This window comes from Petaurus breviceps, unplaced genomic scaffold, assembly GCF_028583685.1.
Source record: "Petaurus breviceps papuanus isolate PSGF00001 unplaced genomic scaffold, PetGlider_PUasm1.0 90925, whole genome shotgun sequence".
Taxonomy (NCBI): Eukaryota; Metazoa; Chordata; class Mammalia; order Diprotodontia; family Petauridae; genus Petaurus; species Petaurus breviceps.
In genome coordinates, this window is record NW_027187380.1 from 30322686 (window position 1) to 30394774 (window position 72089).

At 40.2% G+C, this 72089-nt stretch overlaps 1 protein-coding gene and 1 pseudogene across 1 annotated transcript; both read left to right on the top strand.

Moving 5' to 3' along the window:
- The first annotated feature begins 25063 nt into the window (after window positions 1–25063).
- On the top strand, window positions 25064–31201 carry LOC138152663 (DNA-directed RNA polymerases I and III subunit RPAC1-like; annotated as a pseudogene).
- Window positions 31202–36738: 5537 nt separating this feature from the next.
- On the top strand, window positions 36739–52301 carry LOC138152659 (L-amino-acid oxidase-like). Its single transcript, XM_069076714.1, has 7 exons — window positions 36739–36886; window positions 40774–40991; window positions 41524–41636; window positions 44539–44740; window positions 46597–46665; window positions 47297–47433; window positions 50956–52301. The coding sequence occupies exons 1-7, from the start codon at window positions 36874–36876 to the stop codon at window positions 51782–51784; spliced, it is 1581 nt and encodes a 526-aa protein (XP_068932815.1). The 5' UTR covers window positions 36739–36873; the 3' UTR covers window positions 51785–52301.
- Window positions 52302–72089: the final 19788 nt, after the last annotated feature.

The window sequence follows — 72089 nt, forward strand, 5'->3', positions numbered from 1 at the left end:
ATAACAAGGAGGCCCTTGTCAGTAGATCCCAGAGTACTTGTGTAATGGGAATGCAAATTTGGAAGATCTTCCCTGCCTCTAGGCTGGACCTGAAGTCGGGTGGGAGGCTTGTTTTTCAGTAGATACTTCTTGATTGGCCAGTGAGTCAAAAAGGTTGTTACATTCTCTGAGCCAGGAGAAGGCTATATAAGCCCTGATGTGTAGCTTTGTTTTGGGGGCTTACTTTGAGAAGTGTTCTGTGATTTGATATGGATTCTGGGAAGCTGTTGTCCTGAGCACCCCCTCCCCCCCTCCCCCCGCTTTGAAAAACCCAGATGTTGAAACCCAGATGTTGATTGGGTATGGGTGTAATGACTGGACAGTTTGGAAAGCTGTCTACTTGATCTGTTTCTGTCTTGATACTTCTGCCTGTATACTTTGAAGTTCGGGGTGCTGACCTTTTTCCCCTGAACGAGGTAAACGATATATGTTTGACTGATTAAAGTAAGCTTGTTAACCCATTTTGAGTTGCTTTCCTTTAACAAAGCAGATCCAAGAACCTGTGGTGGCAGCAAACCCTGAGGAAGCTTGGGGTGCTTGCTGCTACAACTTTTAAGAAGACCAGAAAGGTAGGAGGGGACCAAGTTATTAAGGACTTTTGTGTTTGATTTTGGAGGAATTTTTGGAGGAAGTCTCTGGAGTTTACTGAATGGGGGGGGGGGTTTGATATGCTCAACCTTGAATTTTAGGAAGATCATTTTGACAGCTGAGTAGAGTGGGGAGAGGCTTAATGCAGGGAGACCAACAAGAGGTGATAAAGGCCTTCACCAGGGTAGTGGCAGTGTCATAGCAGAGAAGGAGACATAGCAAGAGATATAAAAATTAAAAACAATGGGATTTGGACAGGGGGAAGAGAAGGGTTAGAGAGTGAGGAGTCAGGGATAATGCCTAGGTTGCCAGCCTGGATGGCTGATCATACCCTCAATAGTAATAGGGAAGCTAGGAAGAGGGAAGGATTTAGGGAGAAAGATGGGTTAAAATGTCTGTGGGACATCCAGTTTGAATTGTGAGACTGAATGACAGAAGAGAAGTTAGGGTTGGACAAATAGGTCTGAATGTCCTCTGCCTAGGCATGATAGTTGAACTTATGGGAACTGATGACACAGTATAGAGAGAAAAGGGAACCCAGGACAGAGCGTTGGGGGATACCCATAGTTAGCATGTGTGAGCTGGATAAAAATCCAACAAAAGGGACTGAGGTGTGGTCAGAGACTGAAGAGAAGCAGGAGAGAGTAGTATCATGAAAACCTAGAGGAAAAAAAAAGTATAAAGGAGAAGGTGGTGACTGGCAGTGTCAGAGGATGCAGAGAGGTCAAGAAGGATGAGAACTGAGAAAGGGCCATTGGATTTGACAATTAGATCATTATTTGATTAAATAATTAGATAATTAATCTTCAGAAAGAACAGTTTTGGTTGAAGGAGGAGGCTCAAAACCAGAATGTGAAAGGTAAGAAGAGAATGGAATATAGGAATTGGAAGCACTTATTGCAAATGGTCTTCTCAAGGAGTTTAGACACAAAGGGTAGGAGAGATAAAATGATTGTCACTATTAGAAATTAACAGAGGGTTTTTTGAGGATGAGAGCTACATGAGCATGTTTGTAGGTAGAAGGGAAGTAGACAGGGAAAAACTGAAGATAAGTAAGAAAATAGGGATGATGGAAGGACAATTTGCTGGAGACACAGAATGGAATGACATTACTTGCGCATGTAGAACAGTTTGGCAAGGAGAAGGGCCCCCTCTTCGTGTAAAATAAGATTAAAAGGGGAGATAGTAGGAGAAGGCACCTGAGTGATGTGAAATGAAGAAGAGGAGAGAAGAAGCTCTTAGTAAATGCTCTCAATTTTTTCAGTGAAATATAAAGCAAGGTTTTCAGTTGTCATCTTTCCTTGATCATTATCCATGGCATCTATTAGTATACCCCAGGACTCTTATCTTTCTATAACCTTGTCATTTCCTGTGGATTAATTTATCATCACTATGCAAATAACCAAGTTTACAAATATACCCATCATCACTCCCCTGAGCTCCAGTCACAAGCTGACTGCTAGACATTTCTACTAGATGTCCCTTTAAACTGGAACTTGTTATTTTTTTATCTAAAAACTACCTGTCTAAAAACTAAAAACTACCCTCCCTGTTTCTGCCAAGGGTGTCACCTTTCTCTGAATCACTCAAATTTTTAACCTCAGCCACACTTGACTACTAATTCTCCCACATCTCCCATATCTAGTAAGTTACCAAGTCTTTCACGGTAGGCTATAGTATCCATACCCTTTCCTCTCTTCATGTGATCACTACTCTTTTGCCTGGACTAATAGCCTCCAAATTAGTCTACCTGCCTCTAGTCTAATCCCTCTTCAATCTATCTTCCATATAGCTGCCAAATTGATATTCTGACCATGACTCTCCCCCTCCTCAGGAAACTCAGTGTCTCCCTTTTCCCTTTAGAATTAAACACAAAATCCTCTATACATTTAAAGCCCTTCACAGTCTTGCTCCTGCCTACCTTTTTTGTTATTAAATATATATATACTCAATTTTTCAGCCAACTTGGCCTACTTGTTTTTCCCCCTACTCAGCATTCCATCTGTTTCCATGCCTTGGGACAGATTGTCCCTTATTTGTGGAATGCTCTCACACTTCACCCAAATCTTGGAATCCATAGCTCCCTTCAAGACTTTTCAAGAGCCACCTCCTACATGATACATTCCTCATTCTCTCCCATTGTTAAGGCTTTTCTCCACTCTCTACTTCCATACCAAATTACTTTGCATTTATGTTGTATAAACTTTGTGCAAAAAACCTGTTTTTTACTATACCCAATGAGGACAGAGATATTTGGGGAAAGTGACTTAGCCTCCTTTACTTCCCAGACTCCCAAATTTCACTCCTGACCCTGATTTTAGGATTGAGGCATCCTTATCCTAACTCACAGATGAGTCTGCAGTGCCAGAATAAGGTTCTAGCTCCATATTAAGATCCTAGGGGTATCCCTAAAGGAGTCAGGGGTGAATATCTAATTCCTGATATAAAATTTAATATCATTTCAGGCCCCCTCTGGAATGCTTCCCTGTAAGAACAACAGTTGAGAATCATTAGCCAGACAGCTTTAAGTAGTTTTTAGAAAGGTCTATTTAATAAGATAGTACAGTAAGAATATTTAGTACTAAGCATTCCTCCAACTGTCAATAACACCATTCCCCACAAATACATACAAAATTCAAGGGAATGTGGGTGACAATGAATACTTTACAACTCTTGGTTGTTGGCAGTCTTTTACTTCTGTTTGTGGAATACTCAAGAATTTCCCCTTGCTCAGGTGTAGTTTTGTGGAACTGCAAATTTTTGTCTAGTCTGGCCTTAGCTCCCACTGCCTTAAACTAATCTGGAGATGCCACTAGAACACTGATGTTAACATGGGAAATCCAAAATTCCTTGGATCCTTTGAAGCTTTCAAGGCCCTCTTCCAGCCAAAAGGAATGTGAGGGATAATTTGCAGTGAATTTTTCCCCTTCTGAACATCCCATATACATTCTTATTACTTCCTTATGTTGTGTAACTAAATTCAGTATCGTTTCCCCCCCCACACACACACACACATTGTGTCATTGTGTATTTCAAGGAAATGTAAGAGCTACTGAGTATTAATACAATTGATTGGATTAACTATTGAGACCAAATTAGAGGTGTTTTTAGTTTGGGGGAAAGAATGGCAGTGTGAGAGGTAGCAAAGGGTTAAGTTTCTATAGAACTGCAAGAATTGCTGAAACGACTACTGATAAAAAGTACCAGACAGTAGCCTTGGGAAGAAGTTGGGTTCCCAGAGAACTCCCAGATAATACTAAAAATGAAATAATGTAGAATAAAAGGAGCTGGCAGCAGAAGGTGGATTTGACCAATCAGAAAGCAAACAGTGGCCTTGGGACACTCAGGCCCAGATAAGGACACAAGTAGGTTGGACTGAAGGGGGTTCAGTATTCTGAGGTTGTTACTGCTCTTTCGTAGTGGACCTCATGTATTATGTATGTTATCTAACAAAATTAGAGCCTCATTAGTAATAATTAGGTTAATGAATGGAAAGGGATTTTTGCCGATTGGTTGGCATTAATAAGAAGACTGTGAGCTTGCCTTACCAACCAGTGGTAAGGTGGGACAATGGAGAAGGTGTGGAATTCCCACATTAGGGCTTTACAATTTTGCCTTTGTCTTCTGTAGTGCTCTCCTCCCTTCCGACTTTCATGTTGCATTTGGGGATGCCCTTTCTCGAGAAAGATAGTAATACAGTTTTTGTTTCTACTTTGAGAAGTCTCTGAGTCATTTTGGGTGAGTGGTCTTCTGACCCATACAGGAGTTTTTGTTATTAGGACACAGGAAAGGAGACCTAGAGTAAAGACAAAACTGAGGCCTGTGTTTCCCCCATGAGCAATTCCTTCTTCAGAAGTTTAGCTGAAAGCCACACTTGGTCCAGTCTTTAAAGTAAATCAAATGGAATTGATACAAAGTGAAATGAGCAGAACCAAGAAGACAATTTGTATATTAACAGGAATATTATAAGGACAAACAACTTTGACAGACTTAGCTAAGAACTCTGATCAATACAGTGACCAAACACAATTCCAGGAAACTTGAGATGAAACACACTACCTACCTCCTGATAGAGAAATGATGGACTTAGAGTACAAATCGAGTACATTTCTTTCTGGACATGTCTAATGTAGGTTTTGGGGTTTTTTTTTTGCTTGACTATACATGTTTGTACCAAGGTTTTATTTTTCTTCTTGATGGGGATGGGGATGGGAGTGTATGGGAAAGGTACAAGTGTGGTTTCTCAGAGACTATCTGCTAAAGTAAGTCCTTAGGCCTTAGTCCTAAGTTTCCATTTTCTAGAAATTATGTGACTTTGAAACTTTAGAAATTTTTCTGTATAGTTGCTCTATTCTAGTCAGCCCTTCTCACCCAGCTTACCATAAAAGAGTTAAGTTTCTATAGAACTGCAAGAATTACTGAACAAGACTACTGATAAAGAGTAACAGACAGTAGCCTTGGGAGAATTGAGGCAGTAGCCTTGGGAAGAAGTTAAGTCCCTAGTTCCCAGAAAACTCCTAGATAAAACTAAAATGAAATAATGTAGAATGGAAGGAACTGGCAGCAGCAGGTGGATTTGACCAATCAGGAGACAGACAGTGGCCTTGGGGTACTCAGGCCCAGAAAAGGATATATCTAGGTTAGACTGAAGGGGGTTCAGTATTCTGAGGTTGTTACTGCACTTCCATAGTGGACCTCATGTATTACGTATGTTATCTAACAAGATTAGAGCCTCATTAGTAATAATTAGGTTAATGTTTGGGAGGGGGAAGTAACACTTGCTTATTTAACCCAGCTTTAGCTTCTGTAAGGGGGCCTCCTCTTCTGAGCATTGTTCCAGAGACTGGACCACCTGCTTCTCAAGAAAGTCTAATAAAACTTTCTGCCTTCACTTTGAGAGGTCTATGAGTAGTCCATTTGGGTTAGGGTCTCCGTAAATCTAAAAATAAAGTAAAACTTGAATTTAAAAAATCAAATGAATCTTAGCTTTTAGAAAACATATTTACTAATATATATTAGGAACAATTGGTACAAAATATCTCTATCCCCCTCCAGAAAAGGGGGGGAGTGTCCTAGGAAATGTTCTTCTACAAGTACACACAAGTCCATGGCAATCACTTCATGAAACTTATGTGAAAACTAGGCTTATTATAAGAGAAATGGAACGTGCGTGTGGAACCCAAAGAATCCACAGTTCATACAGAAGTCTTTATTTTTATAACAGCAGGACAAGGGAAAGAGGAAATACCAGAAATCTTCACATAAAGGGATATATAGTTGTTTGTCCTTCCTTCTCGAAGAGGAATGTGACATCAGGGAAATGATGGCATGACTTGCAGTTGACTTGGATTTGAGGAAGGGAGGGCTTTGCAAGGTCACCAGCCTCACTTTCTCCTCCAGAGCCATAGGGGTCCAATGGCCAGATATTCATCAGAACAACTGGAGATGGCTCAGGATGCATTGGGAGACCCTGACCTTTGTAGGCTAAGGTCTTTTCAGGTTCTCACTTCGAGTGAGGTAATGCCCATTCACTGAATAGGCCTTTTTAAGAAGTAAATTAAGGGGTGGCCCCTTTAAACAACAACAGCAACACAATCAAACTGGAAGAAGACTCTCCCGGTTCCTGACCAAAAGAGAAACAGTTACTATTTAGTATTTACATTCACTCTGTGCTAGGAGGGCAGGTACCTATTGTCCAATCTATTTGGGTTGAGTGACTAACTTTCTTTCTTAAAGACCAAGCCTTTAAGGGGATATGGCATGGGGGGGGGGGGGGGGAGAGGGGGGGAGAAGGTAAAATAAAGGTTGAAAAAAACCGTCTAGAAGGGGATGAACCAGGGGATGCCGAAAACCACTTTGTTTTCCCTTGCCAACTGCTAGACTGTAAAGATAGGAAGATCTGTTTATCTATATGGATCCCAGTTACACAAGCAGTTTCTCAGCCAAGGGCAGGCAGACAGACAGACTGGCACCTATCTTGACTCCCAAGGACACAGGAGGAGTCCCAGTTTGGGAGGCAAACAACAAATTATGCCCCCAGGGGAGAGGACTGGGAGGCTTCATCCTTGACAAAATCAGAGCCTCCTGCATGTACTGGGTTCAGTGTTTCTGGAAAATATGGCAACTCAAAAAGACAAGTTCAGGGGACCCCTTAACATCCATGAAGACTGATCTAATCATAGAAAACACACATGTAGCCAAACGGTAAATTGAAAACTCGTGGTTACTACAAGTTTTTTTTTTCTTAATTCCATAGCATTCTACTCTGAGGCAAAGACTCACACTCTTTTAAGATGTTTTCTCCCTCTGTATTCATCTGAATCCATGCTTGTCCTAACTTTGTCCTTCTCTGCTCCCCGTGGGAGATATTGTCTCCTACTGGTCCTATTGATGGGGTGCTTGGGATCTATGTTTGTAAAATCTATTTGTAAACTCAATTTGTAATACCAATTTGTAAAATCAGTAATGATGGCATGATGGAACCATCAGAATGATGGTGCTTGGGAACTGTATTTGTCACATCAATTTGTAATACCACTTTGTAACATAAGTCTGTAAAACCAGTTTGTAAAATCACACTCCATTCCCCCTCCCCCAGTCTCAGAGCAACTCTGCCCCTTCCCCACCCCCCACCCCCAGCCTCAGAGCAATAACTCTGCCCAGCAACAACTATCTCAGCTTGGAACAATAACAAACTATTCTTATGAATCCTTCACTAAAGTATCTATAAACATTCCAGCTTAGGCAGCTGTTATCTCCCCCTTGTAGAGTGTCCCGCTGCCCCCATGAATCCTTCGGTACCCTATCTCTAGGTTGACTCCTTGGCTGCCTCAATGAATCCTTCAGAACCCTATCTCTGGGTTAACTCCTTAGCCTATTATCCACACACTGAGTCTCAGCCTTGGTTCCCAGGCATCAATCTTGTCAAACATGACACTGATGGGTGGCAGACTGGGCACGTCTCCATCATCCCTTGACCCACCTAGTAAGCATAATTGGCATGGGTTCTACTATAGATTACCCTATAAAAACCTTAATTCTACCCCTTTAAGGTTGCAGGTCCCTTAAGGATCCTTGACCACTGTAAGGCATATAATGAACTTCTTCAACTCTGACTCCAAGTTAGCCTGAGCTGAATTCTTTCCAGACTGAATTGCAGGTTCTGGTCTTAGATAAGATCAGAGTTCCTGTTGAACCTATTGGGAGCCATCCCTAATCACTATGGCATGGTGGAGGGAGGGAAGGGGGAGGAGAAAGAATAGAACACTCCCTCTGGGTTTACCAACAACACCCTTCCTTATTGCCATCTGACACAGGTGTGCCCCTTCAAAGTACTCCCAAAGTATTCCCAAGCCTGGAGTCTTTCATCAATCAACTGCTTCACTAATAGACTAATTTGTGCCAAAATTCCAGCTATTCAAAGCCCCCAGAGGTGTGTTTAGCTTGTTAACTTAACCAATAAGCTATTGTCTTTTTGAACTGAAGAGGTTCATACCTAGTAATGGGATCTCAGAGAATGAACCATTATGAACTACACAAAACGTCATCAGGTCCTTTTGACAGGGTTCAGGGAGTCCAGGAAACCCAATAACCAGAGGCCCTGGAAAGCAATTTGGAATGAATTCATGGACTCAAGAATTCTTTAAATCAAGGTGGCAAAGTTTTATCATTAAATGCTATACAGCAGGCAAGAGTCCTTAGGGAACCTGCAACCTTAGAGGTATACAATTAAAGTTAATATAGGATAAACTACAGTAGAACCTGTGCCAAATATGCTAGCTAGGTGAGTCAGGGTGATATTAGGGAGTGGTTAAAGAGTGGTCAGTTCTTATAGGAACATGCACTTTTAATATCTACTGTGCAGGTATTTTACCCAGCGTTCACTGGGAAATATCCAGGGGGAGGGGCTACATGGAGGTGTGGTTTTAGGCTTGAAATATTACTAAGTCAAGTATCTTACAGGGTTGATTGAGAAATACCCAGTCTGCTACCCATCAATGTCGTGTTTGACAAGATGGATGTTGGGAGTATACCTATATCCAAGCCTAAGGCATACACAATGAAGGATTCAGTATGTATATAATGAGCTAGGGAGTTACTCCAGTGAAGATTCAAGATATATATAATGACCTAGGGAGTTACTTATAGATAATCTAGTGGATTTCTCACTTATTATTATACCAGGGGGAGATAAGCATTTGGCTGGGGCCTAGTCATGAATGATTGCTAGGCATAGTGCAGGGAGTGGGGAGAAACAGGCTGAGATCATGCTCTGAGGCTGGCGAGAAATGTCATTTTGGAACTGGAGTTCAAGTGATGAGGTGCAGGCTCTGGGAATCCCCTTGAGCTATCATTGAATCTTTGAGGTATAGGCTCTGGGAAACCCCCCCGCCCCCTTGAACTGGCCTAACCCACCATTGTCTGTCTTAGCCTCCAGCAACTTCCCACCCTTAATCACTCATTGACCTCATCCTGACTTCTCCTGAAGACCCTCCCCAAACTCCTCCTCTAGACTACCCCTAGATTCCTCCCATAACCTTCTGTATATAAGACCCCATCTTGTCTCCATATGTGTGAGAGCACCATAGAATGACCTAGCACAGACTTACTCTGTGTCCAATACAAGTGAACTTTTAATAAACTTCACTTTTCTTTGGCTGAGAAGACTTGAGTTGAATTCACTTGGCAGGACCTGGCCTGTTGGTGTTTTGGGGTCTCCAGAGCAACTAACCTTCTTTATGGGTAACCCCTTCACAAGCCCAGGCACCCCAAGCACCCCATCACTTTCATTTATTAACTGAGATTGAAGTATAGAAAAGCCCTTATATGCAACCCTTCCCCTCCATCCTTCCCCCTGTTAAATATTTCCAGTTTTCAGTTCAATTAGAGAGTTTTTGAAAAAAGTTTGTATTGCCAAATCCTAGATAGCTGTCTAATGACCTGGGCAGGTTCATGCATTGTCCTTTTCCAGTGCTTGTACTAGAGGTTCTCAGAAAAAGTCTGTTGATCTGCAGCCACAAGCAACTGGAAAATTAACATCCTTCTACAAGGATACAGGATCATCATAGTTGATAGGTGTGGGGATTACATTTATTCCCAAATATGTAACAAAAACATAATTTTTCAAAGCACCTGTCTTGGTGCTTGTAAAAACCTTTGCCAATTCAAAGGCAATTGGAGGGGGGGTGGGTAGAGAAAGTTAAGCTTTTTCTTGGAGGGAGAACCTTGATTCAACAGAGCTTCCAGAACACTAGGGTCTCTTCCCACTCACTTGAAGGTCACCAGGATAGATACTGGGGGATTTTCCACTTGAACCTTTTGTCTGTATACTCAATTCTGCCTCAGCTTCTCCTGAGTCATCATTCCTTCTGGCTTCTCAGACAACCAGAAGACTTTTCATTGTCTCAAAGTACTAACCCTGAGTAATCATGGCCAAAACTAGCTTTAGAAGTCCCATTTTATTTTTATTGATAGTATAGGTTGTGTACTGCCCATCAAGAAAGGCCAACTCAAGCACGCTCCAAAGACTCAGCACTCATTAGCCAATCTTCCATTACACTCTTTCCTCCATTAAAAATTTGCTGTTGGGGGCGGAGCCAAGATGGTGGCATAGAAGCAGGAAATTCCATGAACTCCCCCAACAACCAGCTCAAATACCTATAAAATATGACTCTAAACAAATTTTAGAGCTACAGAACCCACAAAGTGACAGAGAAACAAATATCCTGCTGAAGGGAGCCTGGCAGGCCTACAGGAAAGGTGCATCACATCACACTGGAAGCAGAGTATAGTCCTGAGTGAGTCATGTGGTTTTGGCCTCAGGGCAGCCTGCCCAGAGGCAGCTAAAGCAGACTTCAGGAGAGTGAATCACCAGAAGTTGTGGCGGATTCCAGAATTCTCAACTCATAAATACCAAAGAGCAAGTAAAAGGTCAGTCAGGAACTCTGTTGGAACTTAGGGGGACTAAAGAGCATGGTCTGCTCCCTGCTGCCCCCCCCCCCCCCAGGGTGAGAAGCAGTGGAGGTGCAGTAACTGTGCCACATGGCTGTCTCAGGAGCTCCTGTCCTGCAGATTATAGGGGGACCAAGGGACCATTTAGAGGATAATTGCTTTTGTTTTAACCTGCTTGGATATGGATCACAGTCTTGTATGGAGGTCCTGGGGTGTGTGGCCAGAGGGCCAGAACTTGTGGGGCTTACAGAGAGGGTACCCTCCTAATACCTCCGGTAGCAGCAAAAATGCCAGCAATTTGGGAAAAAGCTCTCCTCTCTGGAAGTAGAGTTCTACCATGACAAAGAGCTCAAAAGTCAAGTAATTGACTGGCAACATGAGCAAACAGAGGAAGCAAAGGAAGCAGAGTAATCAAACGTTAGATTTCTTTTTTGGGGACAAAAAGGATCAAAACATGGAATGGGAGGAAGACAACAAAGTAAGAACTCCTACACCAAAAGCTTCCAAGAAAAACATGAACTGGTTATAGGCCATGAAGGAGATCAATAAGGATTTTGAAAATCAAGTAAGAGAAGTGGAGGAAAAATTGGGAAGAGAAATGAAAATGATGTAAGAAAATCATGAAAAGAGAGTCAACAACCTGACTGGAGAAAATAACACCTTAAAAAATGAACTAACTCAAGGGCGGCCAGGTAGCACAGTGAGTAAGAGCACCAGCTCCAGTGTCGGGATGACCTGGGGATCAAATATGGGCTCAGATACTTAGCACCACACCCAGAAATAACTGGCCATGTAACCTTGAGCAAGTTACTTAACCCCGATTGCTTTAAAAAAAAATTGACTAACTCAAATGGCAAAAGAGGCCCAAAAAGCCAATGAGGAGAAGAATGCCTTAAAAACCCAAATTTGCCAGATAGAAAAAGAATTTCAAAAGGTCACTGAAGATAATAATTCTCTCAAAATTAAATTGGGCAAATGGAAGCTAATGACTTTATGAGAAATCAAGATCCTATAAAACAGATCCAAACAAATGAAAAAATAGAAGGTGATGTGAAATATCTCATTGGGAAAACCACTAACCTGGAAAAGAGATCCAGGAGAGATAATTTAAAAATTATCAGACTGCCTGAAAGCCATGATTAAAAAAAAGAACCTAGAAATCATCCTTCAAGAAATTCTCAGGGCAGCTAGATGGCTCCATGAATAGAGCACTGGCCCTGGAGTCAGGAGAACCTGAGTTCAAATCCGGTCTCAGACACAACACAAAAACTAGCCATGTGACCTTGGGCAAGTTACTTAACCCCAGTTGCCCTCCTAAAAAAAAAAGAAATTCTCAAGGCAAATTGCCCTGATATTTTAGAACCAGAGGGCAAAATAGAAATTGAAAGAATTCACTGATCACCTCTTGAAAAGGATTCCAAAAAGAAAACTCCTAGGAATAATATAGCCAAAATCCAGAGTTCCCCGGTAAAGGAGAAAATATTACAAGTAGCCAGAAAGAAACAATTTGAATATTGTGGAAACACAATCAGGATAACACTAGATTTAGAAGCTTCTACCGTAAGGGATTAAAGAGGTTGGAATATGATATTCCATGGGTCAAAGGAGCTAGGAGTAAAACCAAGAATCACCTACCCAGCAAAACTGAGTATAATGTTTCAGGGAAAAATATGGCTATTCAATGAAATAGAGGACTTTCAAGCACTCTTGATGAAAAAAACCAGAGCTGAACAGATAATTTGACTTTCAAATACAAGAAGCAAGAAAAGCATGAGAAGGTAAACAGGGAAAAGAAATCATAAGGAACTTATTAAATTTGAATTATTTACATATCTACACGGAAAAACAATCATTGTAACTCATGGGACTTTTCTCAGTATGAGGATAGTTGAAGGGAATATATATGTACATATATACATACATACATATGTTTATATTGGAGGATATATGTGCATATAAATACATATGTGAGGGTGTGTATATATGTGTACATGTATACATAAGAGGGCACAGGATCAATTGAATAGGAAGAGACGATATCTAAAAAATAAAATTAAGATGTGAGAAAAAAATATAATGAGACTAGATATAATGAGAGGAGATAGGGAGAGACAGAATAGAGTAAATTATCTCATATAAAAGAAGTAAGAGAAAACTGTTACAATGAAGGGGAAGAATAGGAAGGCAGAAGGGAATGGGTTTGTTGGGGTATGTAGCCCCTCTTTGGGTCTCAGGCAGCCTCAGTTCAGGTCTGATGTAACAGGATACAGAGCAATCAGCAATATGTGCTGATCTCATCTGTGGTCAGGGCACTGTAACCTCTAGGAAGTGCCGAGGTGCCTAGATTGTGTGCTGTCACGAAATATACACTGTTACCTTGAGATGAATCTCGGAGACTAAGGGTAAGTGCACAGGAGTATGCAAGCTGTTCTGGACACGGCCTCCCTGTTGTTTGATTGGCTCCCCTCCCCCCTCCCCTCATGAGCTGTCCATGAGCTCTGCAAGTGGTGCACTTTGGGGATTTAAGGGCTGAAGCATGAGGGGGCTGGGCAGGATGGAGGGAGAGATGTAACAACATGCCTGTCCTGCCAATAAAGCTGTGCCTCTTTCCATTTCCACTGGCTCGACTTCTCCTTTATGTGAATATGCAGGACATCTCCAGCATGCGCACTGAAGACCTGGGAAAGATAAGACTCAGCTAGAAACCCAAGAATCATTACAAATGGCATCAGGAACAGGGACAAATAAAGTATGTTTGGTTTTAAAGGGACCTTTTTTAGCTGAGCCTTCATGCTAGTGGGGAAGATAGAGGAGAAGCCCCGAGGGATCAGGGGAATTCTGGGTTTGACTCAGGATGAAAATGGGTAATCACTTCCATATAATTAAGCCAGAGGAAATGGAGATTTGAGCTCAACAGCTTTATAAGGCAGTTAAAGGCCAGGGACTTAAGGACCTGCGGAGATTTATTTTAAAAGTGAAAGTGGTCTCTCCATGGATAGAAGACACAGGCTTAAATAAGCAGAAATGGGGCATAGTTGGGGAACAAATTACAAGTTATGAGAACAGTACCCCCGGGCTCCTAGAGGATAAGGATTTTGTAATTTATAACCTGGTAAAAGTAGCCTTTTTTCTATGGAATATATTAATGATATGCTTAACATCAAAAATGAAAGTGCCAGGGGTGGCTCGAACCATTCACTATGATACAGCTGTCTTTGTTGGAAGCAGATAAAAAGAAAATTATCAAGTAAGTTTTACCTAGGACCAAGCATAATATCTGATTTCTGCAAATGATCTTTAACAATTTCTGGGGGTGGCCAGGTGGCGCAGTGAGTAAGAGTGCTGGCCCCAGAGTCGGGAGACTTGGGATCGGTTCCAGCCCCAGATACTTAGTACCCACACAAAACAACTGGCCGTGTAGCCTTGAGCAAGTTACTTAACTGCAATTGCTTTTAAAAAAACAAAAACAATTTCTGAATGCACTCTTCCTGTCATTTTCTCTGTCTGTTTTGTTTGTGTGTCTCTGTGTGAAAGAGTGTGAGTGAGTAATCTAACACCCTGTAAGGTTCAATATGCAGCTGAACTTTCCTTGGAATGCTCTTATCTCTTTTCCTCCCCCTTCCTGAGGAGAGAGAAGGAGAAAAGAAAAATATTTTATTTTATAGATTATATGATGGTTATATTAAGTCAAAGAGTAAAGAAAGCAGTATCAGGCATAAACTATTTGCATTAAAAAATGTGAACAGAAGTTTTAAGATCTTTAAAAGTTTGAAAAATCTCCTCCTCTTCATTCCACTCTGGCCAAGTGGAATGAGGAGAAGGTGATAAGAAAAGCGAATTTTTTTCCCAGATCAAAGGGGCATTATGAACAAGCATTTCTTGCCTCACTTATTAAAAAAAATCTGTGTATCAGAATGAAACTGCAAGACAATTGAATTCATGTGAAAAGTAAAAAGTGTCACTCCTAATTTGATACTAAAGATAAGTCAGAATTCATTTTACTATTTGGCATTTAGGCAAATTGGAATATTTTCTAAGATTTGATAAGAAAAGTGAGGTTTTTTGGGGGGTTCTCTAGTAGTGAGATAAGGGAGTAGGCGCCACTCCCCAAAAATCACTTTTGCTGGAGAGGTCAAAGCTATCACTTTCAAAGAACTTTTTAATGAGTGGACACAGAAATAGTTTATTGGAGTAAAAGTTAAATCAGCTTAAAACATTTTACAGAAATTTATTAAAGTCTCTCATCCTAGATAAAAGAAAAATAGAGTGCTGAAGAATAATAGGGAATTTAAATTACCCTCCCAATCTGACTAAAGGGAGAAAGCATGATAAATTTATCAAGGACCCCACTAGCAACAGCCCTGGGCATTGAAGCCCACACCTTTAAGCAAGCAGATGAACCTGTCCATTCAAAACCCCTAAATACACAATCAGGCTCTGCAGCTATGAGGAGAGGAGAAAAATCTCTACACTTGATTAGCCCAGATAAAATTTTCTATCAATAATTTTTGCAAGTGATGATTTGGAAATAAAATCAATGTCACAATGTCATTGTGTTGATAGTCTTCCTAAATTGTAGTAAAATTCTCTCATTTTAAAAATTGAGGGATCATTCTAAGCCAGAAATAGTGTTAGATAAGCACATTTTTAATCTGAATTTTATTGGAACTAAAAGATAAACAACTTGTTTAAAAAGTTATGTCACTTACATCTTATGTTTATATATGCCATACAGAAAATCAATTATTTACACATCTACCTGAAGTTAGACAGGGTTTACAACTAAAATAATTTGACTATCAGTTATTTGGAACTTCTAAGATTATTGAGTTATTTTGTTTTACTGCTAAAAACTTAAAATTGCTGATTAATGCATGTAGAAGTTACGAGACTAGGTGAAAACTTTATTTTGGATTAATTATGCCCCTTCAGAACATTCCTTCTCCATGTGTGGGAGTTAACAACACAGGGGAATAAGCATTAACCCCCCAGTTTCTCCTGCTTAGAATCCATATCACAATTAATTAATTCTAATTATATTAACATTAATTCTAATAATGATAAAGTTATTAATATTCACTTTACTTCTACCCACTAGACAGCTTTCTGATATGCTATTACTGTTAAATGATTTTTCTTTTCCCTTAATATTGAGTCAGATAACAAATATTCTGTATACATATGCCAACACATATTGATACTGCTAAACTTAAACACACTCACAATACAGATCTTTTTAACCTTTTTCAGAAGTTACAAGCTCTTATGACATAGAGGCCACTACCTATATTGCAATTCATTCTTCATTTCCTAGGTCTCTTTATCTAAATAATGTGACTATTAATCAAAAGTTCAAGTTTCTCCAACTTTTTCCCAAAATATTCATAGAACTACATTAGCTTACTCTTATTTTCACCAAAATGCATATACTCTATGTAACCATATGTTATAGTTTTCTGCTTCTGTGGGCATTCTGACACAATTGAATGCTGATAATGTTCCTGCCACTAACAAACTTATTTCAATCTTTCTGGGATCATTTTAAAAATAATATTAATTATAGGCATACCCCTTATAATAAAGATATTACAACCTAGTTGCTAAAATAAAAAAGGGGGGAGCAATTAGCTATATTAGCTACTGCTTTATACACCCAAAATACATTAGCTAAATAAAAACATCACTAGAAATGAGTATACACCAGAAGCTAAAAAAAAATGTGAAAGGTGCATACTCCCCAAAATGAAGGTAATGTGGAATTTATTACTGTGGAGGCGAGGTTGTGCTTATATATTTTCCAGAAGCTGGGGAATGACCAGTGAGGGTGCCAGAAAAGAAACATCAGGGTGTGTACTCTGAATCACCCAGAAAGATGAAAAAGCTCCAGCAGCAGCAGAAGAACTCACAGAGACAGAACATGGGAATAAAGAAGAGGTCTCCTATTGCAACCAAAACAAAAAAGCTATGCCCCCATGAGGGCAGATCGAACATTTTTTTTATATCCACCCAAAGAACTGAAACCTGTTACCCCAGGATTTGTTTCTTGCTGTGATCACTCTGCTTTCTATACAAACTGAACTGGTTCCATCCTGATTTATGTTTTGAGACACCTACCCCTGTTGTATCACTTGTTTCATATATAACTGTAATTGTGACTACATGTATTTGACCCTCTCAAACCTTACTTCTACTAATGTAAATCATTTACAAATGATATAAATCCATACTATATTTTATTGGAATATACCCTGCTTTAAATGTGCTCTCAAACAATGTATATGGGGTTATGATGTCATACTGTTTGTAGAACCACCCTCTTTTGGTTTCAGACTTCAGGGGAACCTGCACAAAAGTGATTTCTGGACATTTTTAATCATTGGACTAATTGCAACTGTATCTTCTATTATCCTTCTCCAATGTACTTATGGATACACCTATGTATGACTCCTCTGTATGGAATATTGTTTGCATTCATTCTACTCCTGCTCTATGTATATCTAGTAGGGATTTGCACTATTATTTTGTCTACTATCATTGATAATTTCAACCACCGTGTCTTTTTATTTAGGTAATAAGTTAAAGTAGAGACTTTCAGCAAAAATTAGATGCTTTAAAGAATACTAGAATTTGTGAAAGACAAGCTAGCAGAAACTGAGTTTTGTTGAAGTGTGATCATAGATTTCATCCTATTTGTGTTACACCTGTGAAATATAATAGGTCTAATTAAGATTGGCAAAAAGTTAAAAATCGTTTGTTAGGGATTTTTAGAAATACCTCCATAGGAGTGGATTTGGCACAATTCGATAAATTGATTTCCCATATCAGTGAGGCCTCTCTGGACATAATTAAGGTGGAGAATTTGGCACGACAAATTTAGGGTTCATTTAAAGAGTTAAGTCATTTGCATTGGCTATATATATATATTGCTTTCACCCCTTCTTCCTCTGGTTATATTGTAGCTCCTTGTGATTTGCATTGTGAAGTAGGTAGTAGGTGTTTTTAAACAAAAGCACTAGGCCTGGCAAGTGTCCCCATGATGTGTGAATACTATCATATGTAATTGAATGGCTTTTGTTTATGGTAATTATCTCCTTGTCTGCTGCCCTCTCATGCAGACATCCAAAAAATCCTGTGCCTTGCAGGATTCATAAGATTTGGCATTCCACGCCTAAAAGGAAGGGGGACTTGTTGGGGCCTGTAGCCCCTGTTTGGGTCTCAGGCAGCCTCTCTGAGTTCAGGTCTGATATAACAGGATACAGAGCAATCAGCAATATGTGCTGATCTCATCTGTGGTCAGGGCACCCTAGCCTCTAGGAAGTGCCGAAGTGTCCAGATTGTGTGCTTTCACGAAATATACCCTGTTACCTTGAGATTAATCTCGGAGACTAAGGGTAAGTGTGCAGGAGTATGCAAGCTGTTCTGGACACAGCCTCCCTGTTGTTTGATTGGCTCCCCGCCCCCCTCCCCTCATGAGCTGTCCATGAGCTCTGCAAGTGCACTTTGGGGATTTAAGGGCTGAAGCATGAGGGGGCTGGGCAGGATGGAGGGAGAGATGCAACAACATGCCTGTCCTGTCAATAAAGCTGTGCCTCTTTCCATTTTCACTGGCTCAACCTCTCCTTTATGTGAACATGCAGGACGTCTCCAGCATGTGCACTGAAGACCTGGGAAAGATAAGACTGAGCTAGAAACCCAAGGATCGTTACATGGGTTAACCTTACTCCCATTGAATTTGGCTTATGGAAGAATGACATACACATTCAATTGGGTATCTTACCCTACAGGAAAGTAGGGGGCAAGGGGATAAGAGGGGAGATGATAGAAGGGAGAGCAGATTAGGGGGAAGAGGGTAGTTAGAAGCACACACTTTTGAAAAGGGATAGGGTCAAAATAGAAAATAGAGTAAGTGGGGGGGGGCGGGATAGCATGGAGGGCAATATAGTCAATCTTTTAAAATTTATCTACTATGGAAATGTTTTGCATAACTAAACATGTACAACCTATAATGAATTGCTTATCTTCCCTTCCCAGTAGGGGTGGGTAACAAGGGAAGAAGGGAAAGAATCTGGAAATCGAAGTTCTAAAATCAAATGCCAAAAAGACATGCATAGCAGTTATGACCAAATGGCATACTATCTAAATTCTTGAAGGAAAAGGGACCTGAGGTAGAGGACTGAAGAGCATGACGACAGAGGACTTGGACATAAACAGAAAGTAAGAAATAAAACCTGCCGAAACGCTGGGGAAATGATGAAAAGTGCCATGTACCTCTAGAGAAAGACCTTAGGGGAATCAAATGGAATTGGAAGCATGCTATTTTTTAATCATCTTCTCTTCCCTCTGCCAAACCCCTGTGCTTTGGGGGAACTTGTTTTCCTTCCTTATCTTTTAGGTTTTTGTTTTATTCAGGGAGGGAGAGGGGTATCTTTTTCACATGTTGAACTTGCATCAAGTTGCTTAGGAACTTCAGGAGGAAGGTAGAAATAAGGAAGGTTTAGTTTCAGGGAGGGAGGGAGGGAGAGAATGAAGCTGGAACTCCACACAAATGACTATTGAAATTTCTCTTCTATGCAATAGGTCAAATAAAATGGCGAAGAAACAGTACATGTGGTTGAGGAAAAAATAAAGTAGGAGGAGGGAAAAGGAAAAAAAATGCTGTCCTCAGCAAATCAATTGGGGTATATTTTGAATGCATCCATATACCCAATCCAGAATGGTTCTCTGGAGTCCTGGGGAGGCTTAAGCATTGTCCTTTTTAAATGACTTCCTCAGTACTAAAGAATGTCAGAAAAGTCCATGCAGGACAGATCTAATGTCTCAAATTTACAGGCAGAAATCATCATTGCCCTCGAACAGTTATGCAGATTCTACAAAGAGCATTTTACAAAGCTTATTAGAGATGACTGCTTCCCTAGAACTTGGAAAGTGCCTGTCTTTGTGCCTTTAAAATCTTCCCCATCCAAGGGCAATTAAGAAAAGAAAAAAGGAAAGAAAACCAAACTTCCAAAATCATACAGAAGCTGGATCTTTAAAGGGTTTTCCAGAAAACATGGAGTTCTCTGTTCAGTAATTTAAGACCTGGGGTTTACTTGAAGTTACTCCTTTATCCTCAGGTGAGGAACTATATTTCCTGGGTAAAAACTATTCCATGATTCATTTAGCTCAGAAGGTCATTTAACTGTAGCATCTAGACAAAATCTAAGTGTCCCTTTCTACAGAGGGAATACCATGAGATCTATACATATTTCCTATGTGTCCCTATACCAAAGGGCACCAAAATTTCCCAATGGATTCCTCCTACTGCAAGGAAAATATGAATGGAATTTCAGTCACCCAACAACAGGTTCAGTTTCAAAAGAAATAAAACAGGATCCTATAAGTCCCAAACCTATGGGGGTGTCCCAAAATGGATTAAGAAGTTAGCATTCATTACACTCACCTCCCTACCTCCTACTGATACCTAATGTATTCTACAATCCAGATACACTGCTATACTTTCTGTTCCTTACATAGAGCAATGGATATCCTGTCTCTATGCCTCCTCAATAACCATTTCTCATACATGAAAGGTTAAAATAGTAGTCAGAGCCCTCTGGAGAACCTAAGCTACTAGTTAGTGCAAATTAGAAGAATTAACCCAAGGGGCAGCCAGGTAGCACAGCAAGTAAGAGCACCGACCTCAGTGTCAGGATGACCTGGGAATCGAATCCAGGCTCAGATACTTATCACCACACCCAGAAATGACTGGCTGTGTAACCTTGAGCAAGTTACTTAACCCCAATTGCAGAAGAAGAAGAAGGAGAAGGAGAAGGAGAAGGAGAAGGAGAAGAAGGAGAAGGAGAAGGAAAAGAAGAAGGAGAAGGAGGAGAAGGAGAAGGAGAAGAAGAAGAAGAAGAAGAAGAAGAAGAAGAAGAAGAAGAAGAAGAAGAAGAAGAAGAAGAAGAAGAAGAAGAAGAAGAATTAACCCCAAGTATCAACTTTGTGATAATTTGAGTCCTTTAGCATTTGCAAGAATTCACTGGAGAGGTTCTCCACCTAGAATTGTCATTATTGGATACTCTAGATATCCTCTAGAGAAAAACTAAAATTTTTGTTTTCAAGTGCCTTTAAAATCTTCCCCATCCAAGGGCAATTAAGAAAAGAAAAAAGGAAAGAAAACCAAACTTCCAAAATCATACAGAAGCTGGATCTTTAAAGGGTTTTCCAGAAAACATGGAGTTCTCTGTTCAGTAATTTAAGACCTGGGGTTGACTTTATAAGTTTATAAGTTGTTTTGTGTAATCTGATCTTACTTTACTTTCTGGGGTAATAATCATTAGAAAAGTTAATTGATGTCAACTGGTTGATAGTTTTGGTGACCAATCAGATGGGGTATGTTTGTAAGAGATAGTATTTGAAGGCACAATCCCTTAGTTATCCCGAAAGCAGAGTACTGGAGCCAATTTTAATTAGCTTGCAAGAGTGATTACAAATTAGGGCTTGATTTATTGTTTTGTTGATTGTCTAAAATTAAGAATGTTTTAATGATGTATAATCAATTTTAAAGTGTATGTGCTTACCATCTCACCCCTTTGTGGATGTGATAGGTCCACAGGTGTAGCACATTGCATGTTTCTGACTTTTCTGATATAAAAGGTTTGTACATATTTCTTCCTCCTCCTCTTTTTCTTCCTCCTCTCCCTCCTCCTCCTCCTCTTCTTCCTCTTCTTTCTCCTCCTCCTTTTTCTTTTTCTCCTCTTTTCTTTCTTTGAAAAATGTTTGTTATATAGGATGACTCTTCAGGAAGCTATGGGGAGAGATACTGGGGAAAACCATGATGCTGTAAAAAAAAACCCAAAAGATATTAATAAAAACTTATTTTCAGAAGTATATGTGTACTGTAATTGAAAAGAAAAATTTAAGTATATGTGCATAATTTTTTTCCCACAGATATCCAGTATTCCTCTATAAATATTGCTTGACTCTAGTAGGAGGGCAGTAGAAGGCTAGGGGAATTATCACCACACTGGAGGCCTGGTGACTGTAACCCAATAATAGCAACAACAATAACTGACATTTATGTAGTATTTTAAGTTTTCAAATGCTTTTCTTTTTTTTTTTTGCAGGGGGAAAGGCAGGGCAATTGGGGTTAAGTGATTTGCCCAAGGTCACATGGCTAGTAAGTGTTAAGTGTCTGAGGCCTAATTTGAACTCAGGTCCTCCTGATTCCAGGGCTGGTTCTCTATTCACTGCACCACCTAGCCACCCCAGCAAAATGCTTTTCTACCTCCCTAAGAGCAATAGCTTCTTCCCCTCTGGGAATCTAAGTTGACAGTACAATGTGGGTTGGATAACTGGCCACAACAAAAGCAGCTTGGGGAGGAGAAAAGCGGTAGGTTGAAACAGAGCCATACTCCAGACAGGTTATCAGTAAATAGCCAAGGTAGTGGTTCAAGTCACTGTTCTCCCTTCTACCATGTGGACACATTATCCTATTATGAATTGGAGACCTCTGACTTCTCTTCTTATTCTTGATGACTCATGTGCAAAAGATAGCAGTAGCTCTGGGAAACTGTTCTTTGGGGCTGGAAGGTAGCCTTGGGATGGCCTCTGGGAATGCTTATCTTTTTTCTCCCCACTTAAGGGATAAGTCCCTAAGGAAAATCCCTACTAATTACTACTGAAATGCCTACATAATCACTAGGTCTCAGAAAACCTGGACACTTGAAGAAATCAGGAAGAAAACCATTCTGGGAATTGAGGAGACTATGGCTGTGATGGTATTCCAGCAGAATATAAGCCCCTGGGATTGTTTTTTAGTTTTCTCTGTATCCCCTGAATTTAGCTATATGCCTTGCACAAAAGTAAGAGTTTACTTGTAGTGTAGTATGTGAAGAAAGTGTGTTGTATTGAATTGAATTCTGGTAAGGAAGCCAGTTTGATGTACTGAGAAAGGAAGAAGTTCAGGAGCAGCAGTTTGACTTAGACCTCTGGAGCAGAGCAGGATCTCCATTCTATCATCTAGCCCAGTCTACAAAGAATTAACTAGGACAGACTGAAGGGAAACTATAGTTTGGTCACTCTGAACCAGCAGATCTTCCTAGCTGGTTGATAGAAGCTGAATCTAGAAACATCTACTATTGCACTGACCCAAAACAAGGAACTTGTAGAGTCCATGTCAGGGGGGCAACAATAAGAATTTGTGATTGAAACAACTCTGAGTTCAACCTATCAGATTGGCTAACATGACAAAACAGGAAAATGATAAATGTTGGGGATGATGTTGGGAAATTGGAACACTAACGCATTATTAGTGGAGTTGTGATCCAACCATTCTGGAGAGCAATTTGGAACTGTGCCCAAAGGGATATAAAACTGTTGCATACTCTTTGATTCAGCAATACCACTACTAGGCCTGTATCCAAAAGAGATCATTAAAAAAAGGAAAAAGATCCACATGTACAAAAATAGTTGTAGCAGCTCTTTTTGTGGTGGCAAAGAACTGGAAATTGAGGGAATGCCCATCAAGGGGAGTGGCTGAACAAGTTGTGGCATATGAATGTAATGGAATACAATTGTTCTATAACAAATGGGAAGCAGGCAGATTTCAGAAAAACCTGGAAACCTGAACTTAGCATGAACTTAAGCTGAGTGAAGTGAGCAGAACTAGGAAAACACTGCAAATAGTAAACAGCAATACTGTGCAATGACCAACTTTGTTAGACTTAGCTCTTCTGAGCAATGCAATGGTCTAAGACAATTCCAAAAGACTCATGATTGAAAATACCATCTACATACAGAAAGAGAACTATTGGAATCTGAATGCATATGATTTTCTCTTTTTTGTTGTTTTTTTCTTTCTCATAATTTTTCCCTTCTGTTCTGATTCTTCTTTCACAACATAAGCTAATGTGGAAATATGTTTCATATGAGCGTACATGTATAGTCTATATCAGATTGCCTGCCTTCTTGGGGAAGGAGAAGTGAAGGGAGGTGGGAAAAACTAGAACTCAAAATCTTATAAAAGTAAATGTTAAAAAGTAAAAATTAATTAATTAAAAATAAAATAAATAGGACTTTGCCATGGACTAAATAACTCCAGGAGCAAATCACCAGTCTGACTTTGAGATCCTAAAATGATATAATACTCAGTACCCAAAAAAAGAAGCAACAGGATCAACCTAGGCTTTCCCTCCAGAAAAGTGTGGTAGAGCCCTGCCCTAAGTCCCAACTAAAACCCTATCTCTTACAGGAAACCTTCTCTAACCCCTTTTAATTCCAGTGCTTTCCCTCTTTTAATTATTTTCTGTTTATCTTGCATATAGCTTACTTTGTACATATTTATTTGCATGTTGTCTCCCCATGAGATTATGAGTTCCTTGAAGGCAGGGACTGTCTTTTGCTTCTGTTTGTATCCCCAGTGCTTAGCACATAAGCACATAGTAGGTGCTTATCAAATGTTTATTGATTGAATAAAAGTCTGAAATCAGGAAATAGGGTGGAAGAATGAGTAAGAATCCCGAATTGTTATGGCAACAGGGACTCTTAAGACACAATCCCAGAAGAAGAGGATGACTCTAAAACATCTACAAGAAAATCTTCAAAGAAATACATTGCTTGGGCACAAAGCAACTATAATTTTTGAAAGAGTTTATAAAGCAAGAGTTTTTTGTTTGTTTGGGGATTTTTGAGAGTTAAAATGTTTTTATAAATGAAATAAGAGCACTTGGAAAAACTGGAAAAGAAATAAGATCTATGGAAGAAAGAAGTGGAAAAGGAATTAACAGCTGGGCAGAAGAGGTAAAAATCTTATCGAAGCAACATGCTCCCTGAAAATTAGAATTGACCAAATAGAAACCAATGGCTCCCTGAAACAAGAAATATTAAAACAGTCAAAAGACTGAAAAAAAATAAAAGAAAATGTAAGCTATCTCATAGCAAAAACAACTGACCTAGAAAACAGATTGAGGAAAAAAAAATTAAGAATCATTGGATCATCTAAATACCATAACCAAATAAGAGCCTACACATCATATTTCAAGAAATCATAAAACTGTCCAGATCTATTAGGAACAGGGCAAAAGTAGAAATAGAATGAATTCATTGGTCACTTCCCAAAAGAAACCTCAAAATGAAAAATCTCAGCAACATGGTAGCCAAAATCCTGAGCTTTCAGGTCAGAGGAAAAATAATGCTAGTGAACAGAAAGAAAGAAACTCAAGTAGCAAGAAGTCACAGTCAGGATTGCACCTGATTTAGTAACCACCATCCTAAAGGAGCAGAGAACTTAGAACATGATATTCTAAAAGGCAAAGGATATGAGCTTACAGCCAAGGATAACTTACTTAGCAAAACTAAGCAAAATACTTCAGGGGAAAAATTGGACCTTGAATGAAATAGGGGACTTCTAAGCATTCCTGGTGAAGAGATCAGAACTGTGTAGAAACTTAGAAGTTCAAACATAGGAGTTGGAAGAAACATACAACTAGAGTCACATGGTGCTAAGATGGCGGCCTCGAGAGTGGTGGAGGAGCTGTGGAGCCACGTGGGGCTTGGGGAGTTCGGGGTCCAAAATGGTCATACCATGGACTTTCCAGGAAATTACTGCGGTGATGCTTAGGACCAGAGCTGCTTTGAGAAGGAATCCCACGTGAATGTGGCGCACATGGATGAAAGCTTTTTGGAATTTGATATGGTTGGGACTGATGCTGCCATTGCCAATGCTTTTCGGAGGATCTTATTAGCTGAGGTTCCAACTATGGCTGTGGAAAAAGTCTTTGTGTACAACAACACATCCATTGTTCAGGATGAGATACTGGTCCATCGTTTGGACTTATTCCCATTCGTGCTGATCCTCAGCTTTTTGAGTACCGGAACCAAGGTGATGAAGATGGTACTGAGATAGACACTGCAATTTCAGCTGAAGGTCAAGTGTACCTCAAGGTGCCAAAGACTTCTCTGATCCCAATGAACTTTATTTCAATCACAAAGTATACACAAAACACATGACATGGATACCCCTGGGAAACCAAGCTGATTTTTTTCCCAGAAAGCACTATTTGTCCTGTGCATGATGACTTCCTTATAGCTCAGCTGCCAAGAGCTTGACCTACTCATGGATTGCCAAAGGCATTGGCAAACACCATGCAAAATTTTCTCCTGTAGCCACTGTGATTCAGCAATGAAATATTCACAATGCCTATGGAAATTAGAGATATGCTGATGTAATTATCCACCACAAAATATATCAGGTTTGCTATATGGGGGAATAAGCTAGAAAATTTATTAAAATACCAAAAGACTGAGTCCCCAAACCAGAAAGTGAAAGCCATCAGAGTAGTTATGAAATTGGCACAGGTAGATAAAGTAGAAAGCACCCACATTCTCAAGCCCTTAAAAGAGAACAGGCTACTTCAGGCAAAAGTCCTCCTCTCCCCACTCACAGCAACCACCCCGCGTCCAGGAAGCGTGCTCCCAGCAGCTTCGGCCCCTGGCAGTCCTCAGCAGGAGTCCTTAGCAGAAATTCTGGCTGACTCAAAAAGGGCTTTGCGCTGCTGCTGCCACTGCCTGTGCTGCGGCTGCCGCCGTCGCCACCACTGCTAGCCACCACAGGAACTCTAGCTTGGCTTCTGCTTCCTCTTGCTCCGCCCCTTCCTGAAACATCAGCAAGTCCAATGGGGCATGCAAGATCTTTAAATCCCATAACCCTTACATTCGGCCCCAAGATTTTTCATGAACCTTACTTGGCAAAAATACATTATGAATAACTGGTGTCAACAAAATTTCACAACAATATAACAAGAATAGCACACAACAAACACAGAAAACCATATTTTAGGGTGGGGCTTCAGCACAAGCTCCCCATCATTTCCCCCCACCCTGAACAAATGGGGCCCCAAAATCTTGTGGTAAGGGGTGAAGGTCTCTTCTTCCATGGCTACTTGCTGCTGAAATCGGATGTAGAGCTGTCACTGTCCTAAGGGGTCCCATTTGAGAGGTCAGTTCTTAATATGCTTGATGCCAGGTCCAAGGGTGACACATCACAGTTGCAGACAGGGGGTGACATCCAGCTTAAGCTATCAGGCATCTACAGGTGGAGGGTACCAAGCCTGCGGAAACAAATCTAGCAAACAAGGTGAACAGACAAAAAATCAAGAAGCAAAGAGACAATAACCAGACTATTGTAGCCTCACTCACGGTAGAATAAATGACTTAAGGGTACAATTTTGTAATCATCTTCTCCAGAATAAACAATAGTTACAGTGTTATCCCTCCCATGTGCTATAATCTCTGCAGCCTTTGGAACATCATCTGGCTTCTGTTTTACCCATACTTTAGCTCCTGATTTTATTCTATCAGTAGAACCAAATCCTTCAGTTCCTCTGACAGTTATTTTGGGAGGAGGGTCAGTTTTTACAAGTGGCATTGTTTTACAAGGAACGATAATCACTTGAACTATCCTATCATTTTTGTGAATCTGTATGGGCCCTTCACCTAAATTCTGGAATGTTACAACAATTTCTCCTTGATAATTAGAATCTATTACTCCAGCCAATACATGTATTCCTTGAGCTGCTAATCCTGATTTGGGCAAAATCTGTCCAAAGTGATTTTTAGGGATTCTTATGCATATCCCAGTGGAGATTTTTCTTATTTCTTTTCTGTCCAACCAAAAGTCCTCTAAACAATGTAAATCATACCCCACTGAACCAGGTGTTCCTGGGTACGGTGCTGGGACATCTGGCCTCGAGGTCCAATACTCAATATTTGGGATCTTATGTGTTTATTGTTTTCTAATTTGCAGATTGGGGGTCATCATTCTGGCTAGAGGTGTACTTCCTCCCAATCAAATTACGTAAAGCCATGAACAAATTATCCTTCCAATGTTGATATGAATTATTGGAACTTAACTTCCTCAACTGTTCTTTCAGTAATACATGCATTCTTTCAATTAATCCAGATGCTTCTGGATAATATGGAATATGATATATCCATTCTATATTGTTTAGTATACAATACTTCTTCATTTCATTGCCTTTGAAATGTGACCCATTGTCACTTTAAAACTGCATCGGGGTTCCATAATATAGACTTATGAGATCTAGAGTTTTACAAGTGTTTTTCTGGGTTGCATTCTTATAAGGACAAGCCAATAGTACACCTGAATAGGTGTCAACACAAGTACATATAAATCTGCATCCTTTATCCAGTGGTAGTGGACCAATATAATCTATTTGCCAGATTTGGGCCAGACTTTTCCTCTTGCTATCTCTCCAGTTACTACCCAAGGAACAGTTCGCTCCTTTTCCAATTGACATATATGACATTCTTCTGCTATCTGTTTTAACAGTGAATGAGAGATACTAATACCTCGATCTTGTGCCCACTGGTGTGTGGCCTGGACCCCCAAATGGCCTGCTGTTTGGTGGACCCATTTTGTTAATACCGGGTCATCAGTTGTTGTCAAAGTAGGGACAATATGTTCAGTAGCGATCTTTGCCAGTCGATCAGCATGGGCATTGTATTCACGTTCTGGTGTGGTGAGGGCCACATGAGCATCTACATGAAAAACTGACAATTCAGTGACCAAAGACATGTTTCAGATATCTTCCCATAATTCTTTGCCCCAGACTTGTTTGCCACGAATTTCCCAATTTTCATTTTTCCACATTGGCATCCATGTAGCTAACCCATTAGCTACCGCCCATGAATCAGTGAATACATGACACTGTCCTCCTTGTTCTATTTTGATGGCTTGATATACTGCCACAAGTTCAGCATATTGGCTACTTGCACCTATCCCAGTACTTTCCAAAGTCCTTCTAGTACATGGGTTATAGGCCACTGCTTTCCAATGTCTTTTTTTGCCCCAAATATTTTGCTGTCCCATCAGTAAACCATGCATGTCTCTTTTGTTCCTCAGTTAATACATAATATCCCTCATTCCATTTTACAGTGGACTATACCAACTTGCATTGGCTCAGAGGGTGTGTCATTCCTCTCAATTTCTATGTTTGCTACAGATTCATGTAGAGCAGAGACTCCGCTTTTGCCTGTTTTCGCTCTATTTTGAATATACCACTTCCATTTGATTATACTAGCCTCTTGGGCATGTCCAATTCTGTGAGACGCTGGGGTTCTCATTACCCAGGTCATAATTGGGATTCCAGGTCTTAATATCACTTCATGGCCCAGAGTCAGTTTTTCAGTCTCCACCAAAGCCAAATTCAGTAGCTTTAATTCATCTAACTGTTCAGCCACAATCCTGTGACAAATAGTGGGGCTATGTATGTACCCTTGTGGCAAGTGGATGGAAAAATATTGTCTACCCTGCCAAGTGAAAGCGAATTGGTCCCATTGTTTAGGGTCTATTCGGATGGTGAAGAAGGCATTTGCCAAGTCAATAACTGCATACCAAGTCTCATTATATGTCTGGATCCTTTCTATTAAGGTGATGGTATCTGGAACAGCAGCATACAAAGAAGGAGTCACCTTATTCAACTGTCTATAATCCACAGTCATTCTCCATGTCCCATCTTCTCTCTCGAGGCAATTTGTCTTGTCCCCATTCCCCTAAATCACTTAATTGTGAAATCTTATCCAGCACCTCTGAAAGAGGGTGCCCTATTTCTCCAATTAATAGAGTCAGAATTAGGTGTTTATATGCAGGAGGAGCCATCTTCACTATGATGTTTCTATGAAGAACTCCTAGGGGGGTATAATAATATGCATTTGCATCTCCAATCATGATAGCAGTTTTCATTACCTCCTCCTTTAGCTTTCTCATACAGTCTCTAAGTAAGTACCAGGGTCTGTCTCCCCTAGGCCACATAGATTCAGTAGGATATTGCTTTTTGCATCCTTCTGCAGCTAAGGCTAGCAGATTAGTTTTGTTGTTACCTCCTTGTATATGGTGATCCCTAAAAGCTTGGTGTACAAAAGGATTCTGACTGATACTTATGAATTTTAAACAGTCCTCATTGTCCAGTGTTATTCCTCTGGTGCCTTCATCAGTGATTCTTACTATCCAAGACACTAAAGACTCCCCCATTCTTTGGGTGAATCTACTCAATATATCAGTGATCTCCTTTTGAGTGAAATCCTCAATTATCTCCCTGGACTCTGTTTTGCCCCAGTGGTTCTCCTGTCTTCTTCTTTATATGGGGAGAGCTTCTACATTAGAAGACTCCTCATCTAACCTTGCTCCATTCTCCTCACACACATTCTCCTGGAAGCTGTCAGGGCAACTCTTCCCAGCCTGTACAAAACCTACATGCACATTCCTTCGGCTAGTTTTTTGCTTCCTTTTAGCTACGTGAACAGTAGCTTATTCCTGGACCTCATGAGTCCCTCTAGTCTGCTCTTCTGAATGCTGTGACACAGAAGAATCCTCAGGCAAACTAGCTGACTCCCTAGCCATCCAAGCTCTTTCCTCCAGCAGCTTATCCCTACTTTTACACATAAGGCGATAACTTGTTAGCAGCACCCAGCCTCTCCTGCACACTCCTGCCAGTTCTTTGCCTGGTTCTATGGGTATTCCTTGCAAACATCTTCCCAAATCTCCAGGTTCTCCCTCTTTTAGCCTTGGTTCCCAGTTTTCACAGGTCCCTGTGCTTTTGGCCTATTCTCTGGCTAGAGAGGAATAAGGCAAATCCTCCCATCCTGGAATAGCCATTTCTCCCTCTAAAGCCCCACTGCTTCCAAATAGACGCCTGACATTTTGTGATCCCATTCTCGTCGCCAAATGTATCAGCAATGCTATATTCACAATGCCTGTGGAAATTACAGATATGCTGATGTAATTATCCACCACAAAATATATCAGGCTTGCTATATGGGGGAATAAGCTAGAAAATTTATTAAAATACCAAAAGACTGAGTCCCCAAACCAGAAAGTGAAAGCCATCAGAGTAGTTATGAAATTGGCACAGGTAGATAAAGTAGAAAGCACCCACATTCTGAAGCCTTTAAAACAGAACAGGCTACCTCAGGCAAAGGTCCTCCTCTCCCCACTCACAGCAACCACCCAGCATCCAGGAAGCATGCTCCCAGCAGCTCCGGCCCCTGGCAGTCCTAAGCAGGAGTCCTTAGCAGAAATTCTGGCTGAGTCAAAAAGGGCTTTGCACTGACGCTGCCACTGCCTCTGCTGCTGCTGCCACTGTTGCCGCCACTGCTAGCCACCACAGGAACTCTAGCTTGGCTTCTGCTTCCTCTTGCTCCGCCCCTTCCTACTACGTCAGCAAGTCCAATGGGGCATGCAAGATCTTTAAATCCCATAACCCTTACACACTGCCAGTTACAGATTGTTGCCAGATATCACTCTACTCCAGCCAGTAGAGGGAGAAGCAGCTGAGGAGCTGAGTTGATGCTTTTCACCTGGTATTATTCAGGTGCAAGATGTCAAAGGGAAAAAAGTAGCCACAGTTGCCAACCCCCATCTGGATACCTTCAATGGAGAGATCTTTTGGCATGAAAACCTTAAGAAGTTGGTGCGGCTGACCCAAGTATGGGATCTCTATATATTTTCAGTGGAATCAACGGGTGTCTTGCCCCCCTGAAGTTCTGGTGAGTGAAGCCATCAAAGTTCTAATAGAAAAAATGTTGGTGCTTCATGGATAAATTGGATTCAGTTCAGATGGATTGAATTATCTTGCACCGGCTTAGTGGGAGACAACACCTAGATGGTAAGATAGTTCCCTTTGTGGGGATACTCCACACTACCTAAAAGACTCCTAAGAGAACCTCAGTGGGTGTGGGATTGGGGTCTTATTGATGATACCTCCTCCCTGAGACATTCCTGGTTGCTCTTTTGCAGCTTCAGGTATGTAACGAAAAGATGTGGCATACCATTTGCAACAGTATCTGGTTTATAGAGTGTGTTTCCCAAGTCAGGGGGAAAGGGGAAGAAAAAAGCTCAATTAGAGGGAGGACAACAACATAAAGAACAGCCTTGAGGTGACATGTGTAGTAGCATATACTATGAGAAAGGCAGTTTGTATATTATACTTGTGTATCAAACTCAGATTTTTTACTGACATGCAGAAATGTGCCTCAGAGTTGTTTCTTTGTAGAAGGCTCTAGAAACAATAAAAAAAAACTAGCATAAAAAAACCATACAACTAGTTAGTGACAATGCAAGGAGTAGAATACAGATCTTCCATATGAACAGAGGAGAGACATTGACTACTCTCTACCACTCCCCATATACGACCATCTGTCAAGGATGATCTGAGGGCCATCCTGTTTGAAAACAAGGATATTCAGAGTTAGACGGGATTTCACTGGTTATCTACAGACCTTGGGGGAGCTATGACATTCTGCATGAAACAGTTAAGCAACCTGGAGAGAAAATCCATTTGGTTGAGGATCAACTAATACATCTGGGGCAGTCGATGTCAAAAAAAAAAAAAAACAGACAAAAAACTCTAGCTATAGCAATATTCTTCTCCCCACCACTAAATCTTCCTTGATTTATTGGCTAAACTGAGCTACTAATAATTCCTTTCTCACCTCCTTTGAGCTGAGTTAAATTTCTCTTCCTAGAATTGAGTGCTGAATGATGACATCTTCCAAAACAAGAATATCCTCAGTGAATGTTAGACTACTTGGTGATGTTCAGAGCTTAGGCCACAGTGTCTTTTTCCTATCTTGACAAATGGAAAACAGTATAGTTAGGGGATTATCAATCTGGAATCAAGATACCTGAATTCTTGGTTTAGCTCCTCTCATACTTCTCCAGACCAAGGTGATCCATTTCAATGTAGATCATGCTACTTTCCTATAAATTGTTATCAGATAATAGGAATGACAAGAATGAGACAGGTAGAGTGGATGTAGGGTTAGAGTCAGGGTAGGAGAAGTAAGATTGGAGTAATCCCCAGCTAAAACACAACCTTGATTTCATTTTCCCATATACAGTAAGTTCTGCTATAATGCATGTTTCAAAATTGTGAATTTGCTTGAATGTGATTGATGTATTTGCTTTTATGCAATCAAGAAATGGTAAGAATGCAGAAAACTACTACATTAATAACTCACAAACTGCAAACTCTTCTGATACCCAATTCCACAAGTACACTTAAGGTCTTTGTCAAGGGAAAGTGTTATATTTATTTCATTTTCTGGTAAATAGGAACTATATGTGAGCAGAGAAGGGCTGGTCCCAATCACCCCTACCCCATTCCACCAAGGCCTCCTGTCCAAGGCCTGGAATTGCAGCCTGCCTAACTTGTTAGTGCAGTCCAAGTCCACTGATTTGACTACTATTCATTGTAGTATTTATGTTTTTCTTAACCATTTAGCATGTATAAACCTATGCTATTGTTTTTTATTAGGTTCTTATCTCTTTTTTAATGTCACTGACAAAGTATTTGAAGATTGTACCCCTGACTTCACGTTCTCCATAAGCTTTTCATTGCACAATTTTGCTTAGCACATTCCTTTTTGGGGGAACGGCAGAGCTGCCTGGATGTATAGAAGGATCATTCTCTTCCTCTTCTTGACTTCACATGGGATAGTACACACACAAAGAGATGATCTAAGTCCTAGTACTGGTTCTGTCACTACCTAGTTATGTGACCTTGGGCAAATCATTTCATCTTAATTTTACCATCTCCAAAATAAGTATTTTGGACATGTAGCATAGGCTACAATCCAACCATCCGCCACAAACAAGATGACTTCCACGATCCCTTCAGCTTTAAAAGTCTACGATCTTGTGCTTTTATGATTGTCTAGAACACTCTTTCAGAAGTCTAGCCCTCATTCTTCCCTTCGTACTTTCTTCCTTCTTGCAACAGGGTCTTCTAAGGAGTATATCCACTTTTCATAAATTGGTGTGGGAGGGGGCCAGGGAGGGTTGTGGGATGTCAGGAGAGGAGGAAGGGAATAAAGGAAAAGGAGAAGGTATCACACAAAGGAAGGGCCCTAGGATTCTGAAACTCTTAATGATACTCCTCGATGGCACCTCACTTATCTTTACTATCCAAACACTTTGAAGATACAATCTATATCTGGGTGACACAACAGGTTGGGGGAAGGGGATGGCGTTGAAAGGTCAGACACTGTGAAACTTAGACACCTAAAAGGACCATGTATTCTGCAACCTGACTTAGAGAAATCATTAGGAATACCTTCCTTTCATTCTAATTTTGTAACAGATCAAACTAAAAAATCTGAACATGAAAAAGCATTAAACTATCTAATTAAGATAGAGTCTTCTACCATGCATTTCCATTGAAATTTTCTTAAAATGTGGTTGTTCCATGGAGTGCTATGTTGATTCCTGATGGTGGATATCTCAGTTCTTTTTCTTCAGTCTTTTGGCTTTGTTCTAATATTTCTTGTTACCTCATTAAATCATTAAGATCATTTTTTCCCTATCTTAAGATATCCTCTACTTAAGTAAGGCTATCTTCTGATTTTATTTTGAATCCTTTGTTTCAGTCTTTTTCATTTCTTCCATTCACTGTAGGAGCACTTATGTTCACTTAGTTCATTCTTTTTTTTCTGAGATTATACTCCTGATTTTTTTGTAGTTGTTTCCTTCCTCTGGGATTTTATTTTGGTATTCTTACTTCTTTTTTGCAGGGGGGAAGGCAGGGCAATTGGGGATAAGTGACTTGCCCAAGGTCACATGGCTAGTAAGTGTTAAGTGTCTGAGGCTGGATCTGAACTTAGGTCATCCTGACTCCAGGGCTGGTGCTCTATTCACTGTGCCACCTAGCTGCCCCAATATTGGTATTCTTATAATGTATAATAGATCATGGTAGTTGGAGTTTTCTGCTTTTTTATCATGTTTTCAGCTTCAGTTGTTGTATAATAAGTTTATGTTAAGGCCAGAATGTACTTCTTCCCACACTCTTATGTGGACTAGTTATAACCAGGTCCCATCTCCTACTGCAGTCCTAGAATAGTCCTAGAATGCTATATGGGAGATCCTGACCCTACTGCAGACAGATTCTGCCTTGCCTTAGTCCTAGATGGCATGACTGAGTTTCTATCCTACTTCCCCAATTTTAGTTCCTGGGCTGAGGGCTGCTTAGCTCCAGGTCCTGCCTTCTTTCACAGGTCCTGCCTTCTTTCACAACCCTAACCTGGAACCAAAGTCCTGACCTGAGACAAGGAACTAGATCTGTTGGGACCAAGCCCTAACCCACTGCCACATGCTACAGCCCCTGTATCTCTTGAAGCATCTTTACCTTCATCACACTGACCTTGTCCACTACTTTATGCAGCCATTTCAGGTTAAGCCTGTAGAGCAGGACCAACCTCAGAAATGGGCTTCAGGACCATTTCCTGGGTACTAACAAGACTCTGCCTCTGTAGGTCTAGGCCTAGGTCTAGTTTCCTTGAACCTCTCAGACAGCCTTAACCCAATCCCTGGAGTGGATTACCATTTGCTTACACAGTCTTTTGTGGCGTACAAGAAACTGTGGTGTTTCCTTTTGGTTCTTTTGTTTCACATGGTGTTCTTCACATTAGGCAATGTTTTTCAGGGGAGCTGAGTGTAGTCATACTCTTCCATATCCTTCCAAGAGCATAGGAGCTGGCAGTCCTGCTATGCTTATTTTTAAACTAGATGTAAATTAACCAATACAAAAAAGGGGGAGTGGGAGAAGGAAAGGAAATATCCTTGGTCTCTAAGAAAATTATTGAAAATAAGGGAAGAAAAGACCATTGGGAAATATTAAAATATTCAAATGAATGAACCATAATTATGGCACCAGAAGAGACTCAGTCTAGTAGTTCAACCCCCCCCCATTTAAAAAATAAGGAAATTGTGGCCACAAAAGATCAAATGATTTATTCAAGGTTAAATAATTAGTAAGCATAAGAAACAGGATGTGAACCATGATCCTCTGACTCCTGAGCCTCTGCTTTTTTAAAATTACTATGCAGCATCTTGAAGAATAGGAAAAAATAGAAAACGGAGTAATCCTAGGAGAAAGAGCAGAGTGGGGGTGGGGGAGAACAGGGATTCTATTTTCTGTACCTAGAATTCCCTCCTATTCTATCCCTCTCTAATCCTTCCCCTCCACTATCTCTGCCTATTGATATTCCATCATCCTTCAAATGATACTATGAAGCTTTCTCTGATTTCCCTGCTCAGAAATAATAGATTCATAGAATGATAAGTAGGACTTTAGAGATCATGTAATTGAAATACTCTTTTTTCTTTACAAATAAGGAAACTAAGACCTAAAGAGGCAAAATGATTTATCTAAGGTCAGACAGTGATCTTTTACTTCTCAGAAGTGAAACAGCATTTTATTTGTACTTTTTGTGAATTTCTCATGTTCTGTTTTGTATGATAATAATTTGTGTCTTATTTCTCTTGCTAGGTTAAGCTCCGGAGGAAAAACATGGGCTTTTACTTGTCTTTACATCTTCCTCAGCACTTAGTACAGTGTTCTGTTATCTATTAAACACTTAAACTTTTGTTGAATGAGTGAATTAGGATATGATAGAGATAGTTGGAGAATGGGAAGGAATAGGGAGGCCCAAGGCAGGGAGTGAGAGGGATGGGATGTTAAGATTGGAAAGCATTGCCTGATGGAATCCAAAGTGAAAAGCAAGAATTCCTACCCTCAATCCTTCCATTCCTCCTGTCTCCTCCCCATTCTCTTCCCAATCTTTTTAATTCATCTGACTCATCTGTGTGTTCTAAGATTTTCAGATGCTCCTTTTCTTCTCTCACTTTTAATTTTTTTCTCAGAGACCATGGTTAGAAAATATGTTGGAAATTTCAGATACATAGCACACAACAGGTACTCCTCCAAACAAAGAGAGTTTAGACAAGTCTGGCTAAAGTCATACAACAGTATGTTGGGAGTGGGGATAGGACTGGTGAATATCAGGGTGAACAGCTGGTGAACAAGATTCATATCTAGGACCTCCCAAGCAAGTGGTCAATAGCATCATCTGTCTCATAAAATATGAAACTAGAAAATGGCAAGGGATGGTGTGGGGAGAAGGGGAAGTGATGAAAGTGCTCACTCCTGTGGTACTCTTTACCATCCGGATATGAATGAGGTTTCTCCTTAAAGGAGCTAACACTGAAGGAATCTAAAATATAACTGTGGTTGTTTTCCTCCTGTCTACCTAGTACCTCTTCTCTGTTTCTCAACCTTTGGAGGGGAATGACTGGTCTAAGAGTGGGAGGAAAGATGTGTAATTAAAGAGGTGGAGGTTTGGAGAGTTCAGAGGAAAGAGATAGAAGACAACATATTACCAGCCTTTGACCCAGTCTCTCAACAGAGGTATCCAACTTGAACCATCCAGGGGAATAAGATTTCCCTCCACATCCTGAGGACTATGGAGACCCTCTGTGAGTAATCAAAGATAGAGCCAAGATGAGAGACTAATGGGAATCTTTTCTTTTCCCTAACTTTCTGCCCTGTCTTTCCCTTCCTTCTTTCCCCTTCATTTCCTTAGTTCAGTATCTTTCCCTCATTCTTCCAGATATAGTACATATACTTACCGCTTTCTGGGGTTTTATTTCACACACATTTCCGATTCTTCATACTTCTAGCTTTCATTGCTAAAGGGAATCCCTAAAACAGAAAGATGGGGTAATCTCTAAATCCAACTACAAAGACTGGCAGATTAAAGCAACCTGCCAACCATCAAGGATCCTTGTCCTCAAAGAAACAAATTATGAGGCTCTTTCTTTTATCCCACTAATAACAATTCGCCTTATTTTCTTATTAACCATATCCTTGGCTAAGGAAAGAATAAGAATATGTTATTTATGTGACTGTGAATGGTTACCTTAGTTGAAGAGAATATGGGGCTAAGGAAGTCAACATTGAAGGTTTTTAGACCAATTAACTTTGGTCTTGATCCTGCTACTAACAAGATACATAACTTTGGGTACTTAAACCCTCTAGATTTTACTTTCCTCATCAAGATAAGAACTTTAAGTAAATGAAAATATGTTCTTTGGGATTCACCCTTAACCACAATGCCTGGCAGAGAGACTGGGTGAGAGAATGTGAATGGCTTGTCTCTACTACTAGAAAAAATAACTGAAAGCTTATCTATTACAGACTGAGAACTCCCATCTTGTTAGGATTATTGTGTTAAGTAAGATTTTTGAATTCCTCAAAATCATAAACATCCAGCATTGCAGATTTAATTGGGAAGTCAGAGTAGTTCTCAAGGGTTGGAATTCTAAATTATACTCAGACCTAACCAGATCCCATTTTTCTAAGTGGGGAGGAAAGGGAAAGAATGTAACTTCTTTTCTTACTCCTTAAAGGAGATGACTGTAGATAAGTCCCCAAACTAGCATATTTCCCATGGTATATGTGTTGCTATGTTACATGCATGCAAGAACACATATGTGTGTACACATATGTATATGTTTACATGTGCTTTGCAGGATGGGGTAAAGAAAAAGAGAGAAATAAGAAGGAAGTCTTGTGTCTCCTAATTTCAGAGGAAAAGTAGGAGAACTCAGAGAAGGTACCCAGAGACAAAGAACTGACACATTCTAGGAATAGGTTAGAGGGGTCAGAGCTGATTTCAGAGAAGAAAAGACTTGGCAAGGATACTTCATTTCAGGTCATTAAACAATGAATAAAACAACGACAACAAAAGGATCATAGGATTTAAAGCTGGAAGGGACCTTATATCTAATACTCCCTTATTTTATAGATGAGTAACTGAAGGCCACAGAAGGGAAGTGACCTTTCTAAAGTCACATAGGTAGTAGTAGTAGCAGAGCCAAGATTCAAATCCAAGTATTTTGACTCCTAATTCAGTATTTGTTTCAGAATATTATGCTTCAATTCCCTTCTCTTCCTCCCACCAAATAGATTATAAAACTACTATAAATAGTTGTAGGGTCTATAGGTTCCCACACTTATTTGGTCTACCACCCCCTTTTCCAAAAAAAAATTACTCAGCACCCACCTGAAAATCTACTTTCTTTAACCCTTTAATTTTAAAAAAATGTGTGTATATAAAATATATATAAGATATAAGATATTTTTAATGACGCATCTTAAATTTAACAATTTATTGTAAATTTGTTGGTTTTTTCCTGCATTAAAATTTTGATGATGCAATATTGTACTTATTGTAAACAAGTCATTACAGTATCATATTGTAAACAAGTCATTACACACACATATCCCTACCAATGCATGCTGGACCTCCCAACAATGCATGACATGCTTGCCTGCCAACACTTGCTTGTAACCTGTTGGCAAACTTGTCCACTGATAGGTTATAATTTGCATTTTGTGTGTTCATTTGGAAAATAATGTAATCATTATGACTTTAACTCTGTTACACAACAGATGAACATGTACAAACGGCTTTTCAAAATTCTCTTCTGTTCTTTCCTTATGCTTCCATTGGCCCCTTATTTTTCTTCAATGCTCCCTAGTTGCACTCAAGGCTACTACCACCCCTGTGGATCATTCCAGAAAACCCCAGGGGGCAGTATTGCCCTCTTTGGGAACCTCTGGATAATGTGGGTGTACATATTGTGTGTGTAGATCCTGATATATATGATGTATGTATTACCTGGTATATGCTTAGCACTCAGCACAGTGTCCTACATGCAGCTTATTCTTAATAAATGTTTGCTAAAAGACTGAAGTTAAAAAAAAAAGGAACCAGAGTAAGACCTAGCAGCCTGAAGAAAGCCATTCTTAGAGATCTAGGCAAATCCTAAATCAAAGTTAAGGATGGCATGATGAGCTTCTACTCTGAAGTAAAGAATGGAAGATTGTAACAATTGTCCCACCTATCATCCTTAGAAACATCTCCTTAACAGAATCAGATTATGAGGTTATTCCCTTATCCCTCATTAAAAGAGAGAGAAATAGGCAAAAGGAAATAGACATTATCTATGAAAGGAGAAATGGAGGTTAGATGTTAAGGTGGTCTTCATATGGATTGGGATAAAGAGACAGTGAAATGAGATCTTGAAAGAAATTGGGGTATGAATAAAGAAAGTAGAATGGAATAAAATCTTACTCTAAAGTAAAAGGATGGGTCTTTTACAAGTTCTTCAATCTGTCCTTAATGTATCTGGAATCAGGAGTCCTAGCTGTGTGACTGTTGGGATTCACTTGGATATTCTCTGCTTCACTTTCTTTATTTCTGAAAATGGATATAATTATGAATAAATGAAAAACTATTTATTAAACACTTACTATACTAAGTACTAAGTTACTTTCCTTCTAGGGTTGTTCTGAGGAAAGCACTTTGTAGAGCTTAAAACATTAAATAAATGTAAGCTATGATTTTAAAAATTCTACCAGAGGGTAGAAGAGACTCTGATAGGTTGTGTTATTAATTTAGTGACATGTCTGTGTTGCAGTTTCATGATGTGTCATGCTGGAGCCATCTCAAAGAATTCAGAGTCAGACCACCTTTTATACAAGTATAGGCATTTATTGATATTTCTCATGAAGCAGACTAAATTCCAAAAGGAACCAGCAACTTCAAAGAAAGCAAGATGGATTTTTTTTAGTTTAAAGATGCAATTACATAACAGAAATTATAACTATTAAAAAGGCAGGGAGGGTTGTTAAGGGCTTAGGTAATAGGGGAAGCGTCCCAGACACAATGGAACTATGCATGTGATTACCCACAATGCAGACAGAAAAACTCATTTATGGTGGTACATATGTATGATAATGATATTATAATAAGCCTCTCTATGCCAAAAGTTCATCTAAAGAACAGTTTTTGCTATTACTGCACAGGTGCCTACTTAGGTAAAGTCTCTTGTATTGTTTTGGGGTTCACATCCTGCTTGGGCATCCTGCTGGTGCTGCTTTCTGAATGGCTGAGTATTGTGATCTAGTCTGAGACTAGATCAATGTGGTTGTGGTTGAGTGCATGGACACACCTGCTATTTCTGTGGGAAATATGAGGAATGGGTCTAGGGGCAATGGCTAGCTAGAGGCAGTGGCTGGGATCCCATCACATGGACATGCCTGCTCTTCTGTGAAAAATGAGTTCATGGACACATCTATTGTTCTAGTGGACAGTGAGGCATATATGAAGAAGTTAGTATATTGAGTGTGGGGGGGGAGTGGCTAGGTAGGGTCAGTGGGCCTGCTGTTCAGTGGGGGCCTATAGGGAAGTTAGAATATTGGGGCTGGGGGCAGCTTTATTAGGATTCCATCATCTGGAATCTCAGAAATCTCTAGTGTTATCACTATTCTCTTGACCCTAGTCTTTTTCTCCTAGTGAAATTGGTCCTCGTGAGTATGGCATTGCTGAGTCCTCATTCCCAGGCTTTTAATAGTGACCTGGTGAAATGCTTTGATGACCCCCAATATGAAGACCTGCTTAGGCTGTTGCAGGATGGCTTGGGAGCACCCACTGAAAAGAAGAGTGTGGTAGTGATTGGAGCTGGCATAGCTGGGCTTACTGCCGCCAAAGTCCTACAAGATGTTGGTCACCAGGTACAAGATCTGGGGATGCCAGAATCCTGGGCCTCCAACTTCAAATTTAAGACAGAAGGGAATGAGAAGAGGAAGGTAGTGAGGGTTGTTGTTGTTCAGTCGTTTCAGTCATGTCCAACTCTTGGTGACCCCATTTGGGGTTTCCTTGGCAAAGATACTGGAGTGGTTTACTATTTCCTTCTCTGGCTCACTTTATAGATGAGGAAACTGAGGCAAACAGGGTTAAGTGACTTACCCAGGGTTGCCTGATCCCAAGCACCACTCTATCTACTGCACTACCTAGCTGCCCCAACAACAACAAAGAAATCAAGAAAATATAAAGGAGAGTGGACTGGATGAATGGCTACATCCCTGAGTCTTTAATTCCAAATCTTGTAAGAGAGGTCTAAGTTGGAATGGAGCTAGTGCCTGTAACTGGGAACTGGGATAGGGTGTGATAAGAATGAAATCTAAGGGGTGTGGTACTTGTGTAGGAATAGGGCTTAAGGGGAAACCTGATTTCACTAAGACTAGGCAGAATATATCTTTCTAGGTTACTGTGCTAGAAGCCTCTGGGCGAGTAGGTGGGAGAATTGAGACTCATCGAGTTCCTGGGGCAGAGTGGTATGCTGAACTCGGTGCCATGCGGATCCCTGCCAACCACAGGTAAGCAATTATTGTAATTGATTCCTAAATGGACATTCTTTATCCATTCTATCCCCATTCTCCCCTCTTGAATTCATACTTTAAACAGCTGCCAAACTTACAATTCTAAAACACAGATCTGATTATGTCATTTCCCTGGTCAGTAAATTTAAATGACTCCCTTATCCTTTTAAGATAAAATACATACGCATCTTTTGGCATTTAAAACCCTTCATAATCTCCTCCAACCTATCTCTTCAGACTCATTATACTTACCTCCCCCCGGCCACACACACACACACACACACACACACACACACACACAACACACACACACACACACTTCATTCTATTTCCAACCAAACTGACTTGTTGTTCCTCATATACAACATTCAGTCTTCCTTCTCTGGGCCTTTGTATAGTCTATCCCTCATGCCCGAAATATTCTCCCTCCTTGGAATCCTTAGGTCCCTTCAAGACAGCTCAAGTGCCACCTCCTTCTAAGATCCTTTCCTAATTTCTCCAGGTGTTAGTCAACAAGAATTTATTAAGCATTTACTATGTGCCAAGCACTGGGACACAAAAAAAGTAAAAAACAAAACCTGTTCTGCAGGAATTCACATTCTAATAATAGGGAAGACAACAAGAAAATGGCTATGTATATGCAGTATACGTTAGTATTTTCTCCCCACCCTCACCCCCATGCACAAACGCTTTGTATTTACTTCATATCTATTTCATATTTGGAGATAGTATGACATGGTGATAGAGAGGTGGCCAGGGAGTGAGGAGGAATGGGGCTCAAGCTCCATTTCTGACAGCATGCTAGCCATGAGTGTAAACAAGCTGCTTTACCCCTCTATACCTCAGGCACATCTTTAAAGCTGTAAATTGCAGAATTATTACAGATCTGCATTCACAGAGGTAGTTTCCTTATCAAGAACTCTCTATACCAATAAAATTACAGGTCCAAACAACATATTTTGTATTTGCTAGTCTGTACAAGCTACTTTCCCCCAATAAGATGTAAACTCCTTGAAGGCAGGGAGTATTCCCTGCATACAGCACAGGGCCTAACATCTAGGAGGCACTTCACAAATCCTTGTGGAATTAAATTGAAGATCTTTGAGACAAGGACAGGCCCAGGAGTAGAAAGGGAGAGAGTGCTAGAAGAGACAGCTTAAGGAAGAAGATAATGACAGGAAAAAAATCAAAAAAGACTTAAGGTCTGGACTATAGGGGAAGCATCTATTAAGTAACTTCTTATTGTTTGTCCTTTGTTCTCAAAGAGGACCATGACATCAGGGAGGTGATACCATGAAATGCAAGTTAATTGAATTTAAGTGAGGGAGGACTGTGCAAAGTCACCAGACTCACTTTCTCCTACCTGGACAGTAGCAAGATATAGATCAGCATGACTGAAACCCTGGATGCCAGGGGAGACCTTGGCTTTTTTAAGCTAAGATCTTTAACAGGTTTCAGTTTGACTAGGCAATGTCTATTCAGTGATTAAGACTAGGTAAGAAATGAGGCATTGATTAGTTTCTATTACCTAGTTTATACATATATCAGTCTGGGAGTGGAAGACCCTCAGGGTTTCTGACCAAAACAGAAACAACTGTTATTTACATTAACTATCAACCTGGTTATTAAGTGCCTACTATATATTTGGCACTATGCTAAGTGCTTTACAAATGTTTTTTTTTTATTTGAACAGTTGCTCAGTCCTAGACCAAGAGCCACGAGGTCTGTATTCAAATGGTAGATCTATCCTAATGCGTAGTGTGACCATTTCAAATCAAAACTTCCTGCCTCTGAGCCTGAATTTCCTCATCTATAAAATAAGGGATTGTAATGAATATTCTCTAAAATGCAGTCCATTCCAATTTTTAAACTCTATTATCAGTTCATGTGAATACAGAAGTGTCATTTGGAAAGTCTAAACCTTACTCTAAGTAAAAGATGTCATCATTCAGTTCCCTGATGATAGGAATAAGAAAAAAATATGTTTGCATCAGGGAAGAATGAGAGACCTTTCTAATAACACTAGAGATTCTGGGATGGGGAAAATGGAATCTGGACTATCTGCCTTCCTAGAGAATTATCAGAAGATATACCCTGATCTTTGTGGACTAAGATAGTAGGATACAGCTTCTGTATGGAAATAGGGAAATGGAAGGTAAAACCTCTAAGTAAGGAAATTTGATCTTCGGAAAAAGGAAAACTGAAAAATACTTCTCCAAATCAAATTCTCTCTAACACACACACACACACACACACACACACACACAATTCCTCTAAAGAAAACGGATTTTTCTGGGGCGGCCAGGTAGCACAGCAAGTAAGAGCACTGGCTCCAGTGTTGAGAAAACCTGGAGATCGAATCCCAGGCTCAGACACTTAGCACCCACCCAGAAACACCTGGCCGTGTAACCTTGAGCAAGTTACTTAACCCCAATTGCTTAGGGGCGTCCAGGTGGCTCAGTGAGTAAGAGCACCGGCTCCAGTGTCCTGGATCCAGATGACCTGGATCAAATCCGGGCTCAGATGCTCAGCACCACACCCAGAAATAACTGGCCGTGTAACCTTGAGCAAGTTACTTAACCCCGATTGCTTAAAAAAAAAAAAAAGAAAACGGATTTTTCTATTTAAAATGCTGAAAAATTCAAATACATAAAACATAATCACAGTAATACACATGGCATACTAAATAAATTAAATAAAATAGTGTTATTGTCAAGTAATCATTTCTTCACCAGCCATTCCTGTCTTGCCATGAAGAAATGAAAATTGAATTGGGAGTAGGAATAATGAGCAAAGGGAGCTGTGGTACATAGCATGCATTTTCTGTTTTCTTCCCACATGTACATGCAATATGTACATGTCTTTCTTCATGAACTCCTCTGACCTCTGCTTCTACCAGGTTTTCTCGTGAACTCATCAGTCAATTTGGGTTGAAGCTGAATGAGTTCTCCAGATATGATGACCGAACATGGGTCCTCATCAACGGAGTGCGTCGACGGACTGGGGAGGTACGAGCCAATCCTGACCTCCTTGGCTACCCTGTGCGATCAGATGAAAAGGGGAAAACAGCTGACAAACTGTTTGATGAATCTCTGAGAAAGGTAAGTCTTGGACAGAGTGGGGACATCCTAGGTAGGACCTACCCTAAGCACGCCAAGCAAAACTACAGAAGGCCTAGTCACAGTCCCCAAACTCAGGCTACTGCTATTTCTTAAAAGTTTAAACAGTACAAGTTTTCCCCCCTCTGGATATATTTCTGGTGAGAGTCCAAACCTATTCAGCATTTGCTCTATAATGTCCATTGTAATTAATGAATGAGTGAGTGAATAAATGAAAGAGAAAAATTTTAAACATTTACTGCCAGGTAAACACACTTGTAATCCCTACTACTGGGAGGCTGAGGCAGTTGAGCTTCGAAGTTCCAAACTATAAGACTAAAGTTGATTGGGTATCTCTCTGTCATGTGTTTGGCATCAGTATCCTGAGTCCCTCAAAATGAGAGGCTTAAAGAGGGGTGAATCGGCACAGGTCAGAAACAGAATAGATCAAAACTTCTGTGCTGATTGACAATGAGATCATCCAGTGAATGGTTGCTGTATTTAAGTCTGGGTGAGATAGGGATACATAGTCTCCCCAAAAAAAGCACTATGTGCTAAGCATTAAGGATAAAATCTTTTTAAAAAAAAATAGTTCTTGCTTTCAGGGAACATATACTAGAATTGAGAGAGATAACACATATAAACAAGTTCCAGCTTCTGGGCTAAGTCCTAGAGTTCCTAAGGTTTCAATAGCAAGACCTGGGAGAACTTGGTACACATTAGTGTCCATGCCACAACATGGGGTGCATGGAGAGGAGTGACCCACCACCAATAGGAAGGGGGAAGCATGCCTAAATATATTTACTAGATATACAAGAAGTCCTTACTCTCAGGGAATTTATGAGAGAGAAAAGGTCCTTCCCCCTTTTCAGGTTGTTTTCTAGCTAATGGGACAATCCCTACCTAAATTTAGGATGCTTCTTGGTTGATGAGGAAAGTAGCCACAACCACCAGGGAGCTTGCAATCTAATGGGGATGCAGGAAACACACAATACACATACAGCATCTCTTAAAAACACATCTACTCATGGTTTAACTGTTGACATTCTGTATGATTAATTATGCAACTCATGGTCCAAGAGCCCTCATAAAATCCACATTATTGCTAGACCATATGTGACACATAAATCTAATATTCAAAGTGTTTAATTAAGACATGAAACATAACAAATAGCATGTAGAGGAAACTTGGTTTAAAAAAAAAAGCATTCTCTTCAGTAATACACAAATGGATTCAATCTCTTATACCACTAGGGAAATTATTACCTAATTCCTCTGATTCCACATCACAACAGAAAAATTTACACAATTCAGAATATGCAGTCCCAGCAGTAGATACTTAGCATGCAGTGCCTTCTATCTCCCAGAATTTTGGTGGAAAATATATAGGGACAAGCTTGGGAATTTGATAAAGCCTAGGGACTCTAGTGTAATCAGGGTCCAGCTATGGCTCCTGAGTTTGGGAAGTTCATGTTCTAATGGACCTATATGCTCCCCTTCTTTCTCTTCCTCCATCTGTAGCCCCACTGCTTCCCTCAGGCATGACTAGTTCATAGCCACCCAGTAGTCCAACTTTTAAAATCTCCTTCCTTGTAGAGTATCACCTATCAATCACAATCCTGATGATATTACCATACTATAGCCAACCTAAGGATAGTGGAAAATGATGTCCTAATGTCACATCCAGTACCAGACAACACAGAACAAATACATTCACAAAACAAGTTTATGAATGCTGAGGGAAGAGCTGGTGGGAATCGGGGTATGAGAAAGTGAACAAAGAAGAAGATGGGAGTAAATCATGAGAAAAGTAAGAATTCCCTTCTCAACATTTTTTCTCCTCCCTTTCTCTGCCCCAGGTGGTAGAAGAGTTGAAAAAGAGCAACTGCAGCCAGATACTAGAAAAGTATGACTCTTTCTCTACTAAGGTCAGTTTCTTGATACCACTTAGCCCCATTGCCTCTCCTACTCTCCCCCTACCACTCACAATAATTGAGAAAAGATTGCAATTAACCAGATTTATCAGACTAGCACAAATCCTTACCAAGGTGGAATAGAGGTTGTACCTTAAGAATTCAACTTAATAAACCTTTATATATAGCACTTTAAGGTTTATAAAATGCTTACCTTATGACACCCCAGTTAAGGAGGCTGCACAAGCATTTTTATCTCCATATTGCAGGCTCTGAAAAGTCACATAAGTTACCTCCTGCTGTACAACTATCCCAGTCATACAGTGTGTCAGAATTGGAATTCGACTCCAAATCTCCTTTCTAAATCCAGACCCTTTTATACTCCACCACCCTGCCTCTCTTCTGTGGGAGTGAAAAGACCATGGGACCCCAGAGTCATTGCAAATCTGGAATGTCCTGGCCTGCACTGGCTGGATCAATCATGCTACATGGATTATCTGAAGGTTGTGTCTTTCCAGTTCAGACGCCTTTCCTTCTTGAGTGTCCTGCTTAAAATTAGAGAGATAGGATAGATATTATAATTTCTCACAAAGCAAAGATTTTCAACCTCTGATTTTCTTGCCCCTCTCCCCCTCTGTCATGGCAGGAATATCTGATTAAGGTGGGAAATCTGAGTCGAGGTGCGGTGCAGATGATTGGAGATCTCATGAATGCTGATGCTGGTTACTATGAAGCCTTCACTGAGACTTTAAGAGGAGCTATTTTCTTCTTCCACAACTCTCGGTGAGGTCTGGGACAGGATGGGCTAGAGAAGTGGAGAAGGAGGAGAAGCTTGGGAGAACTGACCTTTCATTCACCTAAATGTAGACAGCCACAAAACTAGGTAAAATGAGAAGGTTTAGAAGCTATCAAGCAATGACTACAGTAGGTAGTAGGTCAAATGGTACCTGTGTAGCAGGACCTAATGTGACTCTCTCTGGACCTTTCCTGTGATGCTGCACGGAAGTCAGTATAAATGGAGTGGGGAGAGCACTGGACTTGGAGTCATGAGCCCAGGTCCAAATCCTGGCTTTGCCATTTGTCCTCTTGTGACCTTGGGCAAGTCATTTCATTTGTCTGGGTTTTAGTTTCCCCAACTGCAAAATGAGGGAGTTGGATTAGATGAACTCTATTATTTTCTTCCAATTCTGAATCTGTCATTCTATGTGATCCCATGATCTTGGAAGGATTCTGGCTATTTGCTGCAAGGAGATGTTGCTGTCTCTGAGCAAGGGGAAAGAGAAAACAGGAAGAGGAAAGAGAAGACTTACCTGGCAGTGAGGAAAGGTGGTGTTAATGTACATATTACAAGCTGGAGGAGATTTTAGTATGTGTGTTTTTGTTTTGTTTTGTTTTTAATTGTGCTTTGATGCCTGCTCTCTTGGCATGAAATTATGGCTTCTAAAGGCCTATACCTATAAAGCTGAATCTCTGGCTGATCCCATGCTGAAAAGTGTTTGGGTATAAATTCCAGGACTGTTTATCTGTGGTCAGCAGATCAGCCTAGATAAGTGCACAGAGGCTCATGACCATAAGGTCATAATGAATTACTGCTGTGATCTATGTCAGTGAGGGGGAATATGAACACTCATTAAGTCAGAAATCCCTAAAATGTCAAAGTTTGTTTTGGAAAACAACTGGCAAGTCTTATTCTTTCATCTCTTTCTATTTCATGCCCAGGTTTATACATCCCTCTGAATGGTAAAACTAAGGGGCAGCAGTGCCTAAAGCTTGAAAAATATAGTATCAGGGCAAGTAAAATGAATAATTATAGCAACTGGTAGGCCAAAGATATAAACAGGTTAAAGAGTTAAGATAACCTGACTAAAGTCAGGACTCCAAATACTTCATAGCAATTCATCTATAATGGGTCATTAAAATCATGGAATGCTAGAGATGAAAGGAATCATTTTGTCCTATACACTGATTTGACAGATAAGAAAATAGTGGCCTAGATCATTTGAATGATTTGCTCAAGGTTACATAGAGCTGATGAAGGAATTAGGGCTAGAACTAGGTTTTCTGATTCTCTAATTATTTTTTTCCACTACACTATTTTTCCTAGATGTTTCAGGTAAAAAACTAACTTTTGAGAAAGATGTCATAGAAGGTAGCTACTAGGGTATAAGAGATTAATCACTTGTTACCACTGCCAGAAATTGAAAACTGGACAAGATAGACCTTTCTAACATAAATGCAGTTCCAGCTCCATATTAATACATATCCACAATTATAACTATCAGCATAATTATTCACCACAACTCTTCATCCACCATGCATGGATTTGAGAATTCTGTGAATGATTCATATAGAACATCCTTGGCTTTATATTTTCCCTCCTATAACAGGTCTTAAAGGATCAAACAATCTTCCCAAAACATACCAGGTAGGATAAAAGCATCAATACCTAAACAGGACCTTAGAAATCATCTAGTTACACTCTCATTTTACAGATAAGGAAAGATCTAGATATATCCTGTAAATTGTCCATGTCTATGACGTTTCCATTCTGCTATTTATCAGAGTGGGAAAAATAGCAAAAGAAGAATTGGAACCAACATCACCAAATTCCAGATCCATTGCTCTTTCTACTAAACCTCACTACTTCTAGATCAAGGGTTCTTAACCTAGAGTCTGTGAACACTTAAGAAATATATTTTGGGAAATGCATTTTAATATAATTAGTTTTCTTTGTAGGCCTATGTATGCTATTTTATACATTTAAAAACGTTATTTTGAAAAGTAGACAAAACAGGATAAGAACCCCTGTTCTAGACAAAGTCAATTTCAACCAAAATTAAATTTAAACTCATGCCTTCATATCCCAGAGGCCAAACATATTTTCCCTATTTTTCTTTCTTTTCCAGATATTGAAAAGGAGAACCTTAAGTTGTATGTCTTAGCCCAGTCAGTCATACTGGCACCCAAAATGCTGACAACCTCATGTTGTCAGACAATAGAGCAGTAAAAGAGTAGCCAACCTGTAGGACTTGAGACCTAATGAAGAGCTTTTTTGTGCAAACTTTGATGCACTATAAAGGGAGGGAAACGTCATTTTAAATTACATTCATACTATAATTACAAGTAACATTATATCCTTTGAAAGATCAAAAAAGACATTGTTATGTAGAGACATATAAAGATGTTAGCCAGCTAGTAATAAAGTCATTTTCATATCAAGATAGTTTAAGTATTTAGATATTTAAAATAATATCATGACCATTTGTCAATTATTTTCATGAATTCATGCTACTACCATAATCTAGGAAAACTAGGAAATTATCAGAGAGACAAATTTCAACTGAGTAAAAGGAAGAATTTTCTTATAGGTAGAGTTGTTTAAAAATAGAAAGGATTTCCTTTCAATCTGGTGAATTCCCTGCCATTGCTGGTGTTCAAAAACATCTGGGTAATAACCTGTTAAGACCATATAAAGGGGGTGGCCAGGTAGCACAGCGAGTAAGAGCACCGGCTCCAATGTCAGGATAACCTGGGGATCAAATCCGGGCTCTGACACTTAGCACCCACCCAGAAACACCTGGCCATGTAACCTTGAGCAAGTTACTTAACCCTGATTGCTTAAAAAAAAAAAGACCATATAAAGGAGAATCCTGCACTGTGTGGGAAGCTAATCTCCAAGGTCCTTTACAATTCAGAATGTCTAACAATCTGTCATTCTTATTCTATTGATTAAAATTCTTGTCTGCAATTTCTAATTGTATCAAAGCTTATGACTCAGTTAAAAAAAAACAAACTGGTGTGTGTCATATATGTGGTAATCCAGCAACTAATCCAGTACATATGGGTCTTCCTCCCACTTCTATGATCTCTTTGGGATCCAATCCTAGAAGTGGTATTGCTGGGTCAAAGGATAGGCACTTATTTATAGCCTTTTGGGCCAGTTCCAGATTTCTCTCCAGAAAGGTTGAATCAGTACACAACTTCACCAGCAAAGCATTGTATAGTTGTGTAGAAAGTAAAAGGAACAAGGTAGTGACCCTTAACTAGTTGGTAATATAAGCATGAGGAGGCCAGATCTTTGTTACCGTAAACTGGCAGGCTAACCTAGTACCAAAGTAGCACAGAGTCCATGAATACACACGCACACACACACACACACACATGTCCAGAACAAGGTGCCCCACTCTTCCATTCGCTAGGGATTGCCTTGTCAATTTCAAGAACCCCTCAGAGGACCTACTCCATGACTAAATCCATATCTGCCTCATCCTTTGCATAACCATCTCACCATGTTCATCCTCTTAGGTTTGAGGAAATTATCGGTGGCTTTGACCAGCTCCCGAAGGCCTTACATGACTCCCTCATCCCTGGCACTGTCCACCTCCACTCACAAGCAGAAGAAGTAATAAGGGATGGGAACTACGTCCATATTGTCCATCAGACACCTGACCCACTTCGGCCTCATGCCCACCTGACTGCCAACTATGCTATTGTGGCTACAACAGCTAAGGCTGCCCGGCTCCTCCACTTCCACCCACCTCTGTCTCCAGACAAAGAAGATGCCCTACGTTCAATCCACTACAACAGTGCCACCAAGGTGATCCTGGCCTGCACCAAGCGCTTCTGGGAGCAGGATGGTATTTATGGTGGGAAGTCCACAACAGACCGTCCCTCCCGATTTATCTACTACCCCAATCATGATTTTCCCAATGGAACTGGTGTCATTTTGGCCTCCTACACCCTGGATGATGACTCTACCTTCTTTGCTGCCATGGATCAAAAGCGGGTAGTGGATGTAGTGTTAGAGGATCTGGCTGCTATTCACAATCGCCCCAAGGAAGAGCTTCAAGCTTTGTGTCCCTACTCTGTGGTCAAGCGTTGGAACCAAGATGCCTACTCCATGGGCTGCTTTGCCTTCTTTACTCCCTACCAATATGTAGACTACTCCCAGGAGCTCTTCAAGCCTGAAGGGAGGATACACTTTGCAGGAGAACACACCACCCTCCCTCATGGTTGGATTGACACAGCCATCAAGTCTGGACTTCGGGCAGCCCAGAGTATCCAAGAAGCTGTGGGATTATTGAAACAAGATAAGGAAGCCAGGAAGGAGACTAGGCCTAAGAGTGAGTTGTAACCAGTGAAAAAGCACTTACATTGATAAGGTAGTATTGTGTATTATAGTGAAAAGAACCTTGACTTGGAATCAAGAAAGACTTGGGTTTAAATCTTACCTCTGGCACATTAGATATTTGTCTTAAGTCACTTAACTTTCTCAAAACTTCCACACTTTTCTCATCTGTAAAATAGAGATGACAGAGATGATAATACCTATTGGTTGGTATTATCTCACAGGATATGATATAAAAATATCAAAACAGGATGCTCACTTAAATCCAATTCACCTGTATGTCATGGCATCACCACCCTGATGTCATGGTCTTCTTAGAGAACGAAGGACAAACAACAATGACAATGATAATCAAATGAAACGGTGTGTACAAATGTGCTTCTGAAAATGTTAAAACACATTCTTGACCTACCATACATGTTTGTATCAGCAATGCCATATTCACAATGTCTATGGAGATTACAGATATGCTGATATAATTATCCATCACAAAATACATCATGCTTGTCATATAAGGGAATAAGCTGGAAAATTTATTAAGATACCAAAAGACTGAGTCCCAAAACCAGAAAGTGAAAGCCATCAGAGTAGTTATGACATTGGCACAGGTAGATAAAGTAGAAAGCACCCACATTTTCAAGCCTTTAAAACAGAACAGGCTACCTCAGGCAAAGGTCCTCCTCTCCCCACGCACAGCAACCACCCAGCGTCCTGGAAGCGCGCTCCCAGCAGCTCCGGCCCCTGGCAGTCCTCAGCAGGAGTCCTTAGCAGGAGTCCTTAGCAGAAAGTCCTTAGCAGTCCTAACTCAAAAAGGGCTTTGCGTTGCCGCTGCCTCTGCTGCTGCCGCCGCCATCGCCACCACCGCCAGCCACCGCAGGAACGCTAGCTTGGCTTTTGCTTTCTCTGGCTTTCGCTTTCCCTGGCTTTCGCTTTCGCTTGCTCCACCCCTTCCTGCTACGTCAGCACGTCCAATGGGGCATGGAAGATCTTTAAATCCCATAACCCTTACATTCGGCCCCAAGATCTTTGATGTCCCTTACTTGGCAAAAATACAGTAGGAATAACTGGTGTCAACAAAATTTCACAACAATATAACAAGAATAGCACACAATAAACACAGAAAACCATATTTTAGGGTGGGGCTTCAGCACAAGCTCCCCATCATTCCCCCCACCCCGAACAAATGGGGCCCCAAAATCTTGTGGTAATGGGTGAAGGTCTCTTCTTCTATGGCTACTTGCTGCTGAAATCGGATGTAGAGCTGTCCCTGTCCTAAGGGGTCCCATTTGAGAGGTCAGTTCTTAATATGCTTGATGCCAGGTCCAAGGGTGACACATCACAGTTGCAGACAGGGGGTGACATCCAGCTTAAGCTATCAGGCATCTACAGGTGGAGGGTACCAAGCCTGCGGAAACAAATCTAGCAAACAAGGTGAACAGACAAAAAATCAAGAAGAAGCAAAGAGACAATAACCAGACTATTGTAGCCTCACTCACGGTAGAATAAATGACTTAAGGGTACAATTTTGTAATCATCTTCTCCAGAATAAACAATAGTTACAGTGTTATCCCTCCCATGTGCTATAATCTCTGCAGCCTTTGGAACATCATCTGGCTTCTGTTTTACCCATACTTTAGCTCCTGATTTTATTCTATCAGTAGAACCAAATCCTTCAGTTCCTCTGACAGTTATTTTGGGAGGAGGGTCAGTTTTTACAAGTGGTATTGTTTTACAAGGAACGATAATCACTTGAACTATCCTATCATTTTTGTGAATCTGTATGGGCCCTTCACCTAAATTCTGGAATGTTACAACAATTTCTCCTTGATAATTAGAATCTATTACTCCAGCCAATACATGTATTCCTTGAGCTGCTAATCCTTATTTGGGCAAAATCTGTCCAAAGTGATTTTTAGGGATTCTTATGCATATCCCAGTGGAGATTTTTCTTATTTCTTTTCTGTCCAACCAAAAGTCCTCTAAACAATGTAAATCATACCCCACTGAACCAGGTGTTCCTGGGTATGGTGCTGGGACATCTGGCCTCAAGGTCCAATACTCAATATTTGGGATCTTATGTGTTTGTTGTTTTCTAATTTGCAGATTGGGGGTCATCATTCTGGCTAGAGGTGTACTTCCTCCCAATCAAATTACGTAAAGCCATGAACAAATTATCCTTCCAATGTTGATATGAATTATTGGAACTTAACTTCCTCAACTGTTCTTTCAGTAATACATGCATTCTTTCAATTAATCCAGATGCTTCTGGATAATATGGAATATGATATATCCATTCTATATTGTTTAGTATACAATACTTCTTCATTTCATTGCCTTTGAAATGTGACCCATTGTCACTTTAAAACTGCATCGGGGTTCCATAATATAGACTTATGAGATCTAGAGTTTTACAAGTGTTTTTCTGGGTTGCATTCTTATAAGGACAAGCCAATAGTACACCTGAATAGGTGTCAACACAAGTACATATAAATCTGCATCCTTTATCCAGTGGTAGTGGACCAATATAATCTATTTGCCAGATTTGGGCCAGACTTTTCCTCTTGCTATCTCTCCAGTTACTACCCGAGGAACAGTTCGCTCCTTTTCCAATTGACATATATGACATTCTTCTGCTATCTGTTTTAACAGTGAATGAGAGATACTAATACCTCGATCTTGTGCCCACTGGTGTGTGGCCTGGACCCCCAAATGGCCTGCTGTTTGGTGGACCCATTTTGTTAATACCGGGTCATCAGTTGTTGTCAAAGTAGGGACAATATGTTCAGTAGAGATCTTTGCCAGTCGATCAGCATGGGCATTGTATTCACGTTCTGGTGTGGTGAGGGCCACATGAGCATCTACATGAAAAACTGACAATTCAGTGACCAAAGACATGTTTCAGATATCTTCCCATAATTCTTTGCCCCAGACTTGTTTGCCACGAATTTCCTAATTTTCATTTTTCCACATTGGCATCCATGTAGCTAACCCATTAGCTACCGCCCATGAATCAGTGAATATATGACACTGTCCTCCTTGTTCTAGTTTGATGGCTTGATATACTGCCATAAGTTCAGCATATTGGCTACTTGCACCTATCCCAGTACTTTCCAAAGTCCTTCTAGTACATGGGTTATAGGCCACTGCTTTCCAATGTCTTTTTTTGCCCCAAATATTTTGCTGTCCCATCAGTAAACCATGCATGTCTCTTTTGTTCCTCAGTTAATACATAATATCCCTCATTCCATTTTACAGTGGACTATACCAACTTGCATTGGCTCAGAGGGTGTGTCATTCCTCTCAATTTCTATGTTTGCTACAGATTCATGTAGAGCAGAGACTCCGCTTTTGCCTGTTTTCGCTCTATTTTGAATATACCACTTCCATTTGATTATACTAGCCTCTTGGGCATGTCCAATTCTGTGAGACGCTGGGGTTCTCATTACCCAGGTCATAATTGGGATTCCAGGTCTTAATATCACTTCATGGCCCAGAGTCAGTTTTTCAGTCTCCACCAAAGCCAAATTCAGTAGCTTTAATTCATCTAACTGTTCAGCCACAATCCTGTGACAAATAGTGGGGCTATGTATGTACCCTTGTGGCAAGTGGATGGAAAAATATTGTCTACCCTGCCAAGTGAAAGCGAATTGGTCCCATTGTTTAGGGTCTATTCGGATGGTGAAGAAGGCATTTGCCAAGTCAATAACTGCATACCAAGTCTCATTATATGTCTGGATCCTTTCTATTAAGGTGATGGTATCTGGAACAGCAGCATACAAAGAAGGAGTCACCTTATTCAACTGTCTATAATCCACAGTCATTCTCCATGTCCCATCTTCTCTCTCGAGGCAATTTGTCTTGTCCCCATTCCCCTAAATCACTTAATTGTGAAATCTTATCCAGCACCTCTGAAAGAGGGTGCCCTATTTCTCCAATTAATAGAGTCAGAATTAGGTGTTTATATGCAGGAGGAGCCATCTTCACTATGATGTTTCTATGAAGAACTCCTAGGGGGGTATAATAATATGCATTTGCATCTCCAATCATGATAGCAGTTTTCATTACCTCCTCCTTTAGCTTTCTCATACAGTCTCTAAGTAAGTACCAGGGTCTGTCTCCCCTAGGCCACATAGATTCAGTAGGATATTGCTTTTTGCATCCTTCTGCAGCTAAGGCTAGCAGATTAGTTTTGTTGTTACCTCCTTGTATATGGTGATCCCTAAAAGCTTGGTGTACAAAAGGATTCTGACTGATACTTATGAATTTTAAACAGTCCTCATTGTCCAGTGTTATTCCTCTGGTGCCTTCATCAGTGATTCTTACTATCCAAGACACTAAAGACTCCCCCATTCTTTGGGTGAATCTACTCAATATATCAGTGATCTCCTTTTGAGTGAAATCCTCAATTATCTCCCTGGACTCTGTTTTGCCCCAGTGGTTCTCCTGTCTTCTTCTTTATATGGGGAGAGCTTCTACATTAGAAGACTCCTCATCTAACCTTGCTCCATTCTCCTCACACACATTCTCCTGGAAGCTGTCAGGGCAACTCTTCCCAGCCTGTACAAAACCTACATGCACATTCCTTCGGCTAGTTTTTTGCTTCCTTTTAGCTACGTGAACAGTAGCTTATTCCTGGACCTCATGAGTCCCTCTAGTCTGCTCTTCTGAATGCTGTGACACAGAAGAATCCTCAGGCAAACTAGCTGACTCCCTAGCCATCCAAGCTCTTTCCTCCAGCAGCTTATCCCTACTTTTACACATAAGGCGATAACTTGTTAGCAGCACCCAGCCTCTCCTGCACACTCCTGCCAGTTCTTTGCCTGGTTCTATGGGTATTGCTTTCAAACATCTTTCCAAATCTCCAGGTTCTCCCTCTTTTAGCCTTAGTTCCCAGTTTTCACAGGGCCCTGTGCTTTTAGCCCATTCTCTGGCTAGAGAGGAATAAGGCAAATCCTCCCAACCTGGAATAGCCATTTCTCCCTCTAAAGCCCCACTGCTTCCAAATGGAGGCCTGACATTTTGTGATCCTATCCTGGTCGCCAAATGTATCAGCAATGCCATATTCACAATGCCTATGGAGATTACAGATATGCTGATATAATTATCCATCACAAAATACATCATGCTTGTCATATAAGGGAATAAACTAGAAAATTTATTAAGATACCAAAAGACTGAGTCCCAAAACCAGAAAGTGAAAGCCATCAGAGTAGTTATGACATTGGCACAGGTAGATAAAGTAGAAAGCACCCACATTTTCAAGCCTTTAAAACAGAACAGGCTACCTCAGGTAAAGGTCCTCCTCTCCCCATGCACAGCAACCACCCAGCGTCCTGGAAGCGCACTCCCAGCAGCTCCGGCCCCAGGCAGTCCTCAGCAGGAGTCCTTAGCAGAAAGTCCTTAGCAGTCCTAACTCAAAAAGGGCTTCGCGCTGCCACTGCCTCTGCTGCTGCTGCCGCCATCGCCACCACCGCCAGCCACCATAGGAATGCTAGCTTGGCCTTTGCTTTCTCTGGCTTTCGCTTTCACTTGCTCAGCCCCTTCCTGCTATGTCAGCACGTCCAATGGGGCATGGAAGATCTTTAAATCCCATAACCCTTACAATGTTCTTGGCTGATTTCCTTATCATAGAGATGGGTTGAAGAGACCTGCCTACAATTTGTCTCTCCTTTGACACAATGGTTTACATCTGTGAAATCGATGCCTGGGTAATATTTTCAGCTGAGGAATAAAGAACAGAGAAAAATCAGGTGAAGATCAAACCCCAAACATTGTTCTAAGAAGCTCTACATTTTGACCAACTGAGCTAATTAGCCAGTAACTAGCAATAGTCTTTTAACAAAGACATCACATTGTAGTTCATTAATCACATTTAAATGTCAGCTAGTACAAAATATGTATTCTAAGGGGATTCACTGACCTAATATTAGTGTTTATTAACCAATAAACCACATTTGCAATTAACACAATAAATAGGTAACAAATTGAAATCTGCTAATTGGACAACATAATATGCATTCTAAAAACTAGGAGACTTTCTGTCTTTCTTGGAATTATAAGCCTGCTTTGTCTTCACACCTTTCCCTTAACATGGATCCCACTGCAGTCATCCTGCCTCTCATCCTGATACTTCAGCAACTTTTCTTTCCATATTAAGGTCCTGAGAGATGAAGGAACAAACAGAATAAATAGGAACAGGCAGACAGGGGTTTGGGAGATGGAGGCAACCTAATGAGTTGGAGTCATTCTTAGCAACCCAGTTTTAATTGTATCATTAATCACTCCCTCTAGGGACACAAAAAGGTGTGCAAGAGGACAGAAGGAATAAGGAAGGATGGAATATGGAGTGACTGATAGTCTCCTGGCCAACTCAAAGAGAATATTTCACAATTGTCTAAACTTCTAGATTTGTTGACTTAGGTGAACCCTGTCATTCTTTCTCCCACCTTTTGGGTCAGTGCTCAAGCATTTTTCCACCACAAGCATACTCTCCCCCTCTAATCTGTTAAATCCTTTTAACCAGAAGCAGTTTCTGGAGACCACAGTTTACAACATTTAAGATATCATCATCTTTTTTTTGGAGGGCAATTGGGGTTAAGTGACTTGCCCAGGATCACACGGCTAGTTTTTGTGTTAAGTGTCTGAGGCCGGATTTGAACTCAGGTCCTCTTGACTCCAGGGCCGGTACTCTATTCACTGTGGCACCTAGCCGCCCCTAGATATCATCTTAAAGTGCCTGTTCTATACAGTACTTTTTCTTCTCTCCTCAATATACTTATACCAACTTTTCTCCCTTCCCTCTCAGGAGAAAACTTGACCTTGTACTTATTTGAAAAAATTAAGACTAACCTCTCCTCTCCTGTTTCACACTTCAAATCACCTCAATATCACCAGTCTCACCAGTTTTATTAGTTTAGGTGACCTTTCTCCTTGCCCTCTATTTATGCCCCTAATCAAGTCCCCTTTTGTCTCCTCTGTCAATTTGTTCCTTTGACCACCCACTTTCTCTTCATAATTTTCTTTAATTTTAAATCTCTCCCTCTCCCGCTGCTTAGATCTCCCTGTTCTTAGAAAATTTCACCCCAACTTCCTTTCAATTATCCTGTATCTTTCCCTTTCTCAAGCAGACACCTAGAAAAAGCTTTCTATAGTCACTTCACCTCCAATTCACTTCACTTTTGCAATGACTTCTGTCCCCACTATTTAACTAAAGCTTTTCTTTTAAAGTTCACCAGTGATCTTGTAATTGCGAAATATCTAGGGTACTCTCTTCTCACCTGTGGGGCCCACAAAACAGCTACCCCAGGATAGTTGCTATTATTCAAAATCCTAATTCCGTGTGCCTCCAGAGAAGCCTTTGGTTTTTTTTTTTCTCTAGTTAACCAAGACATTATTACAAAGCAAATGTATTTGATACCTTTAGAGGTAGCTAGATGGAGCTGTGACATGGAATCAAGAAGACCAGAGTTGACATCAGATACTGGGTAAGTCATTTAACCTCTACCTCAGTTTCCTCATCTGTAAAATGAGGATAATAATATCATCTACCTCCAAGGGTTTTTGTGAAAATAAAATGAGGTATTTGTAAGGCTCTTTGAAAATTTAAAGCACTAATAAATGCTACTTAATATTAGTAGTATAGTATAACAGAAAACCATAATAATATAGTTGTATAGTATAGTTTAATACAATATTCTAATAGTATAGTAAGAAAAATTGCAATGAGACATTCCTCCTACAAATCCAGAGCATAATCTACCACAAATACACATATCATCTATGAGAAGAGTGGGCATACATAGGTATCATGCATGGAAGCATACCATAGGGAACATATGTTCATAAGATTCATTTGTAGAAGGAAAATTCACACTTCTTTAGCTGCAGGACTACTAATATCTTCTTTCTGCTCTCACTGGGCTCTCTCCCACTAGATATGGTAGCCCCATTGGGCATATTGCTAGTTACTTGATGACATAATCTTTTCTGGATTTCATCTTTTGGGGCCACTTTTAGATTATTTCAGCCCCAATCTGCTACAGTAGGTATCTAGAACCTCTTGTTAAGAGCAGATTAACTTCTCTTTAGCCAACACACCCCACTAACAAGAGCTACTTGGTGTGATTCTGGGTTAGGATTCAGGTTTTTTTTTCTTTTTTTACCACTAAGTCTGGATTAAAATAAGACTTTTTGACTTTAGATGACACTTCTGTAGTCTACTATTTGCTATGTTCATAATACCTGGTCTCACTCAGATTTTGCTGAGGGGCAGAGCACATACATGCTAGATTAGTAACCATAAATCAGCCCCATCATTTGATATCATGACCAAATAACCTAACTGCTCTGAATCTCAGTTTCCTCATCTATAGAATGGGAAGGTTGTTGGGGGTGGGGAAAGAGATCATCATTTTAGAGCTGGAAGGAATTTTAGGGGTTATCCAATCCAGGAGTGGGGAACTCAAGGCCACATGAGGTCCTCACAGTCCTCAAGAGAGGCACTTTGAAAGTTTGGATTCAGTCAAAGGGTCGCACTTAAGGATCTAGGTGACATGTGTAGCCTAGAGGTCGCAAGCTCCCCACTACTCAATCCAATCCCCTCATTTTCACAGAGGAAGAAACAGAGCCCCTTCCAACTTCTAAGTCACTGTTCTTTCCACTGTATCATACACTGTTTTGTAACCATAAAGCCAAGTCAAGAAATCAACGTTTACTGAGAGCAAAGGTGGCAAGAGCTGGAAATACAGAAAAAGACAATAACAGCCCCTGTCTTCAAGGAGCTCACAATATAAAGTGGGGGGGGGGGGGGGCGGGAGATGGAAAGACAACTTGCAAACAACTACATACAAACATGGCATATACCGAGTAAATATGAAATAATCTCACAGGGAAGGCAATAATAACAATAAGGAGTCCATAAAAGGCTGCGTACATGTTGGCTGCTTCTTGAGTTATCTCCAGTCTGGGTGTTACTGTGAAGAGTTAGAATTTGGCCTGGTTACAGCTGAGAGATTGAATCGCGTTTAGTTACCTGAGGAGAACGACTAGGGGGGTTCGGTCTCCTGAGTGCTTCCATTGCTCAGATCCCTCGGTTTCGTCGGTTCCGGATATCGAGGCAATCCCCTCTTGCAGCTGTTCCTCTTTGTGTGCTTCCCTTCGCTCTGCCTCCAGTCCGGTCCCGACTGGATGGAAAAAGCAGAGCACAGAGAAAGGGAATGAGGAAAATTGGGGACCAGGAGAGACTGAGGTGAGCAACGTTTGAGACAAACACAAGCAACCCAAACCCTAGGCTTATAGAGACCCACGCACCACCAGAGAAGCTCAAAAAGCAGGTTGTTATGTTGATTATGACTTTTGATAATTTTTTTTAATCCTATGTATGTGGTACTTACGTATCACTGGTAGAAGGGGAGGGAAACTATCGTTGTGTCAGAAGTGGGATTTGAACACATGCCCCCAAACGGAGACCAGATCCCCCTTGTGGGGAAGAAGACTCCTTGAGTCTGGCGCCTTAGGCCACTCAGCCTTCCTGACACCCAACAAGCCAGTCTGCTAAAGGGTTAGGAAATCTGAAAGCCTCCTGAAAGGGCTTGCTGCTGATTAACAGCAGAGAAGGAGTGGGGGAACATGGAGGGAAGTGTTGAGAAGTTTTCACTCCCCCCCCCTCTGCCCCTCCCCCCCCACAAATTTGCATTACTAAGAAGTTAGTCATCACACATCGGTGGCTGTTACTGTGTACAATGTTCCAGTTCTGCTCACTTCACTCAGAGTCAGTTCATTCAAGTCTTTCTGGGTTTATCTAAAGTCTGCCTGCTCATCATTTCTTGTAGCACAAAAGTATTCCATTATATTCATATACCACAACTTGTTCAGCCATTCCCCAATTGATGGGCATTCCCTCAATTTCCAAATTTTTTGCCACCACAAAATAAGCTGCTATAAATATTTTTTCTCAATCCCTCTTAATTCTAGTGTCTTCCCTGATAATTATTTTCTTTTATCCTGTATATAACTTCTTGGCATGTGTTAATTTGCTTGTTGTTTCCCTTATTAGATTGTGATGAGATCCTTAAGGGCAGAGATTCTCTTTTACCTCTTTTTGTTCCCCCCCGCCCTTAGCAAAGTGCCTGGCATATAGTAGGTGATGAGAGATGGCTCCCAATAGGTTCAGCAGGAACTGTGATCTTATCTAAGACCAGAAAGCCTGAGATTCAGTCTTGAAAGAATTCAGCTCAAGCCAAATTGGAGTCAGAGTTGTAAAAGTTTATTATACGCCTTACAGCGGGCAAGGATCCTTAGGGGACCTGCAACCTCAAAGGGGTAGAATTAAGATTTTTATAGGAGAATCCCTAGTAGAACCCATGCCAATTATGCTAACTAGGTGATTAAGGGTGGGATTAGGGAGGAGTTAAGGTGGGGCTAGTGTTTAAAGGAACATGAATTTTTAATATAACTGCACAGGTGTATTGCCCATGATTCACTGGGAAAAAGCCCAGGGGGGGGGGGGCTACCTGGAGGTGTGGTTTTAGGCTTGAAAGGTCACTAAGTCAGCTAGCAGTCAAGGACTGATGGAGAAGTGCCCAGTCTGCCACCCATCAGTGTCATGTTTGACAAGATTGATGTCTGGGAACCAAGGCTAAGGAGTTAATCCAGAGATAGGGTCCTGAAGGATTCATTGAGGCAGCCAAGGAGTCAACCTAGAGATAGGTTACCGAAGGATTCATAGGGGCATCGGGACACTATACAAGGGGGAGAAAATAGTTGCCTAAACTGGAATGTTTATAGATACTTTAGTGAAGGATTCATAAGAATAGTTTGTTATTGTTCCAAGCTAAGATAGTTGTTGCTGCGCAGAGTTAATGCTCTGAAGCTGGGGAGGGGGGGAGGAGGTATGAAGTGTGATTTTACAAACTGCTTTTACAGACTGATGTTACAAAGTGGTATTACAAATTGATTTTACAAACATAGATCCCAAGCATCCCATCAGTAGGTACTTAATAAATGTTTATTGACTGCTTATTGATTGACTCTGTCAAAGGCTCAATTCCCCACTGTGGCTGTGTCTCCCTACCCCCACTCCCTTTTTGAAGACCTGTGACTAACACTCTCAGTTCCATTTAGCCACCCAACATTAGATGAGTTTTACAAAGGTACATTTTCTTTGAAGACATAACAAGAACAAGTATACAAATATTATCTCCAACACTTGAGGACATTAGCCTATACTAGGCCTGCACAACATTTGTTTGCAATGAAAAATCTCATCCAAAATTTAATCAAGAATCTGGAGATCTCTTAGGATAGGAACAAGAATTTATTCTCTTCCCCAGTGAAGAGGGTGGTCTTCCCCATGAACAATCATGAGGAAGAGGCACTTTACAAAAGGCAGGACAAGAATTTATACCCTAATGGGGTCCCTTCTCCTATTGGTTGGGGGGTTGGGCTCAAGTCTCCTTGAAAAAATCTTCCCCAATGGTAAACCACAGAGTAACCTGCCAAGGAGGCTGATTGACAAGAAGGGAAAGGGAGGAAGGGGCCTGAAGAGGCAGGAAATCTGAAAGCCTCCTGAAAGGGCTTGCTGCTGATTAACAGCAGAAGAAGGAGTGGTGGAAGGGAGAGGGAAGTTATGAGAAGTTTTCACTTCCTCCCATACACATTCAACCCACAGATCACTTATGACTGTGCTCCTTGGGGCCCTCAAGATTATTTCATATGGCTCACCAAAAATGTAAAACAGGCCTGCACCTGCCCTATACACCACACTACCTTGTCCTCTGCAGTCACACCCAGAAAAAGGTGAGGATGGGACTGAAAATTTAGCTCAGTTCCCACATGGCATTGGTTCGAACCAAGTTCGTGTTCAGACGTGGAATAACTGCTGGATGTGCCTTGTGTCTCAACTATCATTTGGATAGCCCCTGAAGAAAGGTTGCTAGTCGGAAGACAACCCCTGCCATCGAAGAGGCCCAGATGAGGCTTGATCCAACCTAGAGACAAGTTGACCCACCAACCACAAGGGCCACTGCCACGCCTATCACCTCAGGGCTGGGACTGGACAGAGCAGGGTAACAGTCAAATGCAGGGCCCCTGGCAAGGGCAGCAGCTACTCCTGGGACCACAAATCCATAACCCAGAAATTTAAAAAGCCCCTATCTGGACTTCCAGGGACCAGGATGGCAGAGTGAACCCAGACTGCTCCAATCCCACCCTATCTGACCCTGAAAATATAGTAATTATTGCCCCAGGGCCAAATTTTAAACAGTAAAGGCTTGGGAACCCTAGAATAAGGGCATGGCTAGGGCCCTGCCTCAAAATGGGTAGAAATCAGACTGCAAAGACAAAGACTCTGGAGTCCTACTATCATGAGAGGGAGGAACCAAATTCAGAGGGAGACAGTGTTAACTCCACAACCACAGCTGAAACCTCAACAGGGAACTGGTCTTAAGCACAGAAAGCATTTTTAGATGAGCTCAAAAAGAACATTGAAAACCAAATCAGAGAGATAGAAGATAAGATGAATAATTCTTTTAAAATCAAAATTGCAAAATTAGAAAAACATTACCATGAAGAAAACAGCTCCTTAAAAAGAAAAAAATATGGAAAAGGAGCTAGAAAAAACTAACAGAGGAAAATAATTCACTAAAAACTAGAATCAACCAAATCGAAGTGAATAACTCTATGAGGAACCAAGAATTAGTCAAACAAAACCTCAAGAATAAAAAATTAGAAAAAGAGGCAAAATACATCAATGGAAAAATAACTGACCTGGAAAACAGGTCCAGGAGAGATAATATGAGAATTATAGGGCTACCAGAAAATCATGATGAAAAAATGAGCATGGACAACATATTCCAAGAGCTCATCAAGGAAAACTGCCCTGAGATACTAGAACCAGAGGGTAAAATAGAAATCGAGAGAATCTACCAGTTACCTTCTGAAAGACATCCGAAATTGAAAAGTGCAAGAAATGTTGTGGCCAAACTCCAGAACTACCAGGTAAATGAGAAAATACTACAAGTGGCTCAAAGTACTACAAGAAAGAAACAATTCGGGGGTGGCCAGGTAGCACAGTGAGTAAGAGCACTGGCTCCAGTGTTGGGATGACCTGGGGATCAAATCCCAGGCTCAGACACTTAGCACCCACCCAGAAACACCTGGCCATTGCCACCTTGAGCAAGTTACTTAACCCCGATTGCTATAAAAAAAAAGAAAGAAAGAAAGAAAAAATTCAAATGTCAAGGAACCACAGTGAGAATCACACGGGATCTGGCAGCCTCTACACTGAAAGATCTGAGAAAGTGGAATACAATTTTTCACAAGGCAAAAGAGCTCAGGTTACAATCAAGGATCACCTACCCCTCCAAAACGAACATATTCTTCCAGGCAAGGAGATGGTCATTCAATGATATAACAGATTTCCAGACCTTCCTAATGAAAAAGCCAGAGCTCAATGGAAAATTCAACTTCCAATTACGAGACACAAGAGAGACATAGAAAGGTAAACAAGGAAAACACACACACACACAGATAGATACATACACCCTGTTGTTCAATAAGAACAAATGGTTTGTAGACAAGTAGAGGGTATGAGTATAAATTACACAAAATGACGATAAAAAAATACCTTATTAAGGGCTACAAAGGGACTGCAATGGAAGACGAGGAAAGAATGAAGTAGTAAAGGGTAAATTATGCCACACAAAGAGGCATTAAAAAATATAGCAGAGGGAAAGAAGGGAGGGAGATGAGCATTATATGAGCTTTTCCCTCATTGGTTCTGGTGCAAGGAGGGAATAACACAACTAAATAAGCATAGGGCTCTATCAAGAAGAGACACAAAATGTATCATAATACAGGGAAAGAGGGGAGGGAGAGGAGCTTTTCATGAAATCTGTTCCTCTCACTCTTGGTTTGAAGAAGAAATAAAATACTACATTAAGTATAAAAATATCCTATAGGCAGTAGGAGGGGGGAAGGGAAAAGAAATGGAGGGGGGGTTTAGAAGGGAGGAAAGAATTAAGGGGGAAGGGGAGGAAAAGGGAGGGGGCCTGATAAGAAGGGAAGACTGAGGGAGGCTGTGGTCAAAAGGAAAATTCTTAAGGAGGGAAAGGAATAAGGGGAGAAAAATAAAAGCATAAATAGGGGAGGGAATAGGATGGAGGGAAAGAGACAGATAGTAATCATAACTGTGAACATGAATGGGATAAACTCTCCCATAAAATGGAGGTGGATAGCAGAATGGATTAAAAACCATAATCCTACAATATGCTGTTTACAAGAAAAACATCTGAAACAGAGGAATACACACAGGGTAAAGGTTAAAGTCTGGAGTAAACTATATCATGCCTCAGTTAAGGTAAAAAAAAGCAGGGGAAGCAATCCTTATCTCAGATAAAGCAAAAGTAGATCTAATTAAAAGAGATAAGGAAGGAAACTATATTCTGCTAAAAGGAACCATCCAGAATGAAGCAATATCACTACATAACATACATGCACCAAATGGTATAGCATCCAAATTCCTAGAGGAGAAGTTAAGGGAATTAGAGGAAGAAATAGATAGCAAAACTATACTAGTGGGGGACCTTAATCTCCCCCTCTCTGAACTTGATAAATCCAACCTCAAAATAAACAAGAAAGAAGTTGAGGAGGTGAATAGAATTTTAGAGAGAGGAGGTATGATCTCTGGAGAAAACTGAATGGTGATAAAAAGGAATATACTTTCTTCTCAGTGGTATATGGCACATACTCAAAAATTGACCATATACTATAGTGTATATAAAAACCTCACAATTCAGTGCAGAAAGGCAGATATATTAAACGCATCATTCCCAGATCATGATGCAATAAAAATTATATGCAATAAAGGGCAATGGAAAGATAAACTAAAAACTAATTGGGAACTAAACAATTTAATCCTAAAGAATGAGTGGGTTAAACAAGAAATTATAGAAAACATCAGTAACTTCATTCAAGAGAATGACAATAATGAGACAATGTACCAAAATTTGTGGAATGCAGCAAAGGAGGTTCTTAGGGGAAGTTTGATATCCCTGAGTGCATACGTGAATAAATTAGAGAAAAGGGAGGTCAATGAATTGGGCATGCAATTGAAAAAGCTAGAAAAAGAACCAATTGAAAATCCACAGTTAAGTACTAAATTAGAAATAATGAAAACCAAAGGAGAGCTTAATAAAATTGAAATTAAGAAAACTATTGAATAAATAAATAAAATTAAAAGCTGGTTTTATGAAAAAACCAATAAAATTGATAGAGCCTTAGTCAATATGATAAAAAAAGAAAGAAGAAAACCAAATTATGAGTATCAAAACTAAAAAGGATGAATTTATGTACAATGAAGAGGAAATTAAAATAATAATTAGGAATTACTTTGCCAAATTCTATACCCATAAATTGGACAATCTTAGTGAAATGGATGAATATTTACAAAAATATAAGTTGCCCAGATTAACTGAAGAGGAAATAAATTACTTAAATAACCCCATCTCAGAAAAAGAAATTGAACAAGCCATCAATGATCAACCTAGAAAAAAATCTCCAGGGCCAGATGGATTTACTAACGCATTCTATTAAACATTTAAAGAACAATTGACTCCAATACTCTACAAACTGTTTGGGAAAATTAGTGAAGAGGGAGTCCTACCAAATTATTTTTATGACACAAACATGTACTGATACCTAAATCAGGAAGAGATAAAACAGAGAAAGAAAATTATAGACCAATTTCCCTTATGAATATAGATGCAAAAAATTTCAAATAAAACATTAGCAAAGAGACAACAGCAACTTATCACAAGAATAATGCACTTTGATCAGGTAGGATTTATTCCAGGAATGCAAGGATGGTTTAATGTTAGGAAAACCATCAGTATGATTGATCATATCAACAATAAAACTAGCAGAAACTACATGATTATCTCAATAGATGCAGAAAAGGCTCTTGACAAAGTATTACATCCATTCCTATTAAAAACACTAGAATGTATATGAATAAATGTAGCCTTCCTTAAAATAATAATTAGCATTTATTTAAAGGCATCATCAGGTATTATATGTAATGGGGATAAGATAGAAGCATTTTCAATAAGATCAGGGGTTAAACAAGGGTGTCCACTATCACCCTTCTAATTCAGTCTGGTACTAGAAATGTTAGCAGTAGCAATTGGGAAGAAAAAGAAATCAAAGGAATCAAATTAGGCAGAGAAGAGACCAAGTTATCACTCTTTGAGATGATATGATGATATACTTCGAGAATCCTAAAGAATCAAGTAAAAAACTACTTGAGACAATAAATAAATTTGGCAAAGTTGCAGGATATAAAATAAACCCACATAAATCCCCAGCATTCCTGTATATTTCTAATGAAATCCAACATCAAGTGGCAGAAAGAGAAACCCCATTTAAAGTTACTGTAGACATTATAAAATATTTGGGAACCTACTTGCCAAAACAAAACACTTTTCACACAAATAAAGTCAGATCTAACTAATTGGAAAAATATTAATTGCTCATGGCTGGGTCGAGCTAATATAATAAAAATGACAATTTTACCTAAATTAAATTACATATTTAGTGCCATATCAATTAATTTACCAAAAAAAACCTACTTTATAGAGCTAGAAAAAATAGTAACAAGATTCATTTGGAAGAATAAATGGTCCAGAATATCAAGGGAATTAATGAAAAGAAATGCTAGGGAAGTTGGACTAGCTATACCAGATTTCAACCTGTATTATAAAGCAGCAGTCATCAAAACTACTTGGTACTGGCTGAGGAATAGAGGAGTGGATCTATGGAATAGATTGGGTACACAAGACTCAGCAGTCAATGACTATAATAATCTACTCTTTGATAAATCCAAAGACCCCAGTTTTTGGGGTAAGACCTCACTATTTGACAAAAACTGCTGGGAAAACTGGAATATATTATGGCAAAAACAGGGCATAGAGAATTATCTAACACCATATATTAAAATTAAATCTAAATGGGTGGATGATCTAGGTGTAAAGGATGATACTGTAAGCAATCTGGGAAAGCAAGGAATAGTTTACCTGTCAGATTTATGGAGAGGGGAAGACTTCAGGACCAAACAAGAATTAGACAGCATTATAAAATGCATAACTTTGACTACATGAATTTGAAAAGCTTCTGTACAAACAAAGCCAATATAACCAAAATTAAGAGGGAAGTGGGAAATTGGGAAAGGATTTTTACAACCAATGTCTCTGATAAAGGCCTCATTTCTAAAATATGCAGAAAATTGAGTAAAATCTATAAGAATACAAGTCATCCCCCAATTGATAAATGGTCAAAGGATATGAACACAAAGTTCTCAGCGGAAGAAATTAAAGATATCTATAAGCATATGAAAAAATGATCTAAATCACTATCGATTAGAGAAATGCAAATCAAAAAACTTTGAGGTTCCACATCTCACCAGTCAGATTGGCTAAGATGACAAAACAGGAAAATGACAAATGCTGGAGAGGATGTGGAAAAATTGGAACACTAATGCTTTGCTGGTGAAGTTGTGTACTGATTCAACCTTTCTGGAGAGAAATCTGGAACTGTACACAAAGGGCTATAAATAAGTGCCTACCCTTTGACCCAGCAATACCACTTCTAGGGTTGGATCCCAAAGAGATCATAGAAGTGGGAGGAAGACCCATATGTACAAAAATATTTATAGCAGCTCTTTTTGTGGTGGCAAAGAATTGGAAATTAAGGGGATGCCCATCAATTGGGGAATGGCCAAACAAGTTATGGTGTATGAATGTAATGGAATAGTATTGTGCCATAAGAAACGAGTTGCAGATGTACTTCATATTTACCTAGAGAGGCTTGTACAAACTGGGGCTGAGTGAGAAGAGCAGAACTAGGAGAAATTTGTACACAATTACAGACACAACGTATGTGTGACAACCAACTTTGATAGACTGGACTCTTCTCAGCAATGCAGGGCTATAAATAAACTCCAAAAGACTTATGATGGAGAGAGATGTCTACATTCAGAGAAAGAACTAGAAAGAACAGAGGTTGAATGCAGATTGAAGCAAATTACATGCTCTCTTTCTTTTTCTTGTTTGTTTTTGTTTCCTTTTTCACATTGTTCATCCCATGTGATACAATCCTTCTTTATAACCTCACTAATGTCTAATGTGAAAGTATCTGGAGATCCTATACTTGATTGTATGCTGCCATGGTGGGGTTGGGAGGGGAGGGCAGGAAATAAAATCTGAAACTCAAAGAACTGTGGAACTGAATCTTGTAAACTAAAAGTAAAGGAACAAATTAATAAAGACCAAAAAAAAAAAAAAAAGAAAAGTTGCTAGGGGTCAGTCTGGGTACCTTCCATTTGCACAGGGGAATCTACCACTTCATGCTGCTTCCTTATAAGGTGAGAAAACCTCAAACGACTTGCACACTAGAGCCTTTAACCTTCTGTCTTCTGCTGGATGTAGTATGTTTCCTAAAAAAGGCTACTAGGAATCAATATCTTCTATCTGTCCCAAAGCAACTGGTCCCATTATCCACCTCCTGTTGTCAGCCCAATCTTCCAAGTGAGAAATATAGAACATGCATATGTTCTTTGAGAGTAGAAGAATGGTATCCTCTACTCAATGATGAACTTTCTCCTGCCTAGCCATACCCTTCATATCCCAATGACTCTAAACTCCTGTAGATCATAAAACCAGATTCCATACCCCCTATCACCTCATTCCCCAATCTCATCATCCTCAAGCCTCCTATCCCTAAGTTCCAACCTGACTCCACACAGACCTTTTAATGTGTCCTCTGGAATGCCTGTTCCATAAGCAACAAACTTCCCTTCATCTTAAATTTTTTTCTTCTCCCCTTCCTTCTATCTAGTAGCTCTTACTGAAACCTGGTTCCCAACCTACCCACTCATGACACAATCTCCCTGGCAACCCTTAGTACCTTCACTTATTATCTTAGGCTCACTGGTCAAGGTGTGTGTGGAGGGGTTAGGGGGGAGTTGGAATTCTCCTTTTTCCCTATTGCCTCTACCAGGTTATCCCCCTTTCTCCATCAGTCAATAATCTCTCTTTCTTTGAGGTTCATACTATTCATATCTAACACTGATCAAAATCCTGATAGCTGTTGGCTACAGACCCCTAGATCACTCCCCTTCCTTCTTCAATAATTCAATATATAGCTTAAAATTTTTATTTCCTCTCCAACTCCAGTCTTCATATAATGGGGCATCAATATACATATTGATTCTTCTTCAAATATACTACCCACTCAGTTCTTCAATCTACTCACCTCTCATGAGCTAGTCCTCCACCCAAACTCAACTACATACAAAGATTGTCATTCCCTTGATCTTGCCATGACCCATAAATGTACCATTTCTTATCATAAAGACTGCAAAAATCACTTTATCCAATCATAGTCTACTGCCTTTTCCCCTTTCCCTCTGTCCTCGTTTATACAACTCTACTCTTCATTCACACCATGACCTCCAATCCCTTAAACCCTCAATTCTCTCCCAGGCAATCTGCCTTGCACTAGTCACTCTCTTATCTTCTTTCCATTTTGACTCCTTGTTGAACCAATTAAACTCTACACTGTCTTCCTATCTTGAATTCCTAGCCCCTTTATCATACCACTAATTATGCCCAGTCAAGCCATAGCCTTGGATCACTCCCACCACTTCTCACCTCTGTTCCTCCACACATATGCTGCTGAATGAAGGTAGAGAAAATCATACAACCATTCTGCCTGGGTCCACTACAAATTTATGTTACATAACCTCAACTGGGCCCTCACTACTGCTAAGCAATGCTACTATGATCCCTTGTCAATTCACTATCCCAGTCTCTACAGCAGCTTTTCATTCCTTATCAAACTTCCCATGGTTCCCCTCCTCCAAATCTCTCAATTGAAAACCTTGCCTCACATTTCACAGAAGAAAATGGGGCATGGACTCCTTCTCCTCTCCCCTTTTCCTTATTTCTTTTCACTCAGATGCCTTCCTACCTTACCCTATTTCACATAATGAAGTAGACTGAATTCTTTACCAAGGCTAACCCCTCTATTTGTTCAAGTGGATTCCTATTCCATTCCATCTCCTGCAATAGATTGCCCCTGTCACCCCCACTCTTTCACTTGTTTTCTCTCTCTCTCTCATCATTTCCTACTGCCTAAAAATATACCTATGTCTCTCCCAACTCCAAAAAACCCTCACTAGATCCTTTCATCCCTACTATCAATTTATATTTCCTTAGCTAACCTCCTTGAAAAGGCCATCTACAATAGGGGCCTCCAT

Excerpts from the sequence above, each read along its gene's own strand:
- LOC138152659 (XM_069076714.1), top strand. Across the intron at positions 40,992-41,523 it reads TACAAGATGTTGGTCACCAG|GTTACTGTGCTAGAAGCCTC; the intron begins GTACAAGATCTG and ends ATATCTTTCTAG. Across the intron at positions 46,666-47,296 it reads ATGACTCTTTCTCTACTAAG|GAATATCTGATTAAGGTGGG; the intron begins GTCAGTTTCTTG and ends CTGTCATGGCAG.